The sequence below is a fragment of the Benincasa hispida genome, chromosome 9, assembly GCF_027475165.1.
Source record: "Benincasa hispida cultivar pf3 chromosome 9, pf3_genome.v1.1, whole genome shotgun sequence".
NCBI lineage: Eukaryota > Viridiplantae > Streptophyta > Magnoliopsida > Cucurbitales > Cucurbitaceae > Benincasa > Benincasa hispida.
Window position 1 is genome coordinate 68610916 of NC_143486.1, and position 72089 is coordinate 68683004.

At 33.5% G+C, this 72089-nt stretch overlaps 4 protein-coding genes across 8 annotated transcripts in view; 1 reads left to right on the plus strand and 3 right to left on the minus strand.

Annotated features, from left to right (window-relative positions):
• The window catches only part of LOC120087261 (Cysteinyl-tRNA synthetase, class Ia family protein), a 5171-nt gene extending 886 nt beyond the window's left edge, over positions 1 to 4285 (minus strand). Inside the window, exons 1-8 of one of the 4 annotated variants that reach the window (XM_039044200.2) lie at positions 3721 to 4285; positions 3521 to 3584; positions 2299 to 2460; positions 1909 to 2079; positions 1322 to 1603; positions 1043 to 1168; positions 363 to 566; positions 1 to 12 (exon numbers count right to left, since the gene is read on the minus strand). The exon at positions 1 to 12 is cut by the window's left edge and continues 90 nt beyond it. In XM_039044200.2, coding sequence (XP_038900128.1) covers positions 1 to 12; positions 363 to 566; positions 1043 to 1168; positions 1322 to 1603; positions 1909 to 2079; positions 2299 to 2460; positions 3521 to 3584; positions 3721 to 4103 — 1404 coding nt within the window. In that variant the 5' untranslated portion in view covers positions 4104 to 4285. Of the gene's footprint in view, positions 13 to 362; positions 567 to 1042; positions 1169 to 1321; positions 1604 to 1908; positions 2080 to 2298; positions 2493 to 3520; positions 3617 to 3720 lie in introns of all 4 variants that reach the window. The other 3 variants (XM_039044201.2, XM_039044202.2, XM_039044203.2) reach the window with 3 other exon arrangements.
• Positions 4286 to 5397: 1112 nt separating this feature from the next.
• Positions 5398 to 9030, minus strand: LOC120084905 (ER membrane protein complex subunit 7 homolog). Its single transcript, XM_039040714.2, has 7 exons — positions 8799 to 9030; positions 8589 to 8632; positions 7581 to 7689; positions 7205 to 7268; positions 6993 to 7109; positions 6798 to 6906; positions 5398 to 5816 (listed from the first exon to the last, which is right to left on the minus strand). Exons 1-7 carry the CDS (start codon positions 8879 to 8881, stop codon positions 5722 to 5724), a joined length of 621 nt encoding a protein of 206 aa, XP_038896642.2. The 5' UTR covers positions 8882 to 9030; the 3' UTR covers positions 5398 to 5721.
• A 22549-nt stretch (positions 9031 to 31579) lies between these two features.
• LOC120087288 (EamA-like transporter family) lies at positions 31580 to 37143 on the minus strand. Of its 2 annotated transcripts, none has more exons than XM_039044235.2 (8): positions 36613 to 37143; positions 35459 to 35845; positions 34549 to 34766; positions 34070 to 34137; positions 33886 to 33987; positions 33234 to 33351; positions 33011 to 33146; positions 31580 to 31950 (listed from the first exon to the last, which is right to left on the minus strand). In XM_039044235.2, the coding sequence occupies exons 1-8, from the start codon at positions 36691 to 36693 to the stop codon at positions 31888 to 31890; spliced, it is 1173 nt and encodes a 390-aa protein (XP_038900163.1). In that variant the 5' UTR covers positions 36694 to 37143; the 3' UTR covers positions 31580 to 31887. The 2 variants fall into 2 exon arrangements, with proteins under 2 accessions (XP_038900163.1, XP_090173104.1); XM_090316978.1 differs by having other exon boundaries at positions 36488 to 36831.
• A 33344-nt stretch (positions 37144 to 70487) lies between these two features.
• Positions 70488 to 72089, plus strand: part of LOC150034035 (synaptotagmin-4-like) — a 4397-nt gene continuing 2795 nt past the window's right edge. The window contains exons 1-6 of the mRNA XM_090317444.1: positions 70488 to 70863; positions 70963 to 71067; positions 71209 to 71259; positions 71386 to 71506; positions 71647 to 71774; positions 71969 to 72070. Coding sequence (XP_090173570.1) covers positions 70759 to 70863; positions 70963 to 71067; positions 71209 to 71259; positions 71386 to 71506; positions 71647 to 71774; positions 71969 to 72070 — 612 coding nt within the window. The 5' untranslated portion in view covers positions 70488 to 70758. The remainder of the gene's footprint in view (positions 70864 to 70962; positions 71068 to 71208; positions 71260 to 71385; positions 71507 to 71646; positions 71775 to 71968; positions 72071 to 72089) is intronic.

The following is a 72089-nucleotide window of genomic DNA, read 5'->3' on the forward strand; positions in this document are numbered from 1 at the left end:
CTGCTTCTTTCCCTGTATGGATTTGAATTACACATGTTACAAAGAATAGAAACATATGTGAAAACAGCATCAAGTTAACATCGTCAAAGAATGGGGCTGGGCCGGGCCCAGGGGAAGGGGGTGTTTCAGTTTTGGTCTGAGATTCAGTCTTAAACTAGACAAGCTCGAAAAATCTTTTAGATGAATCAAATAAATAGATGAATCTCGTTAATAGATGACAACGATCTTACCACAACATAATCAATAGATAATATTGAATGAAACACATCTAAAAAAATATTGAATGAAACACAGGTTCAGTGATACAGCTAACTAACCATTAACTATATCAGAATAAATCAAGCTACACTTATGTGTAATACCTTACGAGTATGTAACAAATCATTGATAATTTTCAAAGGATCTGATAACGCTGCCAAAACTACAGGAGTGTGAATATCATCGGACATTGAAGTCAGGAAAACATTGTAGAATTTGTTGATTTCTTCCACCAAACTTGGGGCAATGGAACCCTTAAAACTTGATTCATCTTGCTGGCTAATAACAGTTCTACAGTCTTCAAGAGTCTGCAACCGTTCAAATTCAGTGAAATTAAATGATAACGATCTCTAAAATAACGTCATATTATGATATAGGAACAATAGGGTGGGTGGGTCGAAGAGATTAAATTTGTACAAGTGGCAGTTGTATTTATTGAAACAGCATGATGTTATCATGTGTATTGTCTACATCTATTCTTGGAAGTGTCTATTTAGTCATGATAGCCGTTGCAACGGCTGTATAACTATAAGAAAGAAAAAAAAAAATTGACCCCAAAATTAGTGGACGAATTAGAGAAGATTGAAATGAATGAGTGGGTGAATTACTGAAAATTGACCTGAAAGTAAAAATTGCAATAGTTATGTAACTGTAGGATCCAATTTGATCCAATTGAAAGTTTAGGGTCCAAACTATTACAGCATGCCAAGTTTAGGGTTAAAATTGCTTTTTTCCCTAACTATAATTTCTCATTATGAAAATTGTATACGGTAGGCGGTAGTACCTGATAGATGTAAAAAATGCGGTCTGAAGCACTTTCAAGAAGTAAATCAGAATAGTTGATTGGAGAACGGTAATGTGTCCCCAACAAGAAAAGCCTCAGAGCAAGGGGATGGTAAAGATCTATCACCTGGCAATTTATAGTTATCATATTGACAACCAATTCTAATAAAATGAAACAACAAAAATAAAATCCTGCATGGAATTTCTGTAATGTTCAAAAAGAAGAAAAATGCAATGAAAAAGGAATAGGGAATCTAAATGAATCTTTTTAAAACTCTACCTGCCGAATGGTGAAAAAATTCCCAAGAGATTTAGACATTTTCTCCGAGTCAATAGTCACAAAACCATTATGTACCCAGTAGCTTACATTACTGCTTCTGCAAGCGGCACAACTCTGAGCTATTTCATTTTCATGGTGGGGAAAGACAAGATCCATCCCCCCACCATGTATATCAAAAGAATACCCCAGATAAGTTGCACTCATGGCACTACACTCTATATGCCAACCAGGCCTTCCAGGACCCCATGGACTTTCCCAAAATGGCTCCCCCTCCTTGGCAGACTGCATGATACCACAGAACTTCAACAATAATACAAAAACAGGACAGACATATATGAAAGATACTAATGGCTCTATCAGACAGTTTTGAAGTGCTGTAATGCTGTATTTATCTTTGTTGCTTATACTGCTAAGGCAGCTGGACTGTACTTAAAAATGAAGCTTAGACTTTTTGATAGGGTTGTTTATTTTTTGCTATTCATCTTCAATTCAAAAAACAAATTTACCCAACCCTTTCATTTAGAGAATCTCATGGTTTAATGCTATGCAGGGAACACTTAACAATAATACAAGGCAATCAAATTGACCTTCCACAAAGCAAAATCAGCAGGGTTTTTCTTCCTGGTGTCCACAGCAACCCGCTCTCCAGCTCGATTATCCTCTAATTTTCGCCCAGACAATAGTCCATATTCTGGAAATTTGTCCACATTAAAGTATACATCACCATCAACACAATAGGCATACCCATTATCAAGAATCTGTCAAAACATAAGAGAAACACTTGTCACACACACCTCCCTCCCCTACTAGAATCAAGTGTAAGACAAGACAGACACATAGAGCATAAAAGATTTCAACAAGTGAACAATATATACTTATTGAAACAAAAGATGGTTTCAAGGCTAGTTAAACGATCAAGATAATACAATTGCGATAACTTCTATCAAATGAGGACCATAAGTCAAGTAAAATTTTACCTGCTTTATCATGTCAATGATCTGGGGCATGTGGTCCGAAACTCGGGGTTCAACTGAAGGAGGCAAACAGTGAAGATACACCATATCCTGACAGAATTCTTCACAGTAACGTCTACTTAAGTTAAGCGGATCTTCCCCCAACTCATTTGCTCTAGCAATTATCTACAGAATTTGAAAAGTGCAGACTCAGGATCCTGTCATAGCATTATGAAAAAAGTTGGTACCAAGATAGAAAAAACATTATAATATCAAGCATTAAACAAGTATAAAACACTCCAGTTCAAAAGTGACAATGGGAATCTATCTCCTAAGCATGTTGAATTTAGCAACTAAGAAGATAGACTAAATTTGAGTTATATTTGACGAGGAAACACTTAACCAGTGGAGAGGAGACGTTGGAAATAGGGAAAAAATAAAATCGACATTTCTTTAAGTTGGAAAAATGGAAAGGGGTTCAGAGTTGGATCTCCATATGTAAAATCACACTCATAAAAGCAGTCTTGATTAATCCACCATCTTATTATCTCTTGGTGTTTTAAAACTCATTCCAAGATCGTCGATATGTTGGATAAGCTTTCTCAGTATATTCTTTAGGAAGAAGTTGCTTTGGATTGGGGTGCACCTTGTTAAATAATATTATGCTCCACTGTTGTGGGAAAGTGGTGGCTCTGATATACTCTAAGCAATGAATTTTAGCCTTCTTTACTAAAGGATGGCGGAATTCTGTAACGACTAATTTCTTATGAAACTAGGAGCCATGTCATAGCAACAATGAAGTAAACCAAAAAAAAAGTAACCCAATCTCTTAATGCTTTTTCATTCACTAGCACAAAGTTGAAACTTAATCCCATAAATTTTTACCTTGATCATTATTTACATATATGTTCTTCCTAAAAATTGAACTTCATTAGGCACTCAAATTTAGCAACCAATGGCAGTATTCAATCACTCTATCCAGAGTGATGCTCCCTGTATCTCTTGTGAGCAAAGAAAAGGAAAATCATTCACTAAAGCTGACGTACGTTACAAATCATAGAATCAAGCAAAAAGTAACTGAAAGGGGAAAAAGAAGTTCAATTCATTTTCGTTCTCGATCATCTTGTTATTATTAATCTCACCCCCTTTAAAGGAAGAGTCGATGTATATGCAAGGGAGGCAACAATTTAAGCAAGGAAAATGCAGTTAGTTAAACAAATGGCACCATTTTAGCAAATTCACTCACTTTGTCATCCACATCGGTGAAATTGCGAACATAAAGAACTTCGTGTCCCAAATGCCTCAAATATCTGGTTACATAACAACACAAACTAGCAAATCACTACACGAACGGGAAAAAAATAGCGGAAGTTAGCTTTACCAGTCTGTTCTCCGATCAGTCACGAATGTCTAATTGGTAAGGCAAAACTTAGAAAGAGCAGATACCTGTAGAGAACATCGAATGTTACATAAACACGCGCATGGCCGATATGGCTGAGATCATAGGCAGTGACACCGCACACGTACATCCCCACTTTGCCTTCTACCTTGGGCTTGAACACCTCCTTCTTCCTACTCATCGTGTTGTGCAGCCACAGTTCCAACGATGTATTCTCGTGGTTAACAGCGGCTATTTCTTTGGGAATCTGCGCACTGACCAGGAGCTGAGATGAGCTCGGAGAAGAAGTGAAACAAGCGAAACTTCTAGCAGACTTGAAGAATGAGAAATGGGAATTGCGGTGAGTTCTGCGGAGAATGGCCTGAGAGAGTGAAATTGGGGAGAATCGAGCGAATGTTAATGGATTGTAAAACTTAAGGAGGGAAGCCATTGTTGCTCTGTTCTTGGAATTTGTCCCTGCCTCCTTTGCCCTTCTTCTGCTGGTTCTGGCGCTGGTTAATCCGTTATCCGCGATTCTCAACTCGGACTTCAACTCGCGAGTTCACTGAGAAATTGTAGTAGATGGCTAAAACTTTGGGAGGTGTTTTGAAATGTGGCCGTTTCTTTGAAGTTACTGAAATATAACCCGACACTGAGTTTGCATTTCCATATTTACCCCTTTTGTATACGTTGATGGCCATTGATTTTTTTGTGGATTTGAAAAAACCATTGACATATAAGTGGCTGAAGTTTAACATTTTTAATCGGTTTGAAAGTTTCAAATTATATTTACTTGAAGAAACTATGATTTATCGATTCGAGTTTCAAAGAGGAAAACATTGCAAAATCGTTTGAAATTGTTCCTAGAATTGTTATCCAAATGTCGTTTATAGCCTCCTCTGCTAAAATCCATTTTCATTTTATCTAAACTGAAATCTATGCTTTTTATTGTTCACACATTAAATCATTTTTTTAATACAATCAAAGAAAACAAAACAAACCAATACAAAATTAAAATCAAAACAAATAACAAAATTCTCTCAAGAAGGAATGTTATGGAAAACCTTCTAGCATGAACAGTTAAGTCATGCGCAATAGAGTTGTTCTTGCGATTATCTAAGAACTTAACCATAGTGATGTCACGAATAGAGTCAACAAACATCTGAACCTCATTCTTGTATCTTCCGATCAAAAGGTTTCAAACGATATGTAAATCAGTTTCAACCTAAAGAGGGAGATGCTAGCTTCCAAAACTTTGAAAAGACCTACAAACATGGCAATGGCCTCAAAAGCTCAACAGAAACTATCGAGTAAAATATCTCTCCATGGTTAGAATAACCTTCCCTTTGAGTCGCAAACAATTGCTTTGATTCCCAACTCACTATTAAGGAATGCTACATCAAAATTTACCTTGAAAGAACCGTGGGAGGGGCAGCCCAACGGCTAGCATTCTCGGGGATCAAAGGAGGACGAGAAAGTTGAATAACATAGTTAGCCTCCTTCACTGAAATCCACTATGGCATTTTCAGTCTCCTTCACTTAACATAATAATAACATAGTTTTAAAAGTTAACATGTTAGTTTATCTTTCTTGAAAAATCTAATTTTTTCTTAAAATAAGAATTTTTAAAAAAAATAACACATGCACATGTTAGGCAAACTAAAGGGAGGAAGTCCAGCTGTCCAGTTATATATACATATATATATCAAGCGGATGCAAATAATGGAAAAAGAAAGAGTGAAATGTGAAGAAATATTTAAAACTGAACTATCAAAATGATGTTTAGTCCCAATTGGGTAACATAGATGATGGTCGTTTACATAGCTGAGGGACTCGTTAAGAATAATAATGAAATGCATACCAAAACAATGTCTAATAGATATGGCTATCAAAATCAAAACGAAGCACACAAATAAGTTTAGCTTCTTCCAGACTGCTTTAGCCAGAATGGCATCATCAGAACAACCAGATTAGTCTCATTTGCTTCAACTGTTGGAAATCCCGAGTGCTTTCTGCAGGAGTTAAATGCATTTGAGCCGGGGATGTAGTCGATATCGAAATAGATCCTTTTAACTGCTCCGGCCAGCCCCAGGTAGCAAGCTCGATAAAGTTGGGACACCTTGGTTCCTCATTTCTTCTTGTGCTCTCCTCATTTCTTCAGGATCTGATCATCACGATATTGCAAAATCATACAGTCAGAGAAAGAATCATTCTTCATTTTTTGGGGGTAGGATTGGGGGAAGAAACACAATCATTCATTTATAAGAAAGAATTGAATTAGGTCCAGTTTGCTGGCTCAAGGCAGCCGAGACATTGTTCATCGGTCATTAATTAATTGTGAGCAGAACCAACAATATGAACTTCCCCATTTGATTTTTTACAATGAACCGAGAGGGCAAGCAATTAGCAACATAACTTTCACCAAGAGATTTGGCATGAGCGAATCTCATATATTGAAGTAATAAAAATGGATGTCGCAGTAACCAAGGGCCTATGCTAAGTGGAAAAGTTGGAAGAATTTTTCATCAACATATTGCCAAAGAAATTTCAAAGAGAGAATTGTGATAGAGCACTTTGTATTTAGAAATAATACAGCTTTCCTTGAACTTTCAGGGTATAATAAGGTTTGGGGCCATTGGTCCAACTTTCAATTTGCGTCCAAAAAGTCTCTAAACTTTGAAAAAGTCTTATAAGTCCTTAAACTTTTAATTTTGTGTCTAAAATATCCCTAAATTTGAAATTTTTGTTAATAAGTCCTCGACCTATTCAATCTTTTTTAAAATTCATGGATATAACACAAAATTAAGAATTTAGAGTCTATACTCATTTGATTAAAATTCAAATTTATATCTAATAAGACAAATAAATCGATTAATTTTTAAAAATTTTGAATATGAGACACAAAATTGAAAGTCGAGGAACCTTTTACACACTTTTAAAGTTGAAAGACCTATTAGATACAAAATTGAAAGTTTGGACTTGTACCTATTAGACATTTTTTAAAGTTCTAGGACCAAATGAATACAAACCTCAAAGTTTGTAATAATATAAAGAATAGCAGCACGGGAATTTGCCATTCATCAGCCAGTAGCCATAAATAGAATGAAGACAGTGACTACTGTCTAATGAGAAAATGAGTAGGTACCTATGTTCTCCATTAGCTTGGGCATCAGGAATACAACAATTAGCATGAATCCCACCATCAGACCCATAGGACTTTTCACCACAGACATTATGGAGAAAGGTTCTCGAATCTGTAATACAAGATTGAGTAATCATGTGAGATGGAAGATCAAATTCAAAAACTAAAAAAACAAGAGGAGGAGGGGGGGTGACCAACCTCATAATACTCTTCATCCCTTAAAGGCTCTAAAACAAGCTCACTCAATGCCCGCCTGTTCTCTGTTAGGGCTGCCTGAACCTTACCTGGGTTTCTGGCACTCACATCAACTCGAACCTAAGGAATTAATAGAAAATGGAAAAGAAAAATGAGTTGAATGAAACCAGATTTGTAGAAAAACAAATGGCTGATGGAAGAAAAAGAAAACCCACAGGAGAAAAGAAATAACCCAATGCAGCCACTTCAATCAGATGGGTTCCTGCTGGCACATTATAGCTTTAAGAACTTAAGTTAAAGGAAGTACAGGAACCTTAGAAAATTTACTCGAGACCTGTTTGTGAGTAAATTGTAAAGGCCAAATTTTTTAGCTTAACTCTCCAAAATAATTACACCAACCACAGGGTAGCAAAGAACAAAATAAAATCAAATGCTACATCCAGTTGAGGATTATATAAATGACCAGAGCAGATCATTTGAGTCCTAAAAAGAGTAAAGCAAAAAATTAGATCATGTATGCAAAAAAGCCTAAAAATAATAAAACTCCTTCACTTGAAGCATTTTCAATTAACTAAAACATATGGAGGATACAATGAAAAATATCCATCGGCCCTCAAGAAGGTTACTCTTTGGCCACCATTAAGTATGACTTTAATGTTTGATGTTTTTCCAGGAAGTCCAAATCCTTTAAGTGCGTTGCCTGCCAAAAGCTCAACAGGATGCATTAGCTGAGAATATAACCACAATCATCTCATCATAGAATCACAACCAAACATAACATAGATTTTGAATATCATCAACTTATAGTTATAATCTTCGTAACGCTGAACTGTATTAAGGAGGGCAGATTTTTCTAACATATTAGTCACCCTTAGGGGTGAAGAACACAAATGACATCTGCATACAGAGTTCACCACTTCTCATAACATAAAACACATCTGTGATGCCTCTCCTCCCAAAGGAGAGCTTTATGAGGACCTACAATAGTAATGTGGGGGTCTGCAAATCCTTTTTCCCCATTTCAAATCCATGCTAATCCAACTACCTAGAAACAGATAAAATATTCCACCATTAACAAAGCAGCATCGCTATTTTCATGTGGATACCTCAAGTCCGTGGTGGAGGGAAACAATAGTATTAAGGATGAAGTGGATAATCTTGCTTAGTCCTATGGTCATGCTGCAGTTCTTTTGGCCCATAACTTAGACCTTAACCTTCTAGAAGACCCCAAAAGTAAGGACTTTTGTACTTCCATGGCAGAAAAGATTCACTGCAATTTAACTAACTTCAAAGGGAGGAGAATCAGTTAATTATTCGGAGTAATTTAGCTAACTTCTTGGTCAATCGTAAGATAGTATTTCTTCAATTGCCACACCAAGAACTGCTTCTGATAATTTTTCTCCCTTATTTATCAATGTCAATTGAAGAGTTTTTATGATCCCCTTAGATTAGGTTAAGATAACTTCTCTTCACTTCATCTTCTGTAATTCTCGTTTTCTAACGAATAACTTTCTTTAAGTAACAATTCAGCATTTATCTCAAAGCTCAATATCAAAAAAACACTCGCAACATGGATAATAAGAAAAGGAAAAAACGTACTTGGAATCTTCACCCGACCATAGATGGTGTATCCATCGCCGGACCTGCCAAAAGCGACAACGAGATTAAAATAGAATTGAAAGAGATAACAACGTATACTAATCCGACAGAATCATCGATCATTACTTTCGATCTTCATCAATTCATATTCCTAATGAGTCGAGCACAAACAAAGTCACAATGAATTAAAGACAAAGCACTGAGACCTACCCAGAGGAAATCGCATGCGACGGAGATAACAGAGAGAAGAATAATTGAAGAGAAAGCAAGAGAATGAAAACTTGAGATCGCATTTTCGAAGATTCTGCAACGGCGGACGCTTCGGAACAGGGAAGATCTGGCGGTTCTTCTAGCTCGTTGCCGAGTGTATTAGAAAGAAATCAATGGACGGACGATGGACGGAGAAATAAATTTTTTTTTTCAAAGATATTGAATTAAATACGTGGAATTGGAAAATCTAAGTTTATGATATAAAACACTATCCTAATTGAGCTAAGTTCATTTTGGCATGGATAAATAATTTTACTCTCTCTTTCAATCGAACCCATATGTTTCTTTTTTTTCTTTTTTGAGATAAAGTAATTAAAAAAAAAATTCTCATACCTCTTTTTTCGACGTACAAAAATAGTAATTACTTTTAATTGGATGCAAGAGGTGTGGCATCACGTGCACCCAATATTTTTTTGTATACAATTTTATTTCAAACTTTAGTTCATTATAACTATTGACCTACCATTCCAAAGATAATCCAACTTATTAAAATATTTTAACATCAACTAGTTAGATATTTGAATTCTTCACTCCAAAGTAAATGGTTCATGACTCTCCCGTATCTCTCATTTGCGCTAGTTGTCAAGCAATTATAAGAAAATAACCAATGGCTTTGGAAGCCCATCCTTCTTTTTTTGTTTGTTAAGGTCATGTGTACCCTGCCGAAAACATAATAGATCAATGGGAATTAAAAAAAAAGTAGGTCCCATTTGATTACTTTGAATAATTCATATAATTAATTTCCTCAATTAATTTGAACAATTCAAATTAATCCAAAATTAATTCTCAATAATCTCTGTTGAGTTACAGAGGGGATCTCATGGACCTGTAAATTGAAGCTCTAATGGTATTCGAATAATTAATTAAACTCCTTTAATTAAATTGTCCAATCTTCATTAACTGTCGGTCACTCCACTACAGCCCGATAGCTACACTCTTCGCACTACAAATATATTTATGTGTTCATTTGGATATAACCAGTCAACAGCGCGATGACCTTCCACAAATTGCTCGTAAGTACAGCTAGGTCAAAATTACTGTTTTGCCCCTATAGTTACATTTAACTCCTTAAGTACCACCGATCCCTCTAATGAACAATAAGTCATAGTCCAACTATGACCAAACTCCTCTCGAGCCAACAGAGGGTGTGGCGCCACATTGTTCAATCCTCAGAATCAACCCTTATGGGAGCAATTTATCTATTTACACCGACATTAGGGAATGAGTGAATTTTTTCTTGTGTAGCTATGTTCCTAGCTCCCCAATCAAACGAATCCTCAAAATGGTAGGCTTATTAAGTCAGTGATTTGGCCATTCTCACTCACACAAATCAAAGGACCACCTTCATAGGTAGAGTTCACAACTCACTCAAGATTCAGGTCGCATCATATATGTTCATCCTGGTGAAATATAAGTCTCTACTATTAACAGCGTTATATAATAAGACTATTCATTTCGTGGTCCGTTCTTATACAAACCTTTTTGTATAGAACACCCCGTTCACATGTCTCCATATGAAGATTAGGATCAGATCATTTGTAGCACTTTACAACAATTGTCACATCTACAAAGCAAACTGTATTCGTAGTGTCACCAGGATAAGGTATCTAGTATCCATCTACTACAGACCATTTAAGTTATCACTTAAACACGATCCACCTATATGTCACTACATACATGTTTAAGCAACGGAAGATAACTTTGGATGTTAGTTTATTGGTTTTGTGGGTTAATGCTACTAAATGTCAAATAAAATATCTCAAATTTTATCAAATAAATCAATCGTTTATACATTACAATTACGAGCTACAGGACCCACGAGATTTAGGGCATTAACCCCAATAAATGGTAATAGTAAATTCGACAAAATTTGCAATGTTAAGTAAATGTGATCAAAATCAATCCTACGTTTATGATTAAAGCTCATTACAATTGATCCATCAATGAAATTTCATTATAATTACACCAATTTTATTATGCTTTAGTAAACGTGGCCTAAGTTAGATTCTTTTAATATTATTAACGTCATCAATGATGAGTTTAGATCTCTTTAAAACCAAAAAAAACATAGAAGAAAAGAAGAAATTGTTGTGTAGGTGAATGTTCAAGGGTTTTTGAAATGCCACATAGATAGAAACAAAATGGCTCATCTTCTTGGTAGGGCCAAAGCAGCTGTTGAGATTCCTTTTGATCGGTCGTTTAACTTATATCTTGAGGAGGGTTATATATTTTGGAAGGACAATTTTTTTTGTTTTGGCTCTTCTCTATTTTTAATGAGGAGTACATTTGTCTTTAATTATGTTTGGTGTTTATTGTTAGAAATGACTTATGGGCTTAGGCCCATAGAAAGAGTTAAGGGAAATGGGAAAGCTTTGTCCCACATGGAAAAGTTTAGCATTGCCTAGAAGGCATAAATACTAAGGCATTCTAAGTTTTTATTATATTTATTTAATTATTTTTTAAAAAATAAATCATTTTATTAATATTTTGTTGATCGTTTATTTGCCCATTTATGAATGTTTTGTTTGACTGTTATACAACATTCATCTGGCCGTTCATTTGTCCTGTTGGTCCTCTTCCCCTTTGCTATTTAATAGAGACCAGACTTGACAAAAGAGACACACAACTGAAAGTTTCTTACTTCCTCTTATGTTTTCCTCTAATTGTTCTTTTGTTTTGAGCAACCTTCTCTTTCGCCTTGTTGATTCCTCTTCCACTCTGCTGTTTAACAGAGACCAGACCTGAGAGAGGAGACACACAACTGAAAGTCTCTTACTTTCTCTTCTGTTTTCCTCTAATTTTTCTTCTCTTCTAAGCAACCTTCTCTTTTGTTAATCTTAGGGAGCAACTGACATAACGTTTAGCACCGAGGTCGCATCGTAATTGCTTTTAGAATAGTGGTTTCTCTACCGTGCGGCAACCATTCGTGACATCTGTTCTAACAATCTGAAACCAGTTAACCAGATGTCGATCATGAATGGTAAGGTTCTCCCAAATTTTTCCAAGCTCGAACCATTAGACGGAGCGAACTATTGCCGCTGGTCTCAGAAATTATTGATCTTCTTCGAGCAATTAAAGGTTGATTATATTGGGATCGATGCCCTAAATCTTGTGGGTTATGCAGTTTGTAATTGTAATGTACAAACGATTTATTTATTTAATAAAATTTGAGGTATTTTATTTGACATTTAGTAGTATTAATCCACAAAACTAATAAACAACATCTGAGGTTATCTTTTGTAGCTTAAACATGTATATAGAGACATACAAGTGGATCATGTTTAAGTGATAACCTGAATGGTCTATAGTAGATGGATAAGGTTGGGTACCTTATCCTTGTGATATTACGAATACGACCCGCTTTGTAGATGTTACAATTATTGTAAAGTGCTATAAATGATTTGATCCTAATCATTCATGTAGAGACATGTGAGTAGGGGTGTTCTATACAAAGAGATTTGTATAAGACCAAGCCACAAAATGATTAGTCTCATTATATAACGCCATTAATAGTAGACTTACATTTCACTAGGATGACCATAAGTAACATGACTTGAATCCTGAGTGAGTTGTGAACTCCTCTGCCTATGAAGATAGCCCTTTGATTTGTATGGGTGAGAGTGGCCAAATCACCAATTCAATAAACATACCATTTTGGGATTCGTCTGATTGGGGAGTTGGGAACACAGCTACACATTCACTCATTCCCTAAAGTTGAGGTAAGTAGATAGATTACTCCTTTAAGGGTTGATTTTGGGGCTTGAACAATGTGGTGCCACACCCTCCCTTGGCCCAAAAAGAGTTTGGTCATAGTTAGACTATGACTTATTATTCATTAGAGGGATTGGTGGTACTTAAGGAGTTAGATGTAACTACAAGAGCAAAACAATAATTTTGGTCCGACTGTACTTATAAGTTTTTTGTGAAGGATCACCGCACTATTGACTGATTATATCCAATGAACACAGAAATATATTTGTAGTGCGAATAGTGCAGTTGTCGGTCTTTAGTGGAGTGGTCGATAGTTAATGAATGTTGGATATTTTAATTAAAGAAGTTTAATTAATTATTCAAGTACCATTGGAGCTTTAATCTACAGGTCCATAAGGTCTTCTCTGTAGTTCAATAAGGATTATTGAGAATTAATTTTGGATTAATTTGAATTTTTTAAATTAATTGAAGAATTATATGTGATATAATTAATATAATGTATTTGTTACATTATAATGTAAAGTTTATTTTAAGAGGAATTAAATATTTGAATATGATTCAAATACTAATTATATGGATTGGATTCATATAATTAAATTTAGTATAAATGTGATTTATAGTAAATATCACAAATAATTGAGAGAATTCAAACTATAGGTTATATTATATTTGATACAATATAAAAACTATAGGTTATGTATTATTTTTTATATAACATATAATTTAATATATACTATATGATAAGGTAGTTCTCATATATTAAATTATTTTTGAATTTTATTAAGGAGGGAATTATAACCCCCTCCCTCTATTTTCTCTCGTGATGAACGTGTAGCGTGGGGAGTTTTTGGTTGATAACGTATCTTCTTCATCTACTTCATAGAAGAGAACACAGGACGTCTGTGAGATTTTCCCATAAGCACTCTCCCAAGCAAAAACTCTTTCCCTCTCTAAAATCCTCTCCCTCTCCCAAAACTTTGCAAAGCTCCCACCTCTTGTTAATTCTCAACCCCTACGAAGAATACAGAGAATTACCTCTTGGTGGTGTCCAAAGTTAATTATAGTTTTTATTCGAGTTTCTTTAAAGAGTTCGTGACCAAATCGAGGAGGGAATTTGTGAAGCTTTTGGGTTCAAGGGTAAGTTAATCCAAACCCTTAATTTCTCATTGTAAAGCATGCTGTAAAATATTCTCTAAGATATGCATAATTTATGTTCTCTATATTTTAATTATGTGATTTTGAAAATTGGGACCGATCCCCACTTCCGCATCGAACCTCACAGTCCTTCAAATTATATCCTCATCACAGAAGTGCCTGCTGATACTGAGAAGGTGACCACTGTCTCTTATCCAGAATCCTCCAAACAACCCCTTGATATTTTTTATCAACTAAAGCAGTCCTCCGCGATTGATCCTGATAAGTACAAGAAAGACAACAAAACAGTCCGTGGCCATCTATTCAATCATATGACAGATTCGATGTTCGATCTATTAGTGGTCCAAAAGTCAACAAAGGTGATTTTGAGTATGTTGGAGTCCTGATATGAAGGAGATGAGGTTGGCAGCAAGAAGTACGTCGTCGGTAAATGACTACAATTTCAGATGACGAACGAGCAATCGATAGTGGAGCATATTCATGAATATGAAAACTTGGTGACCAACGTTCTGACCAAGGGCATAAAAGTATGTCGGGATCTCCAAGCAAATGTATTGCTTGAGAAATTCTCCCCATCCTTGAGCTACTACAGAAATTATTTGAAACACAAAAAGAATGATATGATACTTCAAGAGTTGATTAGTCACATGCGCACAAAAGAAGCCAACAGGCTAAAAGATAATCTAATTTATGGAAATCTGAATTCAATTAATTCTAACTTGGTTGAATCTTCTGCTATTAACAAAGACAAGTTCAAAAATCACAAGAAGTTGTCTGGAAAGAATAATTCCTCTCAAAAGGCTAGACATCACAAAACTGCTGGTGGGAAGATTGAAAAGAAGAAATTGATTTGCTATGTCTGTGAGAAAACTAGGCACAAATCCTACCAATGCAGTCAAAGGAAAGGAAAGCCAAATCAGTAACCCACACTACAAGCTAATTTTGCTGGACAAGATGACGTAATCGCTGCTGTTATGGATGAAGGAACCCTTATGAGGGGATCTTTGAGCGGAAGTGAATCTTCCCAAACGCCAATTTTTACAGAATTACAATTTTACAAAGGAAGAAAGAATTATGCATTTATGTATAAAAGTACAACATGCTAATTACAACCAAAATAAACAAATAGGGTTTAGAAACCCTTACCTTTGAAGATGTTCTACAAACGAAATTCCAAAATCGAAAAGGACACGACCACAGGATGACCTCGGTATTCTCTAGGATGAGAATCCAGAAGAGTGTGGTGCTCTAGTGATATTGGACTGAAAAAGAGGAATTGATTGAGAAAAGAGAGGGGAAATAATGGGGATTAATTTCTTCTTAAGAAAACACAAAGAGCTCTATTATCAGTTTTTTGGAAGAAGATGAAGTTATTTTAGAAATTAATTCCCATTCATGTAAAAAGGAGCGAAAAGGGGAGGGGGATACAATTCCCTCCTATTATTTAATTTTTAAAAATAATTAAATAATTTAATATATATTAATATGATAATACCTTATCATATCATATATATTAAACTATACGTTATATCAAATATAACATATAACCTATAGATTTAATATTGTATCGTATACAATATAACCTATAGTTTCTTTCTATGAAACACAGATACTTCATGTGAGGCAAAGAATCAGTATCAGATACCGATACTTCCAGATACTTCACAGATACGTATCTGACACGCGATTTGACGTATCTATATTTTTAGATACTTTTCAGATACGTATCTAACACGCGATTTGACGTATCTATTTCTATGTGTACTTTTTTTTTTTTAAGAAAAAAGACAAGTAACTCATATAATCTTTCTCAATCTAAAATTAAACAACCTATTTAAAAAGCTCACTACTCGAGTCAAAAACTAAAAGAAAAATAAATAAATAACGGACCAAACCATAGACTAGAATCATTTAGTCTCTATCTTCACATTTGAATCCCCATAAAGTCCACCAAAATATAAACCATTTGGATATCTTCAACAATAAGTTCTTCATTTATCTTCATACTTCTCTTTCTAATCTTTTCTTCTTCTTCTTTGCAATATGAGTCATTTTTCTATTGTATTTTATTAACTATTGTACTTCACATCTTAGATGTTGATTTTTTTGTATTGTATTTCAGTGTTTGTATTCTATTTTGTGTTATTGTTACTAACTTGTATGCTAAATTTATCTATATCCTAGATTTTTTTAAAGAAAAAAATGTATCTTCAACATATCAGTATCCTCGTTTTTTAGAAATATATATATTAAAAAAATATATAAAAAAAGTGACGTATCCTTAGACGTATCAGTATCTTAGTTTTTTAGAAATTGACGAATCGACGTATCCGATCGTATCCGTATCGTGTAGCCGTATCTATATCTGTGCTTCATAACTTTCTTTTCTGTCACTAATGACTTTAAATATAAATCACATTTATATTAAATTCAACTATATGAATCCAATTCATATAATTAACATTTGAATCATATTCAAATATTTATTTCCTCACATAAATAGTTAATGATGTATCAAATACATTATAGTAATTATATCACATATAATTAAAATTTATTTAATTATATCATATATAATTAATTCCCTCAATGAATTTGAACAATTCAAATTAATCCAAAAACTGATTCTCATTTATTCCTGTTGAGCTACCGATGGGACCTCATGGACCTGTAGCTTGAAACTTTAATGGTACATGTATAATTAATTAAACTCTTTAATTAGATTATTCACCATCCGTTAACTCCACTAAAGACCGACAGTTGCACTCTTCATACTACAAATATATTTATGTGTTTATTGGATATAACAAATCAACAGTACGATGACCCTTCACAAATTGCTCGTAAGTACAACTGGGCCAAAATTACTGTTTTGCCCCTATAGTTACATCTAACTCCTTAAATACCACTGATACCTCTAATGAACAATAAATCATAGTTCAAATATGATCATACCCCTCTCGAACTAGGAGAGGGTGTGGCGCCACATTGTTCAAACCCCAGAATCAACCCTTAAAGGAGCAATTTATCTACTTACCCCGATATTAGAGAATAAGTGAATTCCTTCTTATGTAGATGTGTTCCCAGCTCCCCAATTAGACGAATCCCTAAAATGGTAGGCTTGTTGAGTCGGCGATCTGGCCACTCTCACCCATACAAATCAAAGGACTGCCTTTATAGACAGAAGTTTACAACTCACTCAGGATTCAGGTCATGTTACCTATGGTCATTCTAGTGAAATGTAAGTCTCTATTATGAATGAGGTTATATAATGAGACTAAACATTTCGTGGTCCGATCTTATACAAACTCCTTTATATAGAATATCCCCGCTCACATGTCTTCACATGAATGATTAGGATCAGATTATTTGTAGCACTTTACAATAATTCTAGCATCTACAAAGTGGGTCATACTCGTAGTGTCACTAGGATAAGGTATCTAGCCTTATCCATCTACTACAGACCATTTAGGTTATTACTTAAACATGATCCACTCGTATGTCTCTACATACATGTTTAAGCTACAAAATAACTTTGAATGTTAGTTTATTGGTTTGTGGTTAATGCAACTATTTTTGAAATAAAACATCACATATTTTATTACATAAATAAAATGTTTGTACATTACAATTACAAACTATAAAACCCTACGAGATTTACGGCATCAACCCCAACAGTGGAAGCAAACCTGGTGGAAAAAAATTGACTGGATACTTGACACAGGAGCTTCGAGACACCTCTGCTCAAACTAAGAGCTCTTCCATGGCTATGAGGACACTACTGACGGAGAGTGTGTGTTCATGGGTAACTCAACCACAGTGGGAGTGCTTGGAAAATGGAAGGTTCTTTTAAAATTAACCTCTGGAAAAACTTTATCCTTAAGTAATATATTGTATGTATCTTCCTTACATAGGAACTTGGTATCTGGGAGTCTATTAAGTCGAGCTAAGTTTAATGTTATCCTAGAAGCTGACAAGGTTGTCCTCACAAAAAATGAAGAGTTTGTTGGTAAGGGATATCTTGTTGATGGTTGTCCTAGAAGTACAGAATTACTAGAACTGATTCAGTGATAATACATTTAAAGAATTTTGTGAATCAAATGGCATTATTCATGAATTTATTGCACCTATTCACCATAACAAAATGGTATAGCGGAACATAAAAATAGAACTCATAAGGAGATGATAAATGTTATATTGTTAAGTTATAGATTGTCTGATAACATGTGGGGGGAAGCTATGCTTTCTGCCTGTTTTATTCTTAACAGAGTACCTCACAAGAAACTGAATAAGATACCATACGAACTCTGGAAAGGCTATGCACCTAATCTCTCTTATTTGAGGGTGTGGGATGTTTGGGTAAGGTACTATATCCTGCATTCAAGAAATCTACGGTAGGATCTAAAACTTTTGATTGTATGTTTATTGGTTATGCTAAAGATAGTATTGCATACAGATTTATGTGCTTAAATGATAGATCTGTATGTGAATATAGGGATGCATAATTTTTTTAGCATGTTTTCCCATTGAAAAAGGGAAAAATTAAATCTAATAAAATGTCTAATTGTGAGAATATATCTATTTCCATGTCTTCCTCGTCTAATAGTATGCATGAAACAAGAAATAATATAGCTTCTGGTAGTATGTCTGAAACTGTAGGTGTTAGCACTAGGGATAGAATACATGATATAGAACCTAGAAGAAGTAAGAGACAGAAAACTGAGAAAAATTTTAGTCCTATTTTTTTAAATACTTTTTTTTAGTTGAGAGGCCAAATGATAATGATTGTCGGTTTGCATATATGTTTCTAATAGATGAGGATGCTAAATCTTATCAAGAAGCCTTAAGTTCTGTAGAATTTTGCTTATGGAAGGAAGTCATTAAGAGCGAACTAGATTCTCTAATCATGAACCAAACTTGGAACTTAGTAGATCTTCCAAAAAGAAGAAACCTATTAAGTGCAAGTGGATTTTCAAAAGGAAAACGAGGCCAAATGGTTCAATTGAAAGATACAAGGCTAGATTGGTAGTAGTAGAGTATACACAAAAATAAGGTATTGACTACTTTGACACGTATTCCCTTGTAACAAAAATAGCTACAATTAGAGTGTTGATTGTACTAGCTGCTATCCATAGACTTCTAATTCACCAAATAGATGTAAAAACAACATTCCTCAATGGTGAACTAGAAGAAGAAATCTATATGGTACAACCTGAAGGCTTTACAGTTTCCGGTCAGGAAAACAAAGTATGTAAATTGAAAAAATCTCTTTATGGTCTTCAACAAGCTCCCAAACAATGGTATGAAAAATTCAATGATACTTTGATAAACAATGGTTTAAGGTAAACTTCTTAGATATGTGTGTTTATTCAAAGTTGTTTGGAGTTGAGTGTGTGTTTGTATATTGATGTTATGCTCATCTTTGGAACAAACATAGAGACGATATGTGATACCAACTTGTTATTATCATCATATTTCAAAATGAAAGATTTAGGGGAAGTTGACGTAATATTTGGAGTTAAGATAAGAAAAACTAAAAATGGTTTTTCTCTATGTCAATCACACTACATTGAAAAATTACTAAAGAAATTTGACTATTTTGATGATCCATCTATAAGAACTTCATATGATGCTAGTGTAAGTATTAAGAAAAATAAAGGAGATAGTGTATCTCAGTCTGAATATGCAAAGATCATAGATAGTGTTATGTTTCTAATGAACTATACTAGACCTGATATTGCATATGTTGTGAGTAGATTGAGTAGACATACACATAATCCTGATAATGATCATTGGAGTGCTCTTCCTCGTTTGTTAAGATATATAAAGAGCACCATAAACTACTGTTTGCATTTTAACAAATTTCCTATTGTATTATAAGGTTAAGTGATGCAAACTAGGTATCTGATAATGACGAGGTCAGTTCTATAAGTGAATATGTATTCTTTCTATAAGTGGATATGTATTCTTACTTGGAGCAGGAGCAATATCGTGGAAGTCTACAAAACAAACTTGCATAGCTAGATCCACCATGGAATCTGAATTTATTACTCTAGAACTAGAAGGACGAGAGGTTGGATGACTTAGAAGCCTGCAAGGGGATGTACCATTATAGGGGGGCATTAATACTAGTCTCTGTGCACTGCGATTCATAGGTTGTCATAGGTGTTGCCAAGAATAGTGTATATAATGGCAAAAGGAGATATATACATCTTAGACATGGAGCTGTGAAACAATTGCTAAAGAGAGGAGTTATTTCCTTAGAATATGTGAGTTCTGACGAAAATTTGACTGATCCTTTAACCAAAGGCCTAACAAGGAAAATAATTTTAAAATCCTCAGTAAACATAGGGCTTAAACTCTTATAGAGTTCCATAGCCTTTAGTCTGGGTGGCCTATTGTGATAGACTTAATGGTCCATAGCTCTTTGTTTGGGTGGTCTGTCATGATAGATTTGATGGTTTATAGTCCGTTATGTAGGGTTGTCCTAGGATGGACTTGACGGATAATACTAAAACCTTTTAATGATCCATAACCTTTTCTTTGGGTGGTCCTGATGTGGACTTGATGGATAATGATGAAATATTTATAGCTCAGTATTTGAATGGTTTGTCTTTGACAAACTTGATGAAGATAGTCCTAACACGGATTAGATGACAAAGTCTTGATAGCTCAGTTTGAGTAGTTTGTCTCTAACAAACTTGATGAAGCATTTAACGTGATAGTGAAGGTATGGTCACCTTCAATAAAAGAGTTTAAAGGTCTCTTTCTAGAGCCTTCACAGTGACTTGAGGTTTATATGCATGGCCATAATAAGCACATTCTATATCGTAGAATCGAGAAAATGACTAAGAATAAAACGTGTTATGGGGGTCTTAACCAGTGTTATTGAAAGTTCAAGAGGTAACTTACTCTCTCTAACAAGGTTGTTGCCTTACTTCACTATGCATCAATTCAAATCGTTAGATATTGATGTTTAAGTTTGATCTCCTTTACTTACTCATAACAGTTTTTTCAAAATAATCTTTTATGTTGTTTACTTGTTAACTTTTCTCTAACAGTCATTTGTTGGGGATTGTTGAAAATGACTTTTGGGCTTAAGCCCGTAGAAAAAGTTAAGGGGAACGAGAGAGCTTTGTCCCACATGGAAGAATTTAGTATTTCCTAGAGGATATAAATACCAAGACATTCTATGTGAAAGCCCAAAGAGTGTTGGTGGTGAAAGTATAACCCTTTCACCACACGCGCGTGTCGTTGCTATCATCGGTTCGGTGCGGCATCTATCAGTGTCAATGGTAACATTTTGCTATATTTATAGCAGTTTTACCTTTTAAAATAATTTCCTTTTAGAAAAATATGTAAATTAGGACGTTAGAGACCTATTAAATAATTTTAAATTACAAGTTTAAGGATTTATTAAATATCTTTTAAAGTTCAATCATTTATCAATCACAACTCTAAAATATAAACAAAAAATGTAATTTAACTAGAGATGTCCATGTAACTAGCGAACTCCGCCCCGAATGGGGTGGGAAATCCCCGACTAGATGGGAGAATGGGGTAGAGGGTGGGAAGAAAATTTTCCTTGTTGGCTAAATAAGGATGGGAATTGTATTCCCCGCCCCCGTCCCGTTTCCCCGCCTCACCCCTTGTGTATTTAATTTCAATTTTTATATATATAATTTTTAAATACTTTTTATTGAGTTAAGATTAGGATATGTTATTGTTTAAATTTTATGTTTCATAAATGATGAAAGTTAAATATTTTAATCTTATCTTTGTCACATATATGTGAGATACTTAACTATTTAAGTAAATAATAATAATAATAGCGATTTAAGTTAATTAATTCTTTTTTAAAAGAATCTAAAAGGGAAAAATTTCAATTCTCCATGGGGAATTCCCACCCTGATTCCCGTGGAAAATTTCGTAGGAATAAGGCATCTTTAAATTTAACATTTTACCTATTCAAGAATTAAAAGAATAAAAAATTATTTGTCTTTAAATGCAAGGTCAGAAACACATCTTATCGTTTTTTGATGTTTTTCTTAAATTTCAACGAATATTGAAAAAGTAATGGAACCTTTACAACCTAAGGAAAACATAAGGGGGCGTTTGATGGGGATCTTGAGTTGGGTTAACTTAAAATTGGTGGGTTTTAAACCCACCATTTTACCCCCTCATTTACTTCCCTCGTTTCACGCCCCATTTGCAGGTTCATTATTCTGCCTTCCCCCTCTCTCTTCTGTCACATGTAATTAATCACCACTCTCTCTTTTCTCACCTTATCCTTTCTTTCGTCGTTTGGTTTCTCTTCTTCGTTTGGTCTCTTCGTTCTCCCTCCGGCTGGAATGGGTTATACGTCTCTTTGTTTCTCCGGCTGGAATGAGTTGTATTTTTTTCATCTCTTCGTTCTTTGCTTTGGTTCCTCTGTATGTTTTTCTTTTTGTTTCTCTGTAAGTCTCTTCGTTTCTCTGATTTCGAATGGGTTTTTTGACTTCTCTGTATGTCTATTCCTGATATTCTTCTTTCGTTGCTTGTTAGATCTGATAGATACAAACTATTTTTTTTTTATAGATCTAACGATATTTCGATTTTTTTTATAGTAGATCTAGGTTTTTTCTTGTTCAATTTTTTTTTTTTTTTTTTTTGTGATTACTTTGTTCTATAATGAAGATTTGTATTAAATCCGTCTTGATTTCCTCATGCATGTTTGATATTATTTTTTTTATTCTGATTCCGGCTGTTCAAAGCAAAACCTTGATAATTTTTTTCTTCCTATTGTCTACGGTTCCACTAGCTCGAATGGGTTATATATATATATATATTTATTTATTTATCTATTTATATGTTATTAAATCCGTCTCTATTCTTCCTCATGCATGTTTGATATTCTTCCTTGAATCTTTGATGTTCTTCCTTCCTTGTTTGATTTTCTGATTCGAGATTGTTGAAGGTTCTATTTTGCGATTCCGTTTCCGGACTGTCCAAAGAAAACCTTGATAATTGTTTTCTTCCTACTGTCTACTATTCCACTTACTTGAATGGGTTTTGTTTATCCATTTATATGTTATTAAATTCGTCTTTGTTCCTCCTCATGCATGTTTGATGTTCTTCCTTCTAAGTTTGATTTTCTTATTCGGGACTGTTGAAGATTCTATTTTTCGATTCCGATTTTGGACTGTCCAAAGCAAACCTTGATAATTTTTTTCTTCCCACTGTTTACTGTTCCACTTGCTCGAATGAGTTTTTTTTTTAAATCCATTTATATGTTATTTAACCCATCTCTGTTCTTCCTCATGCATGCTTGATATTCTTCCTTCCATGTTTGATTTTCTTCCTTACAAACCTTTATAGTTTTTATAATTTTTTTTCTTCCTCTTACAATTACTGTTTACTGTTCTTTCCACTAGCCCAAATGGATTATATTTTTTTATCCATTTATATTGTATTAAATTTGTCTCTGTTCTTCTTTCCCTTGCTCATATCTATTCAGCTTTTTTACTGTTTTCCATACGTTTTTATCCAGATTTTCTCTTGCCACTTCAATATTAAATCATGTGTCCTTCCCTTGCTGTTTTTCTTATGTTTTTCCATCTAAATTGGAGGCAAGTTAATTCTTGGTAGGGGATGCAAACTGTGTTATTGGAGCTTGGTGGGGGTCAATCCACACAAGAACATGTCTGATTTCTATTTTTTTTTCCCTAAAGGTCATTGATGATTTGAAACTATTTTTTAGATTAAAAAATGGCATGCATCTATGTTTTTCCTTATCTTTTGAATGATTTTTTTTTTTGTTTATTTCCTTTGAATCTATTTTTCTTTATCTTTTGAGTATGATTTATATTTTAGTTTTATTTCTTTTCAACCTGTTTTCTGAGTGAATGTATTTTTTGCTTCATTTCATTAAATTTATTTTCAGCATTCAAACAAATTTAATTTTTGTACATTTAAAATTGACTTCAATTTTAAAGTCAATTTTAAAATTGTTGAAATTGTTTATTTTATTTGCTTGGAGTTGGATTTGTTCCAATAAAATAGCTTTTTGAAATCCTGAGGACTTCTAATTATGATATATTATGTTGTATTTATGTTCATTTTTAACTCAACCACCAAATTAATAGTGACCTGACCATTACTTAATTTATTTATTTTTTACTTTACTATCTTTAATATGGGTTTACTGTTTGAATTTATTGAGGTTAGGTGCACTTAAGTTTACCTAACCTTCCTCACCAACTCTACTTATTGTATTTTCTACTTATATCACTCCTTTGTAAACTGTGTTGATAAGTCCCTCAACCTTCCTTTTTATTTCAACTTTCTCTTAAATCCATTTTCCATTCTAGTATGTGTTCTTTGGCTGTTGCAATATACTTTGTTTCCTTCTTCCACCTCTAACCTCAACTTATTACACCCATATAAGGTATGATTCCTTCTTTCCTTATAATCGAATTAAGATATGTTGCTAACATTTTCTTGTTTTTGTTAGGCCCTCAACCGATTATTCTGCCCTCTAGTTGTGGACTGTCTTCACCATCACTCACTCTGAACATAAAAAGAGATATGATCTCATATATTTTATTACTACTTCAATCATATTAACATACATTATCATCATGGTCTAACTGTACTTCTTTTTCTTCCATGCAGGGCCCAAACTAATCGAACATACCTTTCGTGACTAGTTTGAGGTTTGTAAATTTTAAGTTCGGAATGATCTTCGTTACTATCTATTTCTTTCTTTCTTCTACTTGTTGAGGACTATTTACTTCAATTGTATCATGGTTATGTATTTTGGACTTGTATGTTGGACATTTTCCCACATTTTCTCCCTTGTGAGAATGTGGGATTTTTTCCCCTTTGTTTCTTGAAGAAGACTATGTCGAACACAAAGTTATTAAGAAAAATATTATCTTGTATTGTTAAATTTTAGTTTGTATCAATTTAAATCTTCATTTATCAAATGAATTCATTTCAGTCATAAGTTTTATCAAAAGTATATTCATTTACATCTTCCATTATCAAAAGTATATTAATTTATGAATATAGTATCAAACTTATAATTTTGTTAATTAAATCCCTACATTTTTCACAAACAAATGAATTTGAACTTAGAACTTTATTAATTACTTCCATTAGAACTTATAACTTTGTTAATTAATTCTGATGTTTTCAAATATTAATCCAGCATTAATTCTAATTGTTCACTTTATTAATCTAAACATAATTATATGTTTTGAGTGATTTTTAAAATAAGTCTAAGAAGTATTAAATAATATACTTATGAGAAGTCATTTTTATTTTACGGTTTAGAATGTACAAACTGAAATAAGTTTATAAGTTTATAAGTTTCAAACTATACTTTTATTAATAGTGAAATAAAAGTTTGAAATGTACAAATGTATTATTTATTAATAGTGAAATAAGTATACTTTTATTATTAGCGAATAAGTATACTTTTATCAATAGTGAGATAAAAGTTTTATTAATAGTGAAATAAGTTAAAAATGTACAAACTGAAATAAGTTTATAAGTTTGAAACTATACTTTTATTTATAGTGCAATAAGTGTTTGAAATGTACAAACATATTATTTATTATTAGTGAAATAAAAGTTTGAAATAAATTTTTTATTAATAGTGAAATAAGTTAAAAATGTACAAAGTGAAATAAGTTTATAAGTTTGAAACTATACTTTTATTTATACTGCATTTGAAATGTACAAACGTATTATTTATTAATAGTGAAATAACTATACTTTTATTTATAGTAATGTTTTTACTTATATACTTTTTAAGTTAAATAAAATGAAAAAGGTCTTACAATAAAATTTGAAAATTAATTAGGTATATGAAAATCCAAATATGTCAAGTACTATAATACTTATGTCGACTTTTGTCACTATTACGTTAGAGACATTTAAAATGTGTCAACTACCATACCTAGTTGCACACTTTAGTTTTTTTTATAGGTAGTAATGGTATGTATGAGAAGACCCTTATACCATAACCTCTACATCCTAATTCCCCAGAAAAACCATTCACTTCAACGTTGATTACTGGTATTGACTACCCATGTCTTGAAATTATAGATAGATGGGAAAACATAAATTCTATGTCGTTTTCTAGGCTGGGAGGGCTTGGCCACCGACTCTAGGGTCCTGAGGGATTCAATTGCACGACCGCACAAATTGAGGGTTCCAAAGAGTATAAAAATCACTCATGTATATAAGCAACATTCAGTTACTCCATTAATAAACATGTATTACAATCCCGAAAATGGTACAGGGTACTACTATCTGTGCGATGCTGGCTACCCAAATGCTGAAGGATTTTTGGTTCCGTATAGAGGGGAGCGTTGCCATCTCTCAGACTGGCATGGAGCGGGCAACGCACAGACAACACCGAGGGAATTTTTTAACATGAAGCATTCATCAGCAAGAAATATTATCGAGTGACCGTTCGAACTTTTGAAGTGCCGATGGCCAATTCTTAGGGGCAAATCCTTTTACCCGGTTGGAAGTCTGACAATGGGACCTGCCGACCGGGACATCTACAACATTTGGAACGCATAATGGAGGATAAGTTTTCGGGGTATGGCTTAAACCAGAACACTATCTATAACGACCCGACCCTCTAGGACTTAAGTTAGGCCATTACTAAACACATGCATGCATGGAACTTAAAATGACATCCTTTTATAGTGAAATAAATACTAAATAAATAAGTTGAACTCAAAAGACCTTCATTAAATTTAGATATTAAAAACAGACGATAGGGTACCCATAAATCATAAATGATAATAAATAGGTCTGAAAACAAATCTTAATAGTAAGTTTCAAACATCAAATTGAAAGTTGAAAAATATGGACAGAAATCTAAATATCATGAGCAGAAGCATAAAACTGGTCCCCAATGGCTCGTTCAAGGATTCCTTGTCATTCGCCAGTACGTCCTTGCCCTTACTTGAAACATAAACATGAGAAAGGGTAAGTATAAAATACTTAGTAAGTAACCCCACTACTGGGGCCGGACTAGGCATCTATGTTCTCTAGATGCCTACATCTGGTGGAATATAAAAATTGCTCTAGTCCTCATGGGACACATACATACATGCAAAATTGGTTTTATCCTACTGTAGTTAAATATGCCTACTACCTCTGGTGAATCCCGAAGGAAACACAATATCTTGTGAATCCCGAAGGAAACACAATCTGGTGAATCCCGAAGGAAATACAATACCTAGTGGGCATCTAACTAATCAGTAAAGACACTATCACAGTCTCAACATCATAGCTATACAATATGCATATATGCCTCTATATCCTCATATCAAATACACCCTCAGTGAATCAAGTATCACCTCTTACTAGCATGCAAGTCTCTACGCGCACAAATAAATCTTTTAGATTCTCATACAAGAATATATATCGGTCATACTATACTATCCATCTATCATGTTATCGTTCTGTCATAATATTCATCTATCATGCTGGCATATATCTAGTGTCTGGCCCCTGGGCAGTTCCAGTAGTAAGATTACTTACTTTGATATTAGGTTGAACCAAAAATCAATTGAATCTTTGTGAAATTCTTGAATTCTTAATCGAGCCAAATATTTGAGCAACTAACCCCTTCTAATCTCCACAATCTTTGGATTAAATCCTAGTACATAAACCAAAATAAAATTTAACCTTTAGGTTCACACCTAAGCGTTTAATCAAGCCAAAATCAGGAACAAAACTTAATAACTTAATTCATATAAATTACATTCAAACTGAACAAGCCACAAAGCCCCAAATCTTACCAAAATTCTTGCTGAAATCACCTTAACTCTGCTTGACAGCACGCTAATGACATTTTAAACTCCTTCATACTTTCAAATTCAACCTCCAAAATCACGATTGAAATGATAATTAAATACGTTATTTATTGGGTATTCAAGATCCTCAACAAAATCATGAAAATCATTTAGATCTTATCCCAAAATACGAACCTCATGACGGCGTTCGATAGAGGACATCGACTGGAAGAGAGGAGGACCAACGACGAGCAGATTCGACGACGTGAAGGTCGGAGCGGCGCGATTGCAACTTGATGGAGGAAAGGATGTGGACGTTGGCGGTGCGGCAGCCAAAGTTTGTCTAAACCATTGAGAAAGTGAGAAAGTGAGGGTCTGAAAATTCCATATTTCTTTTCTTTTTAATTCTCCACCACACAAATACGTAAGTAGTATATATATATATATATATCTTCTCCTTAATAAATATGTCATATCAAACTCAAATCTTTCACCTATTCTCCAATTAATTAAATAAACTTAAAAATAAATTCACCAACTTTAAATCACTTCTTTCCAAAAATTCTAAATCCCAAAATTAAATTCTAACTTTCCAAATTAACTTGAATCTAAATTTACAAATCTTTTTAAGTACTTGATTTTATTCTTTAAATAAATTTTGGATCCAAGTTCCAAAATTAAAGAGGGTAAAATCTTAAAACCACAATTTTCTCTTTTCCCTTTCAAATTTCACAAAAACTCAAAAGTTATTATACAAATAATTCAATTATTCCTTCCAATTAATTTAAAACTCATACTCGAACAATCCACATTAACCAATAAAACTTCTTCAACTGTAACAATTTGTTTCCAAATTATAAAGATTAGGAAATTAAAACTCAGCAATTTGAGATAATTAACTTAATTTTTCCTAAAAAATGGGGATGTTACACTATCGAATGTAAGATTAGAAGTCTGAAGAAACAATATTCGGCAATAATGAAAATGTTAAATCAATTAGAGTTCGGATGGAATAAGGTGTTTAAGTGCGTTCAGGTGAAAAGGGAGATCTTCGACGTCTGGGTTCGAGTAAGTTTTTTAAAATATTGAACAATATACATCGAACCTGTTTTTGTATAATTTCTAATATTGCTCTCATATACGAATGCAGAGTCATCCTAACGCGAAGGGATTGTGGAACAAGTCATTCCCCATTACGATGAACTATTAAGTGTGTTTGGGAAGGATAGGGCAACCGGGTACTATTGCGAGCCACCAGTGGTGATGACATCAAATTTGTTCTGGGAAATGGAAGACGAGATTTGGCTAAGGTCACAAGAATACCCTACCCCTGATAACGAACAAACTCAACTGCCTTAGGATGCAATTGAAGAAGATCAAGGAGATATATCCACGGGGAGAGCAGTTGTACCAGATATTTCCACCGACAGAGCGAGAGTATCAGCGAAGCCATTTAGAGGGAGTAAAAGGAAACGACTCACCTTCCAGAACGAAATGATCGACACATGCGATCAACTGCTGATATGTAGTCAGCGCACATGGACAGACTCGTTGCGTGGAAAGCCAAGAAATATGATATGGAATTTGGACGTCAGAAAGAGGTAGTTCAGGCCATATTTGGTATTGAAGGGCTCACTAAAGATGATAGATGTGACCTGATTGATATCATTGGCACAGACATACAAAAAACAGACCTCGTCCTAACTGTACCAGAAGATAAAGGACTATGGTACTGCACAAGTCTACTTGCTCGGACCCACTAAGCTGGCCACCTAATATTTTAACCCCAAAAAAATATATTTTGTGAATTTTTTTGGGAACGACCACATGTTCGGTCAATTGATATTATTTTTGTGATCTTCTGAAAAATGTTACTGTACTACATCACATTCTCACCATCAATAATTAAATGGAAGGTAATTATCCTATATACAATTTCAGTTCCAGATATACTATTCATATTATATAAAAATAAAATGTTAAGTTATCCAGTGTACATGATGTTAAGTTAGCAAGATTCAATATATATATATATACAATATACCAATTCATTAGTAATTGGGATAATTATCTTCAATATACATACATACAATATACAATATACCAATTAATTGAGCAGCAATATGAAATGTATTTTTGTGGTGTGTTTTACAGATTGAAGAGAATTAGAATTATTACAATTTTTGAAAAGAATATATATAAAAAATAATCTATTATGTTCTACAAATTGGGATAAAAATTTGAGATTGTTCAGTTTATGTCATAAATTATTTGAGAAATAGGTGTATATTTTAAAATTAATCAACAATAGCAAAGCATAAAAAATGAAATAAAAAAACAAACATAAAAAAATATAGAACTAATCTCATTCACAAAAAAATTGCATCAAATATTCCAACTCAACTCAAAACTCAAACACAGACTTCCAAACTTAACTCAACTCAACCATGCACATCAAACACAAACAATAATTACCAACTCAACTCAACTTTGTACAATAAACATAAACAATGTAACTCCCCAGATAATAATTACCAACTCAACTCTCTGCTTTTATCACGCACCAAACGCCCCTTAGATTTGTTTTTTTTTTTTTTTTTTTTTGAGATGTGTTATATGTTAAATTATACTGCCTTTGACAAACACATCTATTCATTAAAAATTACAGGTTAGTTCCTAAATTTTTTTAGGCAACACTTTTATCCCTTTATTTGTTACAAATTAGCCTCTAACTTTAATATGGGATATTTAGTCTATATATTATATTTTATAGAGTTAATCCTATTTTTATGCATGTGAAATGTAAATTGCTTTTTATCATTCTCCATTATAGATATGGGCTACTTGTTTCTTGGGCATCATAGATTCTCATGGAGTAAGCATCTGAATACCACGTTTGTTTTGCGATATTGTAAGATGCCCTCGACATCTAAAGATTTTTGGACATCTTAGGATGCCCGAATGGAGGGCATTTGAAGATTTTTGGATGCCCTCATGAAAGATGGGTTTTCCAGATTCCCGAGTTGAAGGCATCGATATTTTCCATTTTTGTCCTTTCTTTTTATTTTATTTTATTTTATTATATATAATTTTCATTTGCATTATATAACTAAAATAAATATTGTCAACTATATATATCATATATATATATATATCGTAATTCTTATTTTTTTAGTAATATATTTAAATTTAAATTTAAATGAATATTTATTTTATAAAAAATCTTAAACTATGATATATTATTTTGTTGAAAAAATAACATATAAAAATAATTTAAATTTTATTAATTTTAAAAGAAATTCAATTTGATAAAAATAAATATATTATATAAGTTCAAATTATATCAAATTAATTATAAATTAATAAATAATCGTAAGGGCATTCTTGAAACATTATGTAAATTTAAGATATTTTCGATTAGAAATCCTACGAAACTAACACAGTGATCAAAATATTTTCAAATATCTGCAAAAATATTCCTACAAAATAAACATGGTAATCTAAAGATGCTGAACATTTATAATTTTTAATATCTATAATTTTAGACATTTAAGATTCCAATTGTCTACATTTCAAGAAATAAACAGTCCCTTAACGAGTTTTTTCAATAGGCATATTTTAAACTATAAATATTAAATCAATTATATAAATAAAGTTCAAGACACTAGATTGCATTATTTATTTATTGTAACATGGTAAAATTTAGCAACTAATATGTTATTTCAATTTTTCAATCAGGTGTACTAACCACATTATGATTCAAAAGCTTTCCCAAATTCTAAGTAATTGCTTGGATTCGGATTTAGAACAACTAGCACTCGTTTTTATTACCTTTCAAGACCATCTTATATCATTTTCTTGTTTGCAAATTTTGGAAACACATGCCTTTGTTATTTTGTCAATCTTTTCCATTTTTACCAAATGCCTCTACACATTTTTTTTATTTGTAAAATAGAAAAAAGATTACATATGAAACTTGAAATTAGAAACAATAATGTTAGCTAACCTAAATAAAACTCAAACAAATTTAGGCATGTCTTTGACATAAAAATATAGACAATTAATTACTTAAATTTTCATTTAAACAAAAGAAGCATTCTTATTACATAAGGGCTCAATATCCAAATAAAACCCAAACGAACCAGACTTTCAGTTTAATTTACACAACCACTGGTAAAACACAAGTAGAATCCAATCATCTATGGTTTATGCAAATGGAATTTTCTTTACTCAAAATTGCAGATTTTACAGGTTTTCATCAGAATTTACATTGCAATTCAATTGATGGAGAGAAAATATCCTCATGAAAGAATTTTACTTTGCCTTGTTAAGAATGCCAAAATGAAGACTATCATCAAATGCTACAACCCCAGCTTCTTTGAGAACCAGTCTGAAAGATTGGCAATTACAAATCCTGCAAACACCTGCAAACCAAAAGTATACAATTACCCATCTCCACGAGATGTTGATTCTAGATATCGATACAAAAAAGACTAAATCCCTACTATTCGAAGATTTGATTGTAACAATTATTTTAGTTCACGTGATTTGTGTATTTTTCCAAATTCCAAACTCCAATTAACAAAGTAACAATATTGTGACTTGATTGCAAAGGTTTCCTTTGAGTTTGTTGTGTTAGAACAGATGTCACGAAGGGTTGCTGTGTCATGGAGAAACCACTGTCCTAAAAACAATTACGGTGTGATCTCGATGCTAATCACTTATGCCAGTTGCTCCCAAGGTTAATGCAACCTCCAAATTCAGATGTGCACTCGTCGGAAAATAGACTAGAACAAGTGAGAAGATTGTTCAAAACAGAAGAAGAATTTTTGGGGAAATAGAAGATGGAAATCGAGTTTGTTGTGTGGTCAAAATCCGAACGGACTGTTAACGGACAGAAACCAACTGACATAACCAATGGACAGAAACCCAAAATAATAATAAACAGCCAAAAAAATAATAATAAACAGATTTAATAATAATTTTATTATAAAAAATTAAAAAGATAAAGTAATAAAAATTTAGTTCTTTTTCGCACAAGCATGATTATCTGAACCCGCCCGTGATAAATAGATTTAATAATAATTTTATTAAAAAAAAGTTAAAAAGTTAAGTGATAAAAATTTAGTTCTTTTTCGTGCAAGCCCGGTTACCCGAACCCACCCGTCCGACCGGACGGTGGCGGCAGCACGCGTGTGATGAAAGGGTTATACTTCCACCATCAACACACTTTGGATTCTCAACTAAAATATCTTGGTATTTATACCCTCTAGGCAATTCTAAATCTATCCACATGGGACAAAACTTCCCACTCTTCTTAACTTTTCCTATGGGCCTAAGCCCCAAAATCATTTCCAACATGTTGCGGTGGTTTTTCCCTGTATACTATCAGTAATAAAGATATCATGACATCACTCAAATACAGCCATTCTATAGAACTCGAAGCAGTTCAACATTTACAGCTGCTAGTCTATTGGTAGTTACCTGAGTAGAGCCAAGCATGTAAACCGCTGAGTAGTGACGGCCATGGATAAACATGTCAGCCAACATTGCAAGCGGGATGGTGAGCGACATGCCCAACGTTGCCACTAGTGGCGTAGTCCACACAACACAGAGTGCCCTGGGTACAAAAGAAAAGGTTCAGTGTAAGGAGGAATTGTTACAAGTGAATAGAGCACTTTGGTAGGCTTAACTCAATTTGGCATACCAGAAGTAATCGGAAAGTACGCTTCCAATAAATCCGTTAGCGAGAACTACCTCTTCCGTCCTAAGAGAGTGAGGAATCGAAAACTTTGGTTCTATTCCCAAGGCTGTCAATGGCCAAACTGAAACAAAATTGAAAAAAGAAAAAAGAAATGAACGAAGGAGAGCCTCAATTGAACACAATGTCTCAAATCAGATTGCTTTAATGTTTCAAAGATGCAATGCTTGACCCAATAGGGTAATATATGTTTTTCATTAATTTTTAAAGACGTATCTTTCACACAGAGACCACCTGTTTATATAAGAACTTTTCTGCCGAGATAACAGTCAAAGACAGGATTAACTAATTAAAGACTAGACAAAATTAACCGGCCTGCCAACTACCAGCAGAAAACAAACTTAGTATCACCCAACATAGGATGCACAAGGCCACCAACCGTGCATCTAGGCAAAACGTATCATATAAAATACAAAACGTCTCTACAAAGACTAAATCTCAATCTCATGAGCCATTATTTAAAGAATGCTAAAGGAATCTTTCCAAATCCAATTCTTCCATCTTATGTAGCATTGTGAAAGAAGTTAGCAATGAGAACATGATATAAACTTATCCATTCTGTTTACTGGATTGCAAGAATATCAATGACCTTGCTTACCTAGCCACCAAAGTGTAACAAGTGTGAACAGACCAATGTATCCAAACAATTTTTGCACATCAACCCTCTCTCCTTCTTCACCAGCGAACTTTTTGAGAAGCACTACAGGAGAAATGAAAAAACTAGTCAAATCAATAGTTATACACCGATCTGAAAAATAGCAAGAAGTATACACATGTATTACCAGTAAATAGCCCATATGACACAGCTGAGAGTAAACCAAAAAGATCCCCAATGAGGGAGTGTTCATTACTGCACCAAAAAATTGGCTATCAGGGATGACAAAAATTCCTTACATAGCAGGCTAACACATTCATTACAAATGAGATATCCAGAGTAATCGAATACAGGCAGTAGCTTGACCCCACTACCAAGTTTCTTTAAGCAAAAAAAATTATTATAGGTAAGATTTGTGTGTTTAACAATGGTAATGAGAATGGATTAATTTCTTTGGTAAAAGCATACAAAATTTTTAATGCTCCTGTTTTACCAATGATTTCTCATGCAACATAAAAAATATAAAGGTTACTATATATAATTTGCCACCCCAGCTTGACTAACAAAATGTAGATATTATATCAATAGCATAGCTATATATTTTCCAGTGAAGAGCAATTTTGAGTGATGAGACAAAATTACATGAAAGAAAGATTGGATACATACTCAGAAGCAGTTAGTTGAGACTCATCAGAAGCCCAAGTTTTACCAAGAGTTGTCATCACAACACCAGCCATACTAACAAAGACAGCAACGACTTTAACCATATTTAATGAATCTTGGCCAAGGGCAGCACCAATGAACAGAGTAAAAAGTCCAGAAGTAGAGGATAAAACTGTTGTACTGGCAACACTTGTCCGTGCAAGTGCAGCATTTGATAGATACTGCAAAAGTAGAGAGTGTTAGGAACTGCCAGGGAGGGTTCCTAGAGATCTATGAACTACAAATGTGTGATGACAGAGATTTATACATAAATTTGAGATTTCCCAATTAAGATTCCAACTACATAATCCAACTTTCCTCAAACCATACAACTAGTCAGTACAATCTTCATATTTTGAACCATGCTAGCTAAGAGAACAAAGCAACTCCATATGAAATCATTTACTCAAAACCCAAATATGATACCAAAGTGAGCATATCTCGGTCCCATTCAAACTTCACAAAATGCTATATGAATTAAGCACCAACAAACTTGATTATCTTTGTCGGAGACCAAGATCTTGACCTCATATTTCTAGAATGGGATTGATAACATTTCATTTGTGGGGAGAAAAGTTTAACTAGCAAATTTGACACCCAACAATTAGGAGTTCTCACAAAAATTAAAAAGATATGCCAATGTTCATGAAAAAACACTTGAAATCCTACCATGCACATGATTGAGATTTTTTTTAAAAAAAAATCAAATATGCTTGAGAAGTTTTTTAATCGACTAAAACGCTTCAAACACCTTCATTCACATAAATTTTTCTTTTTTAAAAAAGATCAATAGTATGTTTAGGGTCCCAACCATTCAATTGGACAAAAGTTCAGTGAACCAAATAAAAAGAATTAAAGATGTGTGTTAACTTGCCTCGGTTACAAACCAGATGGGCGCAATGTAAAATCCATATGCAGCAATTTCCTTGTTAGTAAGCTCTTTCTCTTGTTTCAATATATATGGATCATCTTTGTTCCTAGAAACGAGGGGGCTTTCTTCAGTATGAGTTGAAATATCAGCATCACTGTCTTTTCTAGTGAAATTCCCCTGAAGTTCCACATCCAAGTTTGTCTCCGCTCCATTGTGTTTTAGAGCACAAGTCTCACTGAAGCTTTCTGCATTTTTACCACTTTTAGAAGAGTGGCGTTTTACCAAATTACAAAACCAATCCTTAAGGAATGCTATTGGGAGGTAAACTACCATGAGAGAAGCTCCGAGATATGTTATAGCAAAAGGCTGCTTATAAGCAGTAAATATGTCCTGCAATGAAAGAGAAGCAAAAAATAAGAAAACAAACAAAAAGTAAAGCCTTGATCCTAGCCAGCAAACATGCAGATTAGTGCATAATAACAAAAGTTGAACAAATTTTAGAAACATTGAACGACTCCATGTCTTCTAAACAAATGTCACTATGGAAATACTAGTGAATTATCAGTAGGGTACAAAAACACTGATGAACTATTTAAAACAACCATATAAGATTGCTCCTTAAAAAACAATAAGTCCACCGACAATAAGTTATCAGCTTAGATTGGATGGCCTAGCAGAGAATATCAAGACCTGTGTAGTGTCTTAATTCCTGGCTCTCTAAAACAGGTCAACAAATCTCTGAAAACACGTCCAAGACTCTTAGCTACACGAAACTAGTTTCACTGACTAAGATAATTCTTACCTAGCAACCAAAATCCCAAGACTCCCAGCTCAAATTCAATAAAAAATTCTAAAGTCAGAATAGAGTGAAGGAAAAACCCAAACCCAGAAACAAACCATTCTGCAAACAAAGCTCTAAATACTTCAAGAAACACAGAATTCCAAAAGAAAATGCAGAACTCCAAGCTAAGAAACCAAATAGCACCTACATTTCAGCAAGCATATACAAATACACAAATAAAACCTACTCACCATTACAAAATCCCCACTACCCAACAAGCTCCTAAAAGAGGAAGTTCACAAAGAATACAGCTGCAAACAACTCAAGATCTTAAACCTTTAAGTCGAGTACAAAAACAAAAAGAACGAATACAAACCTGGGTCACTTCGGCTGAGGTTACCCATATAATAACAACAGTCACTATGAGGAACAAACCAGCCTTATACCTCCAACCCATCACGAAAAACACAAAACCCAGATAGAAAAATCACAGAATTCGAAAAGGGATCGACGTTCTTCTTGCAGATCTCGGAGGTTGCTTCAAATTCAGTGATGGGCAATGGGAAAACGTAAAAAAAAAAAAAAAAAAAAAAAACAACAACAACAACAAAAAGGGATCTAGGAGAGGGGAAAGTGAATGGGTTGGTGAGATAGAACAATGGGGACCTGAAGATTGGTGTTGGTTCAGGCAGTAATAGGTAGATTGTTAAAGAAGAGAAACGCAGAAAGATGAATTTAAGTTATCGGTGGTTACTTCCCGTCTATCCCTCTCTTCTCTTTGCTCGCTCCTTCGCCGTCCTTCCAACCCGTCCCGTTCTTTAATTGCAATTTCGTCAGCACCAAAAAACCGATGATCATTGAATTCCGCGTTTCTCGCTCTTCGTCCTTTTTTCTTTATTTGGTATTTAAATATAAATCTAAAGCATATATTTCTCTTATAAATAAAAAAAATATAAAAAATATTTAGACATTGTAAAAAAGTATTAAAAGTATTTGTATTTTATTGTTTTATATATATTAAATTATAAATATTTTTAAATATTTTTTATATTTAAAAGACCTCTTATTATTATCTCAGTTTAATTTTTCTGTGTAATAAATATTGGTTGTGTGTAATAGCTTTCAATTTAACGTCAACCTCTTTAGTTTTACACGTTTTTAATATTTTTTTTCTATACCCAAAGTTTATGAATCTAATAAATATAATTTTGATGTTAAATTAAGAAAAAATATAAATTTACAAACTATATATATATATATATATTTACAGTTCAACAAGTAGGAGTAGAGATATTTGAATCTCAATACACGTGTTTTGACTAATTGATTTTACCAATTAAATTAGTAATTCAACGTGTTTTTCTTTAAGAATTTTTTGAAACTTTTTTTTTAAGTTTAAACAATAAGTGAGGACAGAAATCCAAGCCTTAAATTTTTGTTTGAGAATTTTTGTTAAATAATTTTTGTTATTAACTAGTTAAACTAATAATAACACCACTTTATAATGTATTAATTAAATTTTTTCTTTAGAGGAAGTGTATTAACTAGTTAAACTATATTCAAATTTTCGAATAATAAATTTATTCTGTAAACTTTAGTTGTATGGTTTTTTAATATTGTTATATATATATATATATATATATATATGTATTTCAATCCTTTTTTTTTTTACGCTGACTTTGAAAAATAAAAGAAGTTTTTAATTTTTGAAATTTAATTGAAAAATCTTTTTAAGAAAATTAACTGACATATTAAATAAATGAAAGAAAAATAAATATTATTGTTATGCGTATAAAATTATAAGTGAAGTCGCTATCAAATGGATATCAATAGTTTTCAGTTTATTAAGAAAATGATAATTGTGATCACAATTGACAAAAGGAAGAAAAAAAGAGACATTTTTTCACCACTTAACCTTTTTAAAAAATTTGGTAGACCTTGTCTGTCAACTTGTTGAAATCGAGTATTCTGAAGTCGATTCGAAAAATAAAGACTCTCATTGTCATCTCATAACTTTGTTCAACTAAAAAAATACGTTTAAAATAAAAAATTTAAATTGACGTAATTTGTATAAGACGTATACTATTGACCACGAAGTTAAAATTTAAAAATTTTCACCTTTAAACTATTGTAAATAAAATATATATATATATATATGTATGTATATATCATTTTTATATTCCTACACTTTAAGAGTTATGTCAATATAAATTGATTTTTTTTTATAATATGTAAAGTGGAAGTCAGTTCAATTATGCTCATACCAGCATAAATAATCAAGAAAAGTACTTTTAAATATTTATGTGGCCTCCTTTACATTATTTTCTTTTAGTCCTTTTATCTCAATACCATGAGGATTGGCAAACCAAAAAATATATTTTAGGGGCTAACTAGTAATATAATATGGAAATCCCATCCATTTTTAATTACAGAGCACCAAACATACATTACCCTCACCTAAGAATTGACTGTGTGATAGACTCGTAAAAGAATAAGTGATAATCCAAGGGTCAATGAATTTTCAAATTCGATTTTAATATTAATATACTCACCTAATTTTGCATTCTTTAGAAATATTTAAATTAAAATTATCAATTACAATAATTTACAAGTGGACCAGAACATTCCAACTAATTTTGTACTATATAACTGAATTTATGATTTAACCATAATATTCTAATTAAATAAATCTTAGAAAGTTAGGATAGTTTGCAAATAATGTAGCATGATTAAGTTAACAACTCTATTATAACTCATCTAAAAATATATACACACACATATTAGGCTTTTTTTTTTTTAATTCAACAATATAGAATAATATGATCTGAAGATATGATCTCTTGGATAAAAATACATACTTTAACTAAATAATGCTTGTATCGGTCATTAATTCAAGTCCACGAATAACTATCACATAATAAAAATAATTAGGTTAAGATGTAGAATATTGACTGGACCATTAAGTGCTAACGTGGATAGTAATCATACTTGATGACGTCTTAATTGTATTTGATTACTTGAAAAGTCAATTACAAAATTAACTTTAAGAAAAGTTAAGAAGATGTAAAATAGGTTAAGCATTTAAAAGATCTTTTTTTGCTCATCTTCCTCCAAAGGCTTTTCTTTAGGGAGTGTTTGGCTCACCAACTTCATAAGGTGGTGTTAAACAACGTAGGCCATGTTTACCAATCTATAATTAAAAAATGATGTAATTGTAATGGAATTTCATTGATGGGTCGATCATAATGGGTCTCAATCGCAAACATAATTGGATTGCTTTTGATCACCTTTACTTAGGCTTTTTGCAAATGTTATTTGATTACGACTGAGGTTGTTTACTTTGCATTGTTTGGTATCATTGTCTTCTTACACTATCGTTTAGGAACAATCGATGACGGGATTTGTAACGATAACAGTAATGGTGACATATTCATAATTATCTTACTATAACAGTAATAGTATATGTAACAATAATAGTATTTGGGAGCGAAAATTGGAAAATCGTTTAAAAGTATCTGAAAAAACAAGGGGGTCTCACGTAATTTTCAAATGTAATTGAATTAATCATCCTCAACTACGCAATTAGATTGCATTTGTTGAATATGAATTTGGCTGTGGGCTCCATATATCATTACGTTTACAAAACACATGTAAACAACAACAAACATAATTAAATGGAACACGCTTTTTAGATCACCGTTAATAGATTATGTTTTCAGGGAAATAACCATGACTTAAACTTCAATAGCAAACACTATTGAAGTTTGCACATTTATCGAGGAACTACATCTTCCCTTCTTTCTCTATTGCGCATATTTATCAAGAAACTCCATCTTACAACTCTGCACCCAAATAAAGACTTTCTAACTTAAACATATTAACTCCAGACTTCATAATTCAACTTAGTGCCTCAATCACCCCCTAAAATGTAAGGATATATCGATTGTTGTCACTTCCCAATCATGGGTTGAAGTGTTGGGATGTATGCCCTAAAGCCTCGTAGTTAATAAGTTATTTGAAATAATGGTTGATTACTTTATATATACAATTATCCATTAAGGAAAGATCCAAGATTATTTTATGTAACTTGAATAGTATGTGATAGACATACAGGTAGATCATGTTTAAGTAGGTAGATTATGTTTAAGTAGTGACCTAAATGGTTTGTAGTATATGGATAAAGTTGGATGTCTTATCCTAGTGACACCATGGATTCAACCCATTTTATAAATGTTATAAGAGTTATAAGCGTTATAAACGACTTGATCTAAATCACTCATGTGGAGACATGTCATTGGGGATATCCTGTACAAAGAGTTTATATAAGACCAGACCACAAAATGATTAATCTCTCTTTATAACACTGTTGACTGAAGAGATCAACATTTCATAGGATGAACATAGGTAACTTGACCTCAATCCTGAGTAAGTTATGAACTCTTATCTATGAGGGAAATCCTTTGATCTGTATGGATGAGAATGGCCCAAGTCGGCGACTCAATAAACCTACCATTTTGGAGATTTATCTAAGTAAAGAGTTATGAATAAAGCTACACAAGATGGAATTCGCTCCTTCTCATATTTAGGGTAAGTAGATGAATTAATCCTTTAAGGGCTGATTCCGGGTCTTGAACAATGAGGTCTCACCCTCCCACTAACCCGAAAGGGATTTGGTTTTATAGTTGAACTACAAATAGATTGTTCATTAGAAGGGTTAGTGGTACTTAAGGAGTAAGAGGTAATTATAGGGATAAAATGGTAATTTGACCCAGTTGTAGTTACAAACAATTCGTAAATAGTTGACTTACTGATAATTGGCTATATCTATGGACACATAAATATTCTATAGTGCAAAGAATGCAGTTGTGGATCTTTAGTCTAGTGACCTATTATTAATTAATGTTGATTAACTTAATCAAAGAGTTTAATTAATTAATCTCGAATCATTGGAGCTTCTAATTTGTAGATACATTAGGTCCCCTGCTAGCTCACTAAGGATGAAACAAGGAATATTTAGTTTTGGAAGAATTTTAATTGTTCGAATTATAAAGGAATTTAAGTTAATTGTATATGGTCCAATTAAGTTAGTTGTATATGATACAATTAAATAATGTATATAGATACATTATATTATAAAGTAAATTTTGAATGAGATTCATATTATAACTATAGGTTAAATTTCATACGAATGTGATTCATATTAAAATTATATGTTAAATCTAATATAATTATATTCATATCAAAAACTATAGTATATGGGAGGAACATACATTTGAATATGGTTCAAATGTAACATTAATTAAATATATGATATTTGTTTAATTAATATTAATTAATAAGATTGATTAATATTTATTTTATTTTATTTAAATATAGAAGTGTTTTCAAGAAGAAGAAGAAGAAGAAGAAATTGTTCTCCTTGTTCTCTGAATTTCATTTTGGTGGAAATTGGTATATATAAAACTGAATATATTAGCAAACTAATTACACCTCAATTACTAGAAACAATACACTCAATGTATAATATTCAAACTCAAACGAAAGTCGGATGGTGTAACAAGGCTTAGGTATGAAAATAACCAAAGACTTGAAATAACTTATAAAACTGAATATATTAGCAAACTGATTACACCTCAATTACTAGAAACAATACAATCAATGTATAATATTCAAACTCAAACGAAAGTCAGATGGTGTAGCAAGGCTTAGGTATGAAAATAACCAAAGACTTGAAATAACTTCAAAACCTTTGGAGACTCAAAAAGTAGTCAAGGCACACTTCTAGTAAGTGTTATCCTGAAGACAATTATTTGCTCTACACGGGTTGGAAGTAGACTATAGTGATCGTTTTAACAAGATACAACGACTAACTTCGGCAAAATTGCAACCTCGAACTACTCAGATCTGGAAGAACACTTGGATATTTTCTCTCAATTCAACTCAAGAACAAAAGAAAGAAAGAAAGAAAAGAGAGAACTCTTCAATTTGGAATGAGATGTAACAAATGAAAAATTATGTTGCTATTTATAGGTTAACAACTTGATAACTCTTTAAATTACAAAATAAAGTCAAATAAATACAAAAATTGAAACATTTGTCGAATTTAACTCAATTGAGTTGTTATTTGACAAAAATCAAACAACTCATTCAAATTGAAAATACTACAAATTTAACTTTCATACATATTAAATTTGTACATAAAACATCATTTTAGTTTGAAGTTTCAATTCAATTTGAAAGTTTCTAAACAATGAATTTAATATACACAATTAAATTCATTTTATATTTCAAATCTTCACAAAACTTTCACTTTCTTTCACTATATATTTCCAACAATCTCCCACATGAAGGAAAGTGAGAAAATTCAAACAAAATTGTTGAGAGCAAACAAACAAGTACGCATCAGGAGAGGTGTCTTCTGGATTTGAACCTTCCTCAGTGAATATCCATCAAATTTACTGAAGAAATAGTGAGACTAAGCTCTAGAACTATCCTTCTCATTAGTGAATTGAGACAATAGATATCACAACTCGTTTTGTATTTTTGAGTTCTATACGTTTGTATCCATTTTGGTAATGGAAAAAATCTTGAATTCATGAGAACGTTAGAGAAAATAAGCCATTTGAAAAGTTCTCATAGAAGTGACCCCACTTCTACTCTCATATAGGTAATATTGATTAAGAGCATCCTGTCATTACTCCTCTTGTAAAACAAGATATCAATATAACCTTAATATCAACAGATCACACATTCTAGAATATCATAGAAATGGGAAAAAACTATAAGTTTATTAGTGTGTCAACTATGAATTATCCAACTAGTTTGTCTATTGAACTTAGTGAAGGAAATCGAATCCGACATTTCTATGAGCAGCGGAAAAAAGATCATTCCAAATTACAACCATGTATGAACATTACACATTATAGTCATAAAACAAAACATACAGTTATGCAATTGTTACAGAAATTACAACATGATAACTACAAATGAACAAGGTGAAAGCTACAAACATTTGTAGACTCGTCTCCACGCTCCTTGCTCACGAACACTCGAACACAGCAACCTCAAACGCTCGAACAACACGACCGTAACACTGCACGAACACTTCGCACTCATCCTCTACGATCGTCTCGGTCACGAACTCCCCAACAACACGAACTACCTCCACAAAACCTCGACGGTGTCGAGTTGAGTATGACACCACCAAGAAGGTTACCTTGGTATTCTCGGTGTAAGAATCTAGAGGGTGGGCTATGTGTGGACTTGGAATGAGGCAGATGAAGGAGGAATTAACAATCGTGTACACGATTGGGCAAGTGGGAGAAGACAGAAATCTATCGCATAGGTTGATGCCCAATCGTTTAGTTAAAGCTAAGCGATCGTTTAGCAAAAGCTAAGCGATCGTTTAGCTCACCGTTTAGCTCAGTGTTTGTCGCCTACAAAACACTACACGATCGTTTATTTTGCTCAAGTTGTCGCTTATTAAATATGTATTTACTTGACCAGCTTTCTTGAGATTCTTTTTTCGAGAGAGAAATCTCAAAACATTTTTCCCAAAAACTTACTAAAATTAGGAAAACAATTTTCCTTTTTATCTCACGGTTATCATGAATCACCAATAACCTCCCACTCAATCGGTTATTGGAGAAAAAGAATTAATTATCCAATAATTAATATAATTATAAATATAAATGATAACCAACTTATCATACTATATTTATAACCTATAGTTTTAATATTTCATCTCATGAAACATATAAACCATAGTTCTTTTTCTATTCCATGGTACTTAATGTAAATCTCATTTACATCAATCATCCACTAGATGTATCTCATATATCATACCAATTATATCATATATAATCAAAATACCTCTTGCCAATTTGAACATTTCAAATCAATACCAAGAACTGATCCTCAACTGAATCCATTGAGCTACTAAGGGGACCTTATGGACCTGTAGTTCGAAGCTCCAATGGTACGTGAATAAGTGACTAAACTCTTTAGTCATGGGATCCACCATCCGTTAACTGCCAGGCACTCCACTAAAGACCGACAGCTGAACTCTCTTTACCACAGATATATTATGTGTCCATCTTAACCAATCAGACACAGATAGCTCGTAAGTACAGCTGAGCCAATAACCGTTATGCCCCTGTAGTTACATCTAACTCCTTAAGTACCACTAATCCCTCTAATGAACATAAGTCATAGTCCTACTATGACTGAGTCCTTTCTTCCAAAGAAAAGTTGTGGCCACTATGTTCAACCCCCAGAATCAACCCTTAAGGGAGCAATCTTTCTACTTATCCCTGCTCGGGAAAGGAGAGAATTCCATCTTGTGTATTGAGTTCCCAGCTCCCAGATCAAATAAGTCCTAAAAAAGGTGGGTATGTTGAGTTGGCAACCTAGCCACTCTCACCCATACTAATCAAAAGACCGCCCTCGAAGGCAGGAGTTCCCAAAACATTCAGGATTGAGGTCGTGTCACCTATGGTCATTTAGGTGAGATGTAAGTCTCTAATATCAATGGCGCTATGTACAGAGTCTAGTCATCTCATGGTCTGGTCTTATACAAACTCTTTTTATAAGACCTAGGCTAACTGATCTTAATCCTGAGCTAACTATGAACTCCTGTTTATTCGGAATTATCCTTTGATCTACATAGGTAAGAGTAGTCTAACAACACTGCTCAATAAGCCTCCCATTTTGGGGATAAGACCGGATAGATAGCTGAGAACATAACTTTGCAATATGGAATTCACTCCTACCCGATTTAGGGTTAGCAGATAGGTTGTTCTCTTAAGTGCTGATGCATTATCTTAAACAACGGACCTCACCCTCTCATGAAAGAAAGGGACATGATTTATAAGTTGGACATAAATCAATTGTTCAATGGAGGATTAGTGGGAGCTTAAGGAGCGAGATGTATTTACAGGGGTAAAATAGTAATCTTTTAGCCAACTGTAAATATGAACGACCTATGAAGGATTGACTTACCGATTATGGTTAAAATGGACATAAATATATCTACAATGAGAAGAGTGCAACTATTGAGCTATAGTGAAATGTCTTGGTAGTTAATGAATAATGATTAATTCGGTTCAAAGAGTTTAAGCAATTAATTACAAATCGTTGGAGCTCACGATCTGTAGGTCCGTAAGGTCCCTCTATTAGCTCGTAATTTGGATTAGTAAATTGAGTGATCTAGATAAGATTTGAAATTAGGGTTTAGAATTTGAAATGTATAAATTCAATTAGGGTTTCTATTAATTGTATTCAATACGATTGAAATGATTAATGTTATCAAAAAAAATTTTAAAAAAAATTGGAGAATCAATTAATATTTAAATTATGATTTAAATATTAATTATATGAAATTAAATTCATTATAGTGAAGTCGATATTTTATTAATTTAATATTATTAACAAAATTAATTAAAATGTTTAATTAATTAGTTTTATTTAAAATTAATTAATTGAATTAATTTTTATAACACTAATAAACAAATAAATTAGTTTATTTGTAAATTGGTTTTAGAAATCAATTTTGAAAACAAAAATTTGAAAAAACCAACAAAATGAAAATTTCCAAAAGTTGGAAATCTCCACTATGGTGCAAGCACCTTATTCATCCAATTCCACTCAATCCATGAAGAAGGAGTTGGCCTTCATGTAAGCTTTGAGATTTCATGATGAAAGCTTTATAAATTAGAGTGTTGGGCTGAATGATTAGCCAAACATTCATAATTTCTACAAGAATTATGCAGAATTTGAAACCTTCTCCAAACTCTCTTCAGTCTTCATCAAAGCCAGCTCAATTTAGTGTTTCCACCATACAATCCTTGTAAGAGAACAGTAGAGAAGATCTTCATGGTGGTCTACTTGTAGATTGAAGCATCTTTACATGGAGCTCAGCTGGTTTTTTACGAGGTTTCATCAAATATATTGTGTTCAACAAACCCTTTTTTGTAATAGTTACTTTGAAGCATGTTTTCAACTCAAATTAAGTATAATTAGAGTGCTTATTGATTCAATTTTCTCCACTACATGTTAATTTACTCTATCAAGAAATTACTCCCTTAAGAACTGATTCAGAAGCTTGAACAATATGGCGTTATACCCTCTTTTGGCCAGAAAGGGGTTAGGTTATAGTTGGATTATAACTTATTGTTCATTAGAGTGGTTAATGGTACTTAAGGAGTTAGATGTAACTATAGGGGCAAAAATGGTAATTTTGACTTAGCTATACTTACAAGAAATTTTTGAAGGGTCGATGCCCTGTTGATTGGTTATATCCAATGGACACAGAAATACACAACACACAAGTATAATTGTATAAAATTTTTCGTTATCCACAAAGAGAATCCTCTCTACTCTCCAAAACCCTTTTTCTCCTCTCCCTTTCCCAATAGTCGGATACCACCCATCCTTCTATTGAAATCCTAGAGAATAACGAGGTTACATTTGTGGTAGTGTTCGAGATTGTTTAAGAAATCATTTGTGATCAAGATCGTTGGAGGAGCCGTTCATTGAAACCTAAAGAGGATTGTTTGTGAAGCTTGAGAATCTACAAAGGCAAGAATGATTCTATTTTTTTCCCTAAAACATGTTATATTACATGTTTATATTCTGTTTTAGTATAATGAATTTGTTTATGTAAAAATCGAATTGTAGGATGCAAGGCATACACAACACTTCTGCTATGGGATTCGATCCCTTCACTTATAATCTAAGAATTTGCCCATAAGGAATTTCTTAGTACCAACATCTTTTAGCTTGTACTTCTTGTCTAATGCCTCCAACAATAGTTTTGATGTATTGTAGGCATTGCGATAGACATTATGCAAAGTGTCCTCAAGACCATTAAGTATATAATTATGATACAAGAAGTCTGAATGCATCCATGCTTGCTTTGCAACTTATGTTTTAGAAGATACAACTTTTGGCGAGGTAATTGGGCAATCTTCCTTCAAAATATGAGCAAGATTCAGTGTGGTGAGATAGAAGATCATCTTCTGTTGTCATCTCTTGAAATTGTCTCCCTTGAACTTCTCTGGTATTTTAGCATGAGGTTTGACAATGGGCGATCCAATGATGGTAGAATTAGCGACATTAGTGAAGGAATTTGTAGCCGTCAATTCAAATATAATAATTGTCTTCAAATTGTTGGGAGAAATTGGTATATATAGAACTGATTACACCTCAATAACTAGAAACAATACACTCAATGCATAATATTCAAACTCAAATGAAAGCCAGATGATGTAACAAGGCTTAGATATGTTTAAGTGCTACAAATGATCTGATCCTGATCATTCATGTGGAGACATGTGAGCGGAGGTATCCTATACAAAGAGTTTGTATAAGATCAGACCACGAAATGATTAGTCTTTTTATATAACACCATTGATAATTGAGACTTACATTTCACTAGGATGACTATAGGTGACATGACCTGAATCCTGAGTGAGTTGGGAACTCTTGAATATGAGGGCAGTCCTTTGATTTGTATAGGTGAGAGTGGTCAGATTGCCAACTCAACAAGCCTACCATTTTGAGAATTCGTTTAATTGGGGAGCTGGGAACTCAGCTACACAAGACAAAATTCACTCATTCCCCGAAGCAGGGGTAAGTAGATAAATTGCTCCCTTAAAGGGCTAATTCCGGGTCTTGAACATAGTGGTCACACCCTCTCTTGGGAAGAGAGGACTCAGTCATTGTAGGACTATGACTAATTGTTCATTAGAGAAATCAATGGTACTTAAGGAATTAGATGTAACTACAGGAGCAAAATGGTAAATTGGCCTAACTATATTTACAAGTGATTTGTGAAAGGTCATCGGACTGTTGATTGGTTATATAGACACAAAAATATATCTGTAGTGCGAAGAATGCAGTTGTTGGTCTTTAATGAAGTGATTGACAATTAACGGATGGTGGGTATCATGATTAAAGAGTTTAGTCAGTTATTCATGTACCATTGGAGTTTCAAGCTATAGGTCCATAAGGTTCCCTTAGTAGTTCAATGGGTTCAAGTTGAGAATCATATTTTGGGTTAGTTTGAAGTGTTCAAATTAACATGAGGGAATTTGATTATATATGATATAATTAAATTGATTCAATTATATGTGATATAATTGATATGATGTATTTGATACATTATTTGATTGGAGGAATTAATATAAATATGATTTATATTAACTACCATAAAATAGAAAAAGAATTATGGTTTATATGTTGCATATGATGCAATATTAAAACTATAGATTATAAATATAATATGATAAGTTGGTTATTATATTTGTTTATAGTTTATTAATTATATGATAATTAATAAAAAAAATTTCTCTATAACCAACTTGAGTGGAAGATTATTTGTGGTTTTATGGTAATTGTAAGATAAAAGGAAAAATTGTTTTCCAAAGTAATTGATTTGTATCGTCTCACAAAAGAAAAACTATCGAGTAAAATAGTTTACTAAACAATAGCCTCAGAGACTAAACGATCAAGAATCGAGTTTACTATACAATAGTTACTCGTTGTTACACGATCGAGTATCAAGTCTATGTTGGGTTTTATGTCCCAAAACTCGTGGTTTGTAAACATTAGAACTTATTCTGAGAATTCGATAAAGTTGTTGTTGAATATATTGTTTTTAGAAATCCAATAAACCTAAGTCCCTTGACTATTATATGGAGTACTTAAACTTTTTATGGAGACATACAAGTAGATTAGGTTTAAGTAAATAGTCAAAATGATCTATAGTATATGAATAAGGTTGGGTACCTTATTCTGGTAATACTATTGGATGCGGCCTACTCTGTAGTTGTTACAAAGTGTTGTAAAGTGCTACATACGAAGTGATCCTAATTCGTGCATATTGAGACATGAGGAGTGGGGGTGTCCTATGCAAATGAGTTTTGTGCAAGATCGGACCACAAAATCAGTCACTCTTACTTTATAACATTGTTTACTGTTTAAGACTGACTATTTCAAATCGATGACCTAGGTAACTTAACCTTAATCCTGAGCTAACTATGAACTCCTGTTTGTTCGGGATTATCCTTTGATCTGCAAACGGTGAGAGTAGACCAATTTTCTCTGTTCAATAAGTTTACCATTTTGGGGATAAGACCGGATGAATAGCTGGGAACATAGGGTGCAAGAGGGAATTCACTCCTACCCGATTAGGGTTAGTAGGGAGGTTGTTCCCTTCAAGTGCTGATTCTGGGTCTTGAACAAGAGGCCTCACCCTCTCATTGACCTGAGAGGGATTCGATTTATTGATTGGATCATAAATAAATTGTTCATTAGGGAATCAATGGAACTTAAGGAACAAGAGGTAATTTCGGGGGTAAAACAGAGATTCGACCCAGCCGTTATTACGAGCAATCTGTAAAGGGTTAACTTGCTAATCATGGTTATATCGAGTGGACATAATATATCTACAGTGAGGGGAGTTCAACTATGGGCTTTAGTGAAATCACTCATTAGTTAACGAATGGGGGTTAGATCAGTCTAATGAGTTTAGCCGATTAATCTTGGATCGTTGGAGCCCATGATCTGTAGGTCCGCGAGGTCCCCCTACTAGCTCGTAAATGGGTAAGCTTTAGGGTAGCTTGAGAAATTAATTTGAGACGTTCAAATTAAACGGAACAAGAGAACAAATATTTAAATATGATTTAAATATATGAATATGATTATTGTACAAAAATTAATTTAATATTTGATATTAAATTAATTAATTTATGAAATTAATTTAAGAAAATCAATTTTGAATTAAAATGGTTTTAAATAATTTTTTGTTTTAAAAATAAAATGGAAAAACATTTTGCATGGTTGCACAAAATGGAAAATGGATTTTCTCCATTACCATCATCTTTATGCTCACATAAAAACCATTATCTTCTCTACTTTGATTCTCCAAGCATGAGCTACAAGCCATGCACTCCATCACTTTGTATATTCATCTAAATATATAAAGAAGATTGGAATTGTTGGAGAAGAAGAAGAATACAAAATTTTGAGAGAAAAATTACAGTGAAGAAAAAACTGTCTTCTTCAATTTGTTGTTGTGAGCTTTTCTTGTTTCTTCATATCTTCAAATTGTTCTTGAGTCCCACAACTTTTCCTAAAGCTCCAAGAGCATAGTAGGGAAGGCTTTGAGGTAGTTCACGTTGATATCAAGTGAAGATAGCAGCTGAACAGATGTTTTTCTTGAAGAGTTCATCAAAGGTATGTTCTGAAAACTCATTTTTTATGAAGAGCATGCTTTAGTTTTTGCCAAAATTAGTGAATTAGAATGCTTATGGATCCTTGATACTTTCGTTGCATGTTGTTTAACTCTTACAGTTTATACGATGGACTTCCTTCTTCTGTCTCATACTCGATCGTCTACTCGATCGTTTATCTCTTGCTTCTCTCTATCCAAAGTCATATAGAGCCCACAACTTCTGGATTCTCACACCGAGAATACCAAGGTAACCTCGTGGTGTTGTCGAGTTTTCTTCGAGATTCGAGGATCGAGTTGTACTCGATTGTGATCGAGGTTTTTTCAATTCGTGCTGTTTGTTGTGTTGATCATTGTGTTCGTGTTGTTTGGACGCATTGGTGATCGATTGAAGGAATAGAAAAGAAAGATTCTTCAAAGGTATTATACTCGATCCTTTGTATTTACTTTGACCAAGCATACTGTAATTTAGTCTTTATGCATAATCTCTTTTGTATGACTGTAAATGTATGTGTTCTTCTTAATGAAGTTTGGAACGATCCATTTCCGCTCACTAGTTCTCAAGTTTTAGAGTTCCTTCATTATTATCAAAGCCAGGTTATTCTGATATTCCAAATTCTACTATTGTATTGAATTTCATTTACAATCTTGGTGAGTTTTAAAAAATCTAAATGTATTTGTGGATGAGTTTGTTGGATGTTTACGGGATACTTGCCTTTGTTTAAAGCTTTTACTTACATTTCAAGTGTTAATTTGTAAGGCCCCTACGTTTTTGGGCATAATTAACAAGCAGTCAAGTCTGTATTCAAGTTATTAATGATATGAAAATTGGAAAAAGAAAAAAAAAAGTAATTACAATTGGTAGCAGTTTAAGAATAATAATTGAGTGTAGAACAACATTTTTAAAGAATTGCAATTATAGCAAAATCTATCAATAATAGACTCTATTGCTAATGAACTCTTATGAGTGATCTCTTCTATCATTGATATACTATGAAAGTTAGATTTAAATTTTATTTTATCTACTAATTTTTTTACATTGTGTTATATCTGCTAATATTTTGCATCTAATTGTTATATATATTAAACCGAGTTATCTGTTAAATTATTTTAAAACTACATAAATGCTTGGTATGTAAATATATAAATCTTAAAAAGTAAGTGCAAGATACATAAATTTTGAAACAAAATAATAATAAGAAAAACCATCCCACAATTTTTCTACTAGTAGTATTTTGAAGTTGAAAATAATTGTTCCCACCTCCCCCCGTTTTTTTTTTTTTTTTTTTTTTTTTTTTTTTTTGAAAAAGTGAGTCTATATATTTAAATAATGATTTTTTTATTTCCTAAGTTTTTATTCCAGTTTTTATTTAATCTCAAATGGTTACGCTCCTTCCTTAATTTTAAGTTTTATTTCAGTTTAATTAATTTCAAAATGTTACAAATTTATGCCTCAAAGAGATAAATTTTGTTTCAGGTTTCAAGATTTAATTTTGTTTCAGGTTTCAAGATTTACACCTTTAATTTCGTTTCACGAAATATTATTTTAAATATTTAGTGCTATTGTTTATGAATTAATTTAAAAAAATTATAATTACTATTTTTATCATTATTAAAATTAATTTAAAAATTAATCAATAGACAATATCATGAAAGACTGGAAGTGAATATTTAGTGAAAAATTAATATTATAAAAGTAAATCTTAATTTAGGAATCAAATTAAAACAAAATTCAAATCTGAACAGTAAAGTTATAACATTTTCTAAATTGAAATCATATTCAAAATTTAAATACTAAAATTGTAGAATTTTAAAATGTAAGCATAGAAACTAGAGCTAACACTTGGAAAAAAACAAAAAACGTCTCTCTTTAAACGTAGAAATAAAAAAGTGAGGAGTTGTTCATATTTGTCAAACGCGAGTCCGTTTTGACCTTTGGGCAAATAAAAAAAAAAATCAATATACTAATTAACAAAAGAAAAAGATAATTAATGATAAGCTGCCAAATGAAGAAGTAATAATAAATTCTACACGTGCGCTTGGACAATCACAAAGTTAAACAAATATGTCACATGAAAGAAGTGTTAGATGATATAATTAAATTTATCTTTATCAATTAGTTTAAGCAAGTGAAAATTAATATTAATTGGGGAGGAAACAACGTTGTAGGGGCTTGAACTCAAGATATCATGAAGCTCTAATACCATCTTAAATCATCAATTGACCAAAAAACTTAAACTAGTGGGTGAAGTCGAATTTAATTATATAATCTAACAAGAAGTTATAAATTTTTGAAAGTGCATATTTTAAACGGATTCATATCGGTTTTGTGTGTGTCAAATCAACACTAAAACCAAACCAAAAAGCATTTGAGTGATCAATATCTAAAAAAACCGACAAATCCAAATGAGAAAATTCTCCCATTACACTTGAGAACAACTCCTGTTAATTGTTCATGAAACCAAAACGTCCGACATTTGATTATGTAATCAACCTATGAGTCCAAATTGTCTTACATTTATACGTCCTCACTGACCTCAAGAATCTCCTCCACCAGAAACGTTACCCTAATCAAATTTGTCTCCACAACCTTCACCAATCTTATTGTAGTCAAGCTATTTGACTCTACGATGATGGAACAGAAACCTTTAGACCCAATCCAATCCAAAGCCCCCACCTCGATATCTTCTTGTCTCCATCCAACATCACAGAGACAAAAACTAAGGAGGGGAGAAGCCATTTGATAAGTTCCACACCCATTTAAATGCTCAACTTAGTGCCAAGACCCAGCTACTTCCACCATCAAACACACTGGCCTAGCGAACTCATCAGCAAAGCCTTGAATGGACTCTACTAGCGAAAGGAACAGGACACTTCCTCCACGAAACACTACTTGATCATATAATGTTTGAATCCACTATAGTGTCATAAAAAGCAAAGTAACATCGCCATCGACCTTCCCTCCACGCACCAAATAACATGGTTAAGATTCAAACCTCTTTCTACCAAAATTTTCCTAATATAAACTAAAGGGATCAAATCGTGCAGCGGAAGCAAGTGATTGCTTTGCTTTTAATTTTGTTTTAGAAATTTAGAACATATAACAAAAGAAATTAATATTCATAATGCAACTATAGGTTAAGTGTCAAAATAAATTGCATAGAAGAAGAACTCACCTTTAAATAATAGTTGTTCAAATCTTCCTCCAAGTCTTCAACAATTGATTTCCCATGAACAGTATGAAGACAACACCAAAAGTCTTCTCTGCTATTTTTTTGACAAAGACTGATTTATGGGAATAGGGTTTTGAAAGAGTGGGGGAATATTCCTTTTATGTTAATTATAATGAAATAAAATTCATTTAATTAAAATAAATAAATTAATTGATTGACTTTTAAATTAAATATATCATATTTAATTAAATGTACGTTTAAATCATATTCAAATGCGCATCTCTATCATAATTTATAGTTTTAATTTGTATCTCATTCATATTAAATTTTAACCTATAATTTTAATATAAATCTAATTCATATTAATTATCTAACTCATATTAATTTATTAACCTATAGTTTTAATATGAATCTTATTCATATTAAATCGTTAACCTATAGTCATAATATAAATTTTATTCGTATTAATTTAATATCTGAATCATTTTCAAATATGTTAAGTATCATTTTATGATATAGTTTAAACTTTATATTATAATATATCTATATACATTATATTAATTGTATTATATACAATTAATGCTATTCTTGAAGGACTCGAATTTCTCAGCAGAAGCGTGTGAAAATATGCCCCAATGAAATTCGTTTTAGAAAACTTAAAAAATAGAGAAAATACATAAAACATGTACATGATAAACTTAAATTCTACAACATGATATTAGGGAATGGGAAAAATAACTCTCGATGACCGTCTTCAACAAATTCCTTCTCTTTGTGCAATCTCACAAACAGATACGAACTCAAGACTTCTTCCAATTCCTACGAACAGTCATGAACACTGAGTGAGACACTAATATTTGATTTCTTCGCTATTCTATGGACAAGTATCAAGGATAGTGAGACCCTTCGTTGGAAGGGAGAAAAATTTGTGAGAGAGAAATTAAGGAAGAAGATAAAGTTTTCTTAATATGAGAGTGTAGAAGAATTGGTTGAAGGAGGAGTTACAACTCCCCTCCCAAGGGAGTCATTCTCATTTATTTAATATATATATATATATATATATATAATCAAATTTAATATATGATTAAATAAATATCAATTAATTAATCATTCATTAATTAATTATATATTTTAATTTCATTTGAACCATATTCAAATAATATCATCTCATATAACCTATAGTTTTAATATAAATCTTATTCATATTAATTTTAACTTATAGATTTATATGAATCTCATTCATATAAATAATATTTGAATTTTATTCAAATATTTATCTCCTCGTAAAATAAAGTATAATTTTGAATCTCATTCAAAATTAACTTTATATCATAATATATCTATATACATTATATTAGTTATATCTCATACAATTAATTTCCTTATTTAATTTGAATAATTCAAATTAATCTAAAATTAGATGATTCTTGTTTTATCTTTAGTGAGCTAGCAAGGAGACTTAATAGAACTATAGATTAGAAACTCCAATGATACAAGATTAATTAATTAAACTCTTTAACTAAATTAATCAACATTCATTAACTACAAGTCATTCCACTACAAACCCATAGTTGCACTCTTCGTAGATATATTTCTGTGTCCACGGATATGACCAATTTCAATAAGTCAACCTTTCACGAACTACTCATAATTACAACTGTGTCAAAATTACTGTTTTACCCATCTAATTACTTATAAATCCTTAAGTCTCATTGATCCTCTAACAAACAACCTGTTTATGGTCCTATCATAAACAAAACCATCTAAGGTCAATGAGAGGGAAGGGCCTCATTGCTGAAGATAGGGGTATACATGAGTAGAGATGTCCAATTTTCCAGGGCCCTGCCCCGAATGGTGCGGGGAATGAGGGAGAGAGTGGAGAAAAAAAATTCTCTGTGACCTAAATAGGGACGGGAACGTTCCCCATCCCCCTCCTCGTCCCCGTCCACTCCGTTCCTGGTCCTCGCCCCGATTAGTTTTTACATATTTATTTAGTATAGTTATCTAATGTTATGTTATTATTATTATTATATAAATATTACATTTTAATTTCAAATTTGATTATTTATTGGGAAAGATAATGAATATGTTTAAATTGAATGTTTAAATTTAGATTGTATATGTGAATAATTTGATTTATATTTATTTCTTTCTAGTAAAAAAAATTAATTAGCCTTTTTTGCCAAAATTTGAGTAATTTATTTTTAAATTCAAATTGTCATATAAAACTAACCATAATAAACAATTTAGTGATAAAGTTAATTATTTAATTAAAACTTGCTCACATTAGTGATTTAAATTAATTGGCTTTTTACAAAAAAAAAAAAAAGAAAAGAAAAAGAAAAAGAAAAAAAAGTAACAGGAAAAATTTCCTGCGGGGAATCTCCACCCCGATCCCCATAGAGAATTTCACAAGGATGGGGAAGGAAATGGGGAGCAGAGATGGGGATGGAGAATGGCATCCCTGACCCCACCCTACCCCGTGGACATCTCTATACATGAGTTGGGTTGGGTTGAGTTGTGGCATTTTTTTGGACAAATCCGAAAATTCGGGATGGTCAAGTTGGCAACCCAAATGACCCAAATATAGTCTCCAACCCAACTCTCAATATTTGGGTTGGGTTGTCAGATTATTATTATTTTTTCTTCTTAATTTAAAATACTTAAATTTATCTATAACACTTATTTAATAACTAAAATCTCACAAAACTAAATTCTTACATACCAAATATCTATAATATCTATTACAAACTTTATACAAAAATAAACATGCTTAAAAGAAAAACATAAAAAGTTCACATTCATCGATTCTAAAATAAGTATATATATATTTATTAATATATATGTAATTCGGGTTGGGTTGGGTCAACTCATTTTTTTTAGTTCAACCCTAGACCCAACCCAACCCAACCCAACCCAACCCAAGAAAAATAGAAAAAATTCAACCCAACCCAATCCAAAAACAAAACAAACCCAATGCAATCCAATCTTTATAGCTTGGGTTGGGTAGTTCATGTTATTCGGATTGTTGGGTCATTTGAACACTCCTAATTCAAGATCCGGAGGCAACACTTAAGAGAGCAATTCATCTACTTACCTTAAAGATGAAAATGAATGAATTTCATCTTGTGTAGCTATGTTCCTAGCTCCTTACTCGGACAATTCTCCAAAATGGTAGGTATATTGAGTGGGTGAAACAGATCATTGTCACCCATATAGATAAAAAAAAATTGCCATTGTTAACCCTGTACTCCATTTTTCCTACATAATTGAGTAACAAGTGTGTTAAGTAAAATTATGAAAGGAGGTAAAGAAGGTAGGCCGATGGAGGAAGAAAATTCTAAGTGTTAGAAATACTTAGTCAAGGGTGAGTTTTAGATAATATAACAAGTGAAAATTTGCTAAGTATGGAAGCAAAGTGTAGGCATGCGTTGATGGAGAAGTGTGGACGCATGGGGTTACGTGTGTAGCAACCAAGGCTTGTAGAGGTTAAGTGTTGAAGGCAAGGGTAAACTGTTCGTTGGTACTAAGGATGAACGCATGGGTTGAAAGGCATGATGCGTTGATAAGGCTTGCGGCAGCCTCAAGTGTGTGCGAGTAAAGGCGCTGGACGACTGTGTAGCAGATGAGCGGCATTATACGATTGGGTAAGCGATTGTCTAGTAAGTGAACGGCACTACATGATGAGGTAGGCGATCGTGTAGGCGGGTGCTGGGCGATCGTGTAGTAAATGTGTGGAGAACTAAGCGATGCGGTAGGTGATCGTGTAGTAATTGTACGGAGCTGAACGATGCGTTAGACTATGCGAAGGATCACACTAAACGATGGCGCTACACGTTGGACGATAGTGTAAGTGGCACTACAAGATTGGCATCAGCGCTAGACGATGGACGTTGGGTGTTAGACGATAGACGTTAGGCACTAGACGATGGACGTTGGGTGCTAGTCGATAGACATTAGGCACTAGACGATAGGTGTTGGACGTTAGATGATGGAGTATGCGATGTACGCAAGGCGTTGAAACTCAATAATGGGAATTGGCCAGAAGCACTAAGTGCTGGATGAGGTGGCCGTTTGACCCTTGAATAGGGGATGTGGAGGGAAGTAAAAAAGGGAGAGAAACTTTAGAAGCTCGGTTTTGAAAAATGATTTGAGCAAATTAAGTGAGATCGATGCCCTTCAAAAGCTGGGAGAATATAGTTTTTGAGGTTGTTTTTCTGGAGAAAGATCTCACACGGAGAATAGCAAAAAGTGAAGAATTTGCAGAAGGGGCAGATTCTCAGATTAATCAGAGCCCAGAGTGAAGATTGAAAGCTCTAGGACAAATTACAAGGAATTTTTGGCTGATATTTTAAAGATAAAAAATTTAACTTAATTCCAAACAAATTTGTAGAAGGAAGTTTCTTAAAAAGAGTCCTGGCTTTTGAGTTATGAATTTTTGAAGTTAGAACAGGGAATCAGTGCGCAATCAGGTAGCTGCTTAGGAAGATTAAGCAGGTTAAGGATGTTAGTTAGGCAGTATATACTACAAAAGGGTTAGTAACTATTGTCGTCACATTCACTTCTGGATTAAGAAGGGTAATCTGGGAGGAAGTGTGATGAGTTGGTATCAGAGCATAAGATTTTAGGAAAAGAGAGAGAGTTCATGCATAAGTCGAGGTCCCTTAATGTAAGTTCCTAACATGTGTACTACATAATTAGGAAAGGATGCTGAGAAGAAATGGCATGCAGAGCAGTTAGACAGCAGATGGGGACCCTGACCCTATCTTTAGAAGTTCTGATATTTGAGGGAATCTAGATTCTAGTGAACGAAAAGGTAAAGACCTGGTAAATCAGGAAACGACTTCAGACGGGGAGTCGAGGATTCCGTAGACAGGAACAGATCCTTAGTTAAAGGACAGAATATTTAATAGGATCGCCAATAGGTTGGCGGAGAGTTTTGAGTCCATTCTGGTGGATTCGGGAAGGAAGTACGATATTAAGAAAGACCTAACAGGTACTGATAAAGGATAGGAAGCAAAGGAAAAACGACAGCGAGCTTCAGCAAAGTTGAGAGGTGAGAGTTCCAGACCTCCATTTTCTGGTCAGGCAGTTAGGAAGAGACAGAGAGCTACAAGTCATCATGGTGTAAGAAGAAAGAAGCTAAGACCTGTGGTTAGTATGGGTGATAGATTAGGGTTTTGGCATCCTACCGAGCTAGTAGCTAGTATGGGTAAGAAACCCTTATGTACAAATTGTGGTAAGCATCATCAAGGGACATGTTACAGAGGGAAAAATGTATGTTTCCAGTGCGAACATGCAGAACATTTCAAGAAGGAATGCCCCCAGCTAGGTCTAGGAGTTCGGACAGAACACAAAATGACTTTACAGATGGTAGATCAGCCTAGTGGCTCAAGAGCCCAAGGAACAAATTCAAGAGAAGAAAAACGAGAAAAGGAGCAGGACGACCTCAGCGGCATAGTAGGTTTTACGAAGTGACCCACCATGAGGCAGATGAGTATCCTGATGTTGTGAATGGTAAAGTAACTTTATGTACCAGTATATTTATGAAATAGTTGCTTATGGTGCTATACCTTTATTTTTTATCTAGCATGTTGCATTGCTGGTAAGAAAAATTGTAGAGAGCATGTCCCTAAGTAGTTATTATTATGTTGTGGAAAGGTTGTAATAGTATAAGAGTTATACAGACTCTGGGGTAGTTATTGATAACTATAGTTTATGAAGTGATTCTGTTAGATTTTCTGGAATTGATGTCGCTCTAGAGCATGGATTTCCCGAATAAATATTATGACCGTATGGATTTTTTTAAGAATAGATAATGTTCAAGAGATTTGGTAGGCAAGAGATAGTATTTGTAGGAAGCAAAAGAATACTTTGAGGAAGCTTAATATCAGCAGTGGAGGCTAGGAAGCTACTAAGTAAAATATGTGAAGCCTATTTAGTCCTGTGACAAGTTGGTACCTGCAAAACTTAAGGAGTTAGAAGTTTAGTTACAAGAACTAATAAATAAGGGTTACATCAGATCTAGTGTGACACCTTGGGAAATGTCGATCTTTTTATCAAAAAGAAAGACGGTACTCTTAGTTATGTATAGATTATAGGAAGTTGAATAAGTGACGATCAGGAACAAGTACCCATCGCCTCGTATAGATGATATCTTTGATCAATTAGAGGGAGCCACGATTTTCTCTAAGATAGATTTGAGACCAGGTTGTATTTCTCGGTCATATGGTTCCAGCAGCAGGAGTGTGTATAGAAGACTGAAGCTATAGTGAATTGGGAAAGACCCACCAATGTATCTGAAGTACATCTTTGATCGGAAGAAACTGAACCTGCAGCAAAGAAGATGGGCTGAATTGATGAAAGACTATAACTGCTCAATTGAGTACCACTTTGGTAAGGAAAATGTTGTAGCTGATGCATTGAGCAGGAAATCCTTGAGATCCAAAGTAGTCCTTGGATCGATATCAGAAATGTTACTCCAGGAGTTCAGGAGTTCTAGGGCTACTCTATCAGTAGGTCAGTCAGGAGGATTGATCGCTACATTTCAGGTAAGACCTACTTTGATGAAAGATCTTAAGCATGAATAGTTGAAGGATCCTGATCTCCAGAAGCTTGCAGAAGAAGTGAGCAAGGGAGTAAGAACTGATTTTTAGTTAGGAGTAGATGGAATGTTAGTAAAGGAAGGAGGAATGTATGTGCCTAACGTATTGTAGCTTAAGCAAGCTATTCTAGAATAGGCGCACAGTTCTGCTTACTCCATGCATCCAAGAAACACCAAGATGTATAGAACTTTGAAGAAATCGTAGTAATGGTCTATAATGAAGAAAGGCATAGCTGAGTAGGTAGACCAATGTTTGTTTTGTCAACAAGTGAAACCTGAAGGGCAGAGGCCGACAAGATTATTCAATCCACTACCGGTATCTGAGTGGAAGTGGGGAGTCACGCAGGTAAACATAGACTTTTCACTAGGAATAGAACATGTTGCAGGTTTGCTCAGAGGTTGGTGACAAACGTGAAGTCTATTCTAGTGAATTCAGGGGAAAGGGTGTAATCTAGAGGAAGTCCTAGTTAGATTAATCCAAAATATGAGCAACAGTGAGCTCGAAATGTACCAGGGGTACGTTGAGTATAAAAATAAGGGACAAAATGGTCAGCAGAAGACAAAAAGAAAATGGTCAAGATCCGCTGATGTTCCAGGTAATAGCTCAAAGTTTGAATTGTGACTGAGCTAGGGACCAGTACAGTTAAGAAAACCTTATGTATATAGTATGGTAAGCTATAGTTGGGAAATGTTATAGTAGAAAGAATGTCGTCTTCCAAGTATAGATAGATAGGACATCCTAAGAAGAGTGCCCTTGGTTAGGTCGAGAAGTCTAGTTGACGAAAATATTGATTTCACAGCTAGCAAGTAATTCAAAGGTATGACAACTGGAAAAGAATGTTTTCAGTGGTATTGCTAAGAAATAGAAAAGGACCACCCTAGTAATAAATGAATACTATGACTCAGTGGAGAATGGAAGAGTGAGGTAACAAATACAGTGAACTTTTATAACCAAGTTGTTCATACGTACTAGTATTATTTAATATGGACAAAGTTAATATCAAAGCAGCGTGACGGAAGCGTAGTAAAAGAAAAAGAAAGAAAGAGGAAAGAAAAGAAGAAGGTTGTAAAGTTTACGACAAAAGGATGTGGTGAAACTCTAGTTATAAGTAAGTCCGAGCAAATTTCGAGGACGAAATTTCTTTAAGAGGGAGGTAATTGTTAACCCCATACTCCATTTTTCCTACATAATTGAGTAACAAGTGTGTTAAGTAAAATTATGAAAGGAGGTAAAGAAGGTAGGCCGATGGAGGAAGAAAATTCTAAGTGTTAGAACTACTTAGTCAAGGGTGAGTTTTAGATAATATAACAAGTGAAAATTTGCTAAGTATGGAAGCAAAGTATAGGTATGCGTTGATGGAGAAGTGTGGACGTATGGGGTTGCGTGTTTAGCAACCAAGGCTTGTAGAGGTTAAGTGTTGAAGGCAAGGGTAAAATGTGCATTGGTACTAAGGATGAATGCATGGGTTGAAAGGCATGATGCATTGATAAGGCTTACGGCAGCCTCAAGTATGTGCGAGCAAAGGCACTGGACGATCGTGTAGCAGATGAGCAGCGCTATACGATTGGGTAAGCGATCGTCTAGTAAGTGAACAACACTACACGATGAGGTAGGCAATCGTGTAGGCGGGCGCTGGGCGATCGTGTAGTAAATGCGCGGAGAACTAATCGATGCGGTAGGCGATCGTGTAGTAATTGCGCAGAGCTAAATGATGCACTAGACGATGTGAAAGATCACGCTAAACGATGGCACTATGCATTGGACGATAGTGTAAGCGGCATTACATGATCAGCTCAGTGCTAGACGATGGACGTTGGGTGCTAGATGATAGACGTTGGGCACTAGACGATGGACATTGGGTGCTAGACGATAGGCGCTGGGTGTTAGACGATGGAGTATGCGATGTACGCAAGGTGTTGAAACTCAATAATGGGAATTGGCCGGAAGCACTAAGTGCTGGATGAGGTGCCAGTTTGACCCTTGAATAGGGGAGGCGGAAGGAAGTATAAAAGGGAGAGGAATTTCAGAAGCTCGATTTTGGAAAATGATTTGAGAAAATTAAATGAGATGGGTGCCGTTCGAAAGTTGGGAGAATCTAGTTTTTGAGATTGTTTTGCTGGAGAAAGATCTCACACGGAGAATAGCAAAAAGTGAAGAGTTTTTAGAAGGGGCAGATTCTCGAGTTAATCAGAGCCCGGAGTGAAGATTGGAAGCTCCAAGACAAACTATAAAAAATTTTCAGCTGATATTTTAAAAGTAAGAAAGTTACACAATTCTAAACAAGTTTGTAGAAGGAAGTTGTTTAAAAAGAGTTCTGGATTTTGAGTTATGAATTTTTGAAGTTGGAACAGGGAATCGGTGCGTAAGCAGGCAGCTGCTTGGGAAGATTAAGCAGGTTAAGGATGTTAGTTAGGCAGTAAGTGCCACAAAAGGGTTGGTAACTACTATCATCACATTCACTTCTGGATTAAGAAGGGTAATCTGGGAGGAAGTGTGACGGCCATCAAGATAGAAGTTTATAACTCACTTAGGATTAAGATCGAGTCACCTATGGTCATCCTATGAGATGTTAGTCTCTTCAGTTAACGGTGTGATAAGAGAGATTAATCATTTAGTGGTCAGTCTTATACAAACTCTTTGTATAGGATACTTCCACTCGCATGTTTCCACATGAATGATTAGGATCAAATCATTTATAACACTTTATAACTCTTGTAACAATTACAAAATGGGTCGTATTCATAGTGTCACCAAGATAAGACACCCAATCTTATCCAAATACTACAAATCATTTAGGTTATTACTTGAACATGATCCACATATATGTTATCACATATTGTTCAAATTTCATAAAATAACTTTGGAACTTTCTTTAATGGATAATTGTATATAAAATAATCAACCATTATTTCAAATAACATATTATTTATGAGGCTTTAGGGCATACATCCCAACAATTCCTTTAATTAATTTGAACATTTTAAACCTTGTTTACCATTGTGAGCTAGCAGGAGATCTAATGAACCTACATATTAGAGGCTTCTATGATTTGAGATTAACTAATTAAACTCTTTAATTACGTTAATCAACATTCATTAATTGTAGGTCACTCTACTAAAGATCCACAACTGTACTTTTCGCAATATAGAATATTTTGCATCCATGGATTTAACCATTACTAGTAAGTTGATTCTTCACGAGTTGTTCGTAATTATAACTAGGTCAAATTACTGTTTTATCCCTGTAATTACTTCTTATTCGTTAAGTACCATTGATACTTCTAATGAATAATCTGTTTATGGTTCTACCATAAACCAAGTCCCTCTCGGACCTGTGAGAGGGCGGGTATACTTTGTTCAAGACTCGGAGTCAACACTTAAGGAAACTACTTATCTTTTTGTTCAAGGAACGAATTCCATCTTTTGCAGCTATGTTCCTAGCTCCCTACTTTGACATGTCCCCAAAATGGTAGGTTTATTGAGTCGGCGACTCGGGCCACTCTCATCCATACAAATCAAAGGACAACCCTCATAGACAGAAGTCCATAACTCACTTAGGATTGAGATCAGTTACATGGTTATTCTATGAAATATTAATCTCTTCAGTCAACAGTGTTACAGAGAGATTAAGTATTTTATGATATGATATTATATAATTTCATTGTATATGATACCCCTATGCACATGTCTCCACACGAACAATTTAGATTACATTATTTGTAACACTTACAAAGTGGGTCGAATCTATAGTATTACCAAGATGAGGGACCCAACCTTATTCATATATTATAGACTCTTTAGGTTATTACTCGAACATTATCCACCTTTATGTCCACTATATACTATTCAAGTCTCATGAAATAACCTTGGATTTTTTCCGTAATGGATAAATCACTATTTCATATTTAAATAATCAGTTATTATATCAAATAAAAAACTACTCTGAGGCTTTATGGTATAAATCCCAATATGAACAGTATCTTGCAACACACGCAACAATTTAAAGCCACTATCTCCTTGATAGAAGAAGATGAACCTTGATCCTATCAGTTCAAATCTAAACCCAACCTATATGCACTTTTCACACAAAAAATGTTCCTCTCATCCAAGTATCAAAAAATAGCATCATCTCGTTGAAGCCCATTGACTATGATAGATCAAATCATCTTCGCCTTTTCCTCAATAAAACCATTCCTAACCCGATCTCATCTCATTCCTTCTATCTGTCAATAGAGACACAACCAATCTATCCCTCAAACTCTCCCCCACCCGTCTCACTTTACCATTTCAAAACCGAGAACCAAACGATAATAAAACTGAACCATATAAAAACCAATTCATTAGTTTTGTTCTTTATTAGACATAAATTTGGATCCCTTTTTTATAAAACCGATTGATTTGATTTGGTTTTATTGTTGGCCTCAAAACTAACAAAATCGAAGCGGCTACCCCTATTGAGCATGATTATTATATTTGAAACTTCCCTATACAATTATCTCCTACAATTTTCCTTTTATTTAAGGATACTTGTTTTTTGTAAAATGAACTATCTCAATTATATTTGAGAACTTCCCTTATTCCAGGTGAATCTCCACAATGATAATAAGAATAACTTCCAATAACCAAATTGATAATAACTCCAAGAAAACTAAAACAAATTTGACTTGGAAGTTTGATCAAATATTAAGAAGAAATGAGCACTTATTCTTAATTTCAAGATTTCGAACTCTCAACAATCTAATTGATCAAACTAGATTGAACATCCTAAAACATGCATTCTAAATACAAGAATACAAAGAAAACATGAAGCTTGAGAGATTAAACTCTAAGAAAATTTTCATTCAAATTCAAAGTCTTCTTTTAAAATGATTATAGCCCTATTTAAACTAATTGAAAAAACACTTTGAAAGGTCACAACCTTTCATGTAATTGATTAAATTCATCTAAGATGCCCCCTCAACTACTTTTATAAATGTAAATATATAAAATTAAATAAATATATGTAATAATAAGTATGTGGATGAATCTTAATATCAAGATTAATTGTGTCTCTTGCGCTTTGATACTTGAAGGGCTGCAACTCTTCAACTCTTTTTAGAAGCTTAATTTGAAAGTAACCAATTTAAGGCTTCAACTAATCATTACCAATTATTTCTTTATTAGTTTTAAATAGTAAAACTACTGAAAATATTTTTAAATATAGCATAATATTATTGTCTATCAATGATTGAGTGATAAACACTAATAGACATATATTAGTGTCTATCAATGATAGACAATAATCTTTTGCTATATTTGTAAATAAGTTGATTCATTTTTCTATTTGAAAAAAGTCCTATATTTAAGATTTAAATTCTATTTTGGTCCCTAAACTTTGAATATTGTTCTATTTTGGTCTCTAAACTTTGAGTATTGTTCTATTTTGGTCTCTAAACTTTAAAAAGTGCATGTTTTAGTACTTGAACTTTTAAAAAATGTTTATTTTGGTCACTACTGTTAAGATTACTTTAACTCCTTAAGGATAAAATATGTTTAAGGATGAAATTGCATCTTGCATGGGTTGAGCAAGATGAAGGTGAAGTAAAATATCAACCGTCAATAGGCCAAAATAGTGAACAACCCAAATCTTGGATGTAAAATGACTTTTGAGATCTCCTATAGAAAATCACTTTACCACCTAATTCAAAATTGAAACCTTAGATTTTTTTAGCATGACTAACTTATTTGGTGGCTTAGTTATCCAAAAATACAAATCAGCTCACAATTATGTTTAAGAGTTAACAAAATCTAGTAGAGACCAAAGTAAGTATTTTCTAAAAGTTAAGGACTAGAATAAACGTTTTTTATAATTTAGAGATTAAAATTGAATAAGATTTAGAATTCAATACAAATTTAAGGACCTTTAATATTAATATTGTTGTTTTCAAAACTTATTAGAGAAATATTGTTGTTTTGAAACTTATTAAAGAAATATTGTTGTTTTGGGAATTCGAGGCTAGAGGTCGAATGTTGAGAACTCGACTAATCTGGAGGTCGAACGTTGAGAACTCGATGAACAAAGAAAAACTTGGAAACAATACATAAGCCGAAACTAGGGAAATCTCGCGAATCTCGCTTAGGTTGTCGAAGGTTGAAATTTCGACACACATCCACCCTTGAGATTGCAGGTTTATTACTTTTCTTTTTCCCTCATAGAGGAAATAAAGTAATGAGATGGTATACTATATGTATCTGTGTACTCGAGCTGCTTTTAACAACCTATGCATTTTGTTATCATTTCGAATTAGACAGAGGCTTGTGGGATTGACGTGAGGGGGTGGGGATGGCTATATTTCTGGGAGCGAACTCCAGGCGAATATGAAGCGCATGGATACAAGTTATGCCTTGGAATGAAAGATAATTCCGAATTAGCTTTGTCTACGAACAAAAAAGTAGATCCATAATCAAAAAAGTGTTTGTGATTGTTCTAGAAGAAATGAAAGCTAGTAATCATTAATGAAAAAATAACAACAATAACAGAGAGAGCGAGATATTGAGAACGAGTGCGAGAGCGAGAGCGAGAGCTTAGGAGAGAGCGATTCTGAGAGAGCGAGATCTTAGGAGAGAGCGAGAGTGAGAGAGCAAGAACTTAGGAGAGAGCGAGATTGAGAGAGCAAGATCTTAGGAGAAAGCGAGATTGAGAGAGCAAGATCTTAGGAGAGAGCGAGAGTTTTCACTTTATTTGAACTTTCCATAGAAATATATATAAAAGAAGAGAAAAAAGAGCTAATAAACATACTATAATTGAATAATCATTAGACTATAATTGAATATATTAGATTATTATACTATAATTGAATAATCATTAGACAATAAATTGAATATATTAGATTATTATACTATAATTGAATAATCATTAGACAAAAAATTAAATATATTAGATTATTATACTATAATTGAATAATCATTAGACAACAAATTGAATATATTAGATTATTATATTATAATTGAATAATCATTAGACAACAAATTGAATATATTAGATTATTATAATGTAAAATTTTATTGATTACAAAAAAAATAAAATTGAATATACAGTAGATTATTATAAAAAAATTGAATATACGATAAATTATAATAAAAAAATTGAATATATAATAAAATGAATATATAATAAAAAAGTATTTATTATTCAATCCCTAACTATCTGGAGCTTGTCTTAGTAACGAAGGACACTTCCTTCGATTATGTCCTAACTGGTTACAAAATCCACATCGTTGTCGAGTAGTTGGTTCTGTCCAATCCATCTCGTTGTGATAACGTAAACTTTTCGGGTGTCAGTTTATGTTTATCGTGTCGGGTGTCAGTTTCAAATTCAAAAGTTCAACAAAGCAATTGAAGATATCAAAGGAATAAATCGGAGTTGTCTAAGTTTTTTTGACAACATTAGTTTAGAGCAATGGACTTGCACATGATGGAGGATTCAGATATGGGTGGATGACAAAAAATCTATCAGAGTGCATAAATGGATTCCTCAAAGAAGCTCGAATGTTGCCTATAAATGCTCTTGCTCAGATAATTCTTCAAATGCGTGAACTATTTCGAGAAAAGAAGAGCATAAATAAGGGATGTATTGGAGCGTCAAGATAAACCCAGGACCTGTTGATCCCAATGTTTTGTACGACCAGTCCATTCATCGATCATATGTTGTATGGCGAGATCGTACTACTGGAGAAATATCTTGCAGACGTCGAGAGGCAGGATTTATTCAGTTGGACTGGCATCTGATCACAGCCTTGGTTGAGAGATAGAGGCCCGAGACGCATACATTCCATATGTCTGTTGGAGAGTGCACTATCACTCTACAAGACATAGAAGTGTTGTTGGGGTTATCTGTTGACGGTGAGCCGGTCACCGGAGTGATGTACGATGGCTAGTTAGAAGTTTGTCAACTGTACCTCGGTGCGACCCCATCTGCCGACAAGATTAAAGGATTGAGGTTAAGTTTAATATGGTTAGGAACACAATTTCGTGAGCTCACAGATGATGCAGACGAGGAAACCATTATAAGATATGCACAAACATATATACTACAAATGATGAGTGGAAGTCTGTTTTCAGATAAATCAAGTCATTTTATTCACTTGATGTTTCTGCCACTGTTAGCTAACCTCCATGATGTGGGGCGGTATTCATGGGGTGGAGCATGCTTGGCATGGTTTTATAGACAATTATGCAAAGCAACAAGACCTGAGGTTCGAGAGATAGCTGGGTCTCTCATACTTTTGTAACTATGGGCTTGGGAGCGATTTCCAACAATGGCTCCACAGCTACATCATGTTAATGACACTCAGTTAGTTGGACGAGCCTACGGTTCTTGGTATGTTGTTTTAATTCAATTTAATTTTTATATCACTGATCTAGTTAATTTAAATTCTAAATTATCAATTTAAAAATTTAGGTGGAGAGACAAAATATGTGTGACTAGGACAACCACACATGTAGTCAACCAGTATAGATACATGTTTGATCTACTTCAACCTGAACAGGTACATTACACTAAACCTAATTGATTATTTTATTCACATTTTTATTGTATTTGTCTTTAATATTCTCTAATATAATATTTTGTGTTTCAGGTTATTTGGGAGCCATACAAAATTATTGTGCATACTTTGCCTAATTTTTGTACAAATGGTCAAAACATATGGCGGACGATGAGTCCTCTCATATGTTTTCACATTGGTAAGTGGCATCTTCCTGAGAGGGTGATGAGACAATTCAGTTTTTGGCAGGATATCCCATCGCCTTGTAATACTGAACCCGTACTGCATGATATTGACCTAAGGACTAGAGATTGGTCCGAAAAAGTTGCACATTTGGTAGTGCGATGGCACTATCGTGCAAGGTTTATTGCAGTGGGAGTTTCTCTTGAACATTTGACACAGATGTCACTCCAGAATATATTCATTGGTATAATAATATCACAAGGCGCTACGCCACTTGTCCGAGAGCAGCTGTGAGTCATCTGGTAAATGAATGAATATTATCTATTTTTTTTTAATTTAAATTTATTTTAAATATTGTCTAATTGTTTTATAATTCACAGAGATCGAACAACATTGGACTCCGTGAGGTTACGAATGATCCGAACCAGGTTCTTACTATATGTAGTGACAACCAAAGCTATATGGAGGAAATTCATTATATGTACGATATACCTATTGTTCCTCCACCAGCTTCTAGACGTAGAGGACTTGTTCGGGAAGAGGATGAGTTTGATGAGGTTGCACATAATGTGGAAGAGTTGCCCCCTATGACATAGAAGCAGAGTCAAACTGATTATGTTAGTCCGATGATGATGATGCCAGCATTTGGTTCAGGACATTATGACTCAGAGGCTGGTCCTTCGTCTTCATACGTGCATGGACATGGTCGAGGTCGTGGAGAGCATAATGAATATTTATATTATGAAGCGCTTGCAGAGGTACCAGAGCAACATCAAGAAGAACCCAAGCAACCTCAAGTTCGAAGTCGATGACGACAACCAACTTGAAATCGACGACGTCCGCCTTGTGGGACACATTGATTTTTGTAATTATTTTTATATAAATGATATATTTAATTTACATTTTTTTTTTATTTTTATGAGTTATTATTTTTTTAATTTATTCTTTTTAGAGTTTAAATAAAATAATAATAAAATAATAAATATTTCTAGAATTTTTTTATAAAATGGAAAATTAAAAAAAAAAGAAAGGATTAGAAAGAAGAAGGTGGAATGTGTAATAATTAAAAAGGAAAAAAAAAGGAAATTTGTACGGTATTCTTGCTCTCTATCAAAATCTCGCTCTCGCTGACGCTCACGCTCATGCTCTCTCTCAAACTCTCGCTGTCTCCCATAATCTCACTCTCGAATTTGATTGGGAAGTTCAGTGGCAAAAAGAAGGAGTTCATTAGCTCATTATTTAGTCAGACTTGCTGAGATGACAGAATTCGTTTGAAAACAACAATATTTTCCTAAAAAAAAAAAAGGTCGAGGGTTCAAAATTCGACCTATTTGAAAACAACAATATTTTACTAAATAGTTTCTAAAAGTACAATATCGTTTTAATTTTTCCCAAATTTAAACCTATATTTAATCATAAAAAATGATGACATGGACCCCGCAGAAGCAGGAAATCATTAGGCGCGTCCACGTGGCACGAACGCGCAGCAGTTAACGTGGAACCAAGTACCACAAAAGCTCCTTGTGAAAAATGAAGAAAGAAAATCCGATCCACTGTATGCAGAAAGAGACGCCAAACCAAAGAAAAGAACCAATTCTTCTTCTTCTTCTTCTTCTTCTTTCGACGTCCAATTTCCGATCATGGAACAAATCTTCACTCTCACATTCTTCTCTTCCGACATTTCTTCATTGCCTTCCCGTTCGGAGATGCCGTTCGCCGCCGCACATCTCAGCTACTAGCTTCTTTCTTCTTCTCTTTCGTTTGGCTTTGATATTCTCAACTAGACATCTTCGGATCTTCCCTCATGTCGTTCTTTTCTGGTATCTTCCTCGGCGTTGTTGTCGGTGTCCTACTGATTATCGCTCTTGCTCGCGCCGGGAATGTTCGCGCCAAGCATCGTTCCGATTTGGTATATATTTCTTTTGCATATTATTTGTTACGCGTTGCCCTTGGCTTGATGCAATGCTCTGTTCTTGTACTTGTTTTTTTGTTTTTTTTCGCGATTTAGGCTACAACTATTGCGGCATTTGCAAGGATGACGGCACAGGATTCGAGAAAAATTCTTCCCAAGGAGTTTTATCCGTCGTGGGTTGTATTTACGCAGCGACAGAAGGTTGGTTAGTTTTCCGTTTTTTTTTTCCCACTTGATCGATTGGAAGATCTCATTCGATACTAGTGTCTGGATGTGGCGGCGATGGATTAATTCAGGATTTCAATTTCATGTCATAATTTCTTTGCCATTTGTAATTTGCAGTTAACTTGGCTCAATCTTCAGCTTGATAAAATCTGGCCATATGTTGACGCGGTAATCGAAATCTGCACTTCTCGGATGCCTTAACTTATTAGAATATGGTTTTGATCCTCGAGTCGATTCGTCTTTTTCCTTTTGTTATTATGTTCTGGCATTCTATGGAATGGCCGATTTATGTAGGCAGCATCGGAGCTGATAAGGAGCAATGTGGAGCCGGTTTTAGAACAATTTCGACCGGCAATATTATCTTCTTTGAAGTTCTCAAAGTTGACCCTGGGTACTGTCGCTCCAAATTTTACAGGTATTAAATTGGTTTAATTATCAAATCATTGCAGCCATAAACCAGATTCATTACTAGTTATTACTAGTTATCACTACGTTCTAAATCAAAACCATGTGAATTCACTCATATCGATGCATGATAGGCGTTCTGTTCTGTAGGAATTGCTGTACTTGAAGACGAGCCAGAAACTGGTGGAATAACTTTGGAGTTGGAGATGCAATGGGATGGTAATCCAAACATTGTTCTTGACATCAAAACTAAACTCGGCGTTTCCTTACCAGTACAGGTAATAAAGAGTTTTCTATTTCTGATGGTGAAAATTTGTTTAATAGACATTATGGTTTGTGAATATGTATTAAATCATAAGAAATAAACTCTTGCTTCTTCACATGTAAATGTTTTCATGCAAGTTTAAAAGCAGTTACATAGCTTCTTCTCCCTCATCAATCTCCTCTCTTATTTCCTTACTTATTTATTTAGGTAAAAGATATTGCATTCACAGGGCTTTTCAGATTAATATTCAAGCCATTGGTTGATGAGTTTCCTTGCTTTGGAGCAGTGTGTTATTCTCTGAGGAAAAAGGTAAATTAAGAGATGAAGA

What these genes read in the sequence shown, in the direction of transcription:
- LOC120084905 (XM_039040714.2), bottom strand. Translation starts at nt 8,881, where the DNA reads ATGCGATCTCAAGTTTTCATTCTCTTGCTTTCTCTTCAATTATTCTTC. An exon ending in TGGTCGGGTGAAGATTCCAA is followed by an intron (nt 7,690 to 8,588) that starts GTACGTTTTTTC and finishes AGCTTTTGGCAG; the next exon opens with GCAACGCACTTAAAGGATTT. An exon ending in GGGATGAAGAGTATTATGAG is followed by an intron (nt 6,907 to 6,992) that starts GTTGGTCACCCC and finishes CTTGTATTACAG; the next exon opens with ATTCGAGAACCTTTCTCCAT.
- LOC120087288 (XM_039044235.2), bottom strand. Translation starts at nt 36,693, where the DNA reads ATGGGTTGGAGGTATAAGGCTGGTTTGTTCCTCATAGTGACTGTTGTT. An exon ending in CCTCAGCCGAAGTGACCCAG is followed by an intron (nt 35,846 to 36,612) that starts GTTTGTATTCGT and finishes CTTTCATTGCAG; the next exon opens with GACATATTTACTGCTTATAA. An exon ending in ACATGCTTGGCTCTACTCAG is followed by an intron (nt 31,951 to 33,010) that starts GTAACTACCAAT and finishes TTTGGTTTGCAG; the next exon opens with GTGTTTGCAGGATTTGTAAT.